Raw genomic sequence first — 72,089 nt, 5'->3', positions numbered from 1 at the left:
TATTTTGGGAATACATATTTGTTAGATATTACAGAGTAATCTCATTTGAAGGCCCCTGTTTGGTTGTATTTTATGGAGAGCATACTACCATATTAAAGTCCCTTGGTTTTAGTGCTTGGTGTCCCCTGGAATTGGATAAGTAAATTTTAACAGATGTTATTAGTCATGTCTTCAGAAGTCTTCTATTTGATTGTGTATTTTATGCAAGGTATTTTATAGAACCTGCCTTGTTAGAGTCCCTTGGTGCTTGCTTCCCCAAGGATTGAGTTTGTATGGATACACTGGTTTGATTTACTAAGTTATTTTGTCTGAGCTAGGCTTTTGGAAGAATCCCATGGTTGGGATGTTCAATGCTTGTGATTTATCAAAGACTGTTCTATGTGTATTATTATAAATTAATATTATCTAGAAATCTCTGAGAAGAAATTATTTATACCAAAGATCATCTTCAAGTCTGTAGGAATCCTCTTGCTAATCATGCTTTTTATCCTGTTGGCAATATGTACTTCATCTCTTGACATCAACTTTGTTCTCAACTGTTTTATAGATAGCAAAAATCAGGAGAGAGGAGAAAAATGCCCTGCAGGTCCTGACTAGACTTGTATGCATGTTTCCTTTTGTTTATTATATGGTGCTCATCTGCTGTTTTACAAGAGCTTGGTAGACCTGAGACATTTGTGGCTGTCCTCTGTGGTCAAAGTTGTTCTTTGCGGGTGTGATGATCTTCAGAAATAGAAATTGGTTAAAAGAACAATTTACTTTTGGGGGATATTGAGGGAGCCTTCGTCCTTGTATTTCGCAAAGCGATATGGGCACCACCTTTGTTACAAAATGAAAAATACACCATGCTTTGGAAGGACACGATGTAAGGAGCTTGTCGCATTAGATGAGATATAGATGCATAATTTCCTACAATGAACCCCTGAATAAGTGAGTGTAAGGTAAAGCAGATCGTCTGCTTCTCGGCTGGGCATGCGTCCGTCCAACTGCCCCGCTAAATGCACGACGTGGTCTGCCGTTGTTGCCTGGTACTGTGGGCAGGGCATCTAGCTGGCGGTTGGATCATTGGATGGACGCGTAGGATCTGGACTTTTTATGGGGCCACGTAAGCCCAATGGGGGTTTTACTTTTGAATTATTTTATCACTCAGTTGTGGGTCCCAGATAATATGTGGTTAAAAAGTGTCAGAGAGCATCGGAGTCCAAACTACCAAGGGTGCCCTACATGTGTTATTTTTATAAAACATGACGGCCAAAAGTAAATTACCCAATCTTAGGTCGTGTCTCCTATGGTACCCTTGTCAACAACCTAACAATGCTAAGCGGTGAAAAGATAGGACTGTCTTTTAGGTGTACCTCTATTTCATACCCCGTTGTTTCCACATAAATGGGTTTGAATTTGTGACTTTCTATGTTAAAGTTTTGCAATTTTTGCTTGGTTTGCTAAGGTCATATGGGCCTTGGGTTATTTATTTTTGGGCTTACTGTTGTAAAGGGCCAATTTTATAAGCCACGCTAAAGTCATATTCTTTTATTATTATTATTATTATTATTATTATTATTATTATTATTATTATTATTATTATTATGGTAAATATCACTTACCTCTTTTCTTAGCGACAAATAGCACTTACACCCCCTTTTAGTTGGATAATATCACTTACCTACCTCTTATCTAGCAAATATATTAAACATTTCCTCTCTGTTAACTTTCTCAATTAAATTTAATTTTTACCGTTAAATATTTTTCTAAGACGTCAAACTACCCTTGGCTAAAAATATTTTTTATTTTAAGCCCTAAATTACCGTAATCACCGTAGCAGCTAAAATACTAAATTACCCTCAATTAAATAATTGTTAAAAACAAAAATGTCATATTTAATCCCAAATTATTTTTAATTATTAAAAACCTAACATACCGTTTTTTCTAAAAGAATTATCAAACAATTAAAAAAACCCAAAATAGTAGTACGTGTTTAATTTTAATTGCTTTTTTAATTTTACTTGATAGTAGTACGTGTTTTTTTAATTGTTTGATAATTTTTCTAAAAGGGGTATGTTGGGCTTTTAATAATTAAAGATAAATTAGGTTTTAACTATGGTGTTTTGGTTTTTAATAATTATTTTACTTGAAAGTAATTTAATAATTTAATTGTTAGGTTGATTAGGGTTTAAAATTAAAAATAAAAAAATTTAGCCAAGGCTAGTTTGGGGTTTTAGAAAAATATTTGACGTTAAAAGTTAAATTTAACTGAGAAAGTTAATAGAGGGGAGGTGTTTGATTTATTTGCTAGGTAAGATGGGAGGTAAGTAATATTATCCAACTAAGAGCGGGTGTAAGTGCTATTTCTCCAGCTAAGAGGGGAGGTAAGTGATATTTACCCTTATTATTATCTGGTAAGACCAAGCAAAGTCATACACTCAGTGGGTTCGACCCTTGCAGACAGTGTAGTAGATATCCATACTTCTCAGTGGAGAGGTCGTGGGTTTGACCTTTGCAGACAACGTCTCCCCCCTGAAGATGCAATTAAGGTGCACGCAAGATGGCCTAGATGAACCTCAACTTCCAAAAAAAACAAAAAGAGAAAGTCATACACTCATATTAAATAGGAGTTTCATTTTCGACCAAAATTTCATAAGAGTTTCTCCTCGAGTTCCCATAGCTTCCTATTATGAGTTTTGGTGAAGAATAGGCGTTTAGGGAGTCATTCTACCCTATATAGAATCAAATGATGTTGCCCTAGATGAAAAGGTTCAACTAGGGCTAGTTTTCTAGGATTTCTAGTCAAAAAGGGTTTTGGGGTTTGGGGTAGTTGATTGAATAAAAATGAACATAGGTTACATGGTGGTTGGATAGCTTTGAAAATATTTAAAATAATTGGGTGTATAGATAGTTGGGGCAGGTTTTTGAGGTATGAGACGATTATTTGAACTGGGTGAAACTTGGAGTGAACTTAGGAAGTGATATTTAGGGATGATCACTAAAGTTTGGGTTTGTTCAATGATTAGATAGGTGTATACTTATGTCTGAAATTTGTGATTTGAAGAGTACAAAATTAAAAAGAATTTTTTACATGAGCCCTTCCATTTTCATGGAAAACAAACCGCACCCCCTCTAAAATCAAAACCTTGCAAATACCACCTCCACCGATAATCCCATTACTTAAGACTATTAAATAATTTAATATGACCATTACCCTTCAAATATGGTAACGTTTGAACTTCATTTTCAAGAGCTCTTTACATGAGCTACCTCCTTTTTCATGGGAAATAAGGCGCATCCCCTCTAAAATAAAAAACCTTGCAAATACTCTCTCCACCGTTAATCCCGTTACTTAGGACTGTTAAATAATTTTAATATGGTCATATTACCCTCAAATATGGTAACGTTTGAACTTCTTATTTTCAAAGCCATACCACCTCACTCCTCATAGTTACTCATGATGCCTCATAATCTGTCATCACTATTGCCAATCAACGCCCACGATTACCACCGGAGGAACATTTGAGGAGAAGCAGTGCGTAACTCATCTTGAGGAGAAGAAACGTTGTAGGAGAAGAAGAAAAAAATGCACGTAATAACGTACTGCTTCTCCTCAAATGTTCCTCCGATGGAAGGGATATTTGCAAGGTTTTATATTTTAGAGTGGGTGTGCCTTGTTTCCCTTGAAAATGGAGGGGGCTCATGTAAAAAACTATTGAAAATAAAAAGTTCAAACGTTACCATATTTGAAGGTAATATGGTCATATTAAAATTAGTTAACAGTCCTAAGTAACGAGTTAATGGTGAAGGGGGTATTTGCAAGGTTTTGATTTTAGAGGGGGTGCGGTTTGTTTCCCATGAAAATGTAAGGGACTCATGTAAAAACTCAATTAAAAAAGCAAAAGGAATTTGGCTTTGGAATTTTGAAGGTTAGAAGATTAGGAAAAAATATTCTAACTTATTTTTGTTGAAGATATTCTTGAGCATCAAGTTGAATGAGAAAAAAAAAAATTTCAGAGAACAAAAGAGGATTTGGAGAAAATCACATAAGAAGAGGGTAGATGGTTACAAAACCATGCTATGCCATTGTGCTAATCCATTGTACTTCATTATTAGCAATAAACGAAATCAAATTCTAAGTCATCAAGTCTTTTTTTTTTTTTTTTTTTTTTTTTTGGTTTTTTGGTAATCATTCAATTCATCAAGCTATGGCTCAAGTGAGTAATTATATCTATATTCATAGCCACGTCGGCTGACATAGTTTAAACTCAAACATGACTCAAATTAGAACAAACTCCAAAATAGACCTCCATACTAAAAAAGAAAGGCCTAGCCCAATAATTAACCAATTAGATTGCCTAAATTGACTAGAAAATTGATATCACAAGGGAATAAACTTAAAAGAAGACTCTTCTACCAAAACTTAAAAGAAGACTCCAACTAACCTAATAAAATGAATCCCGTTTTCTTATTCTCTACCCATAATTTTTGGACCACAAAATTGGCAAATTTCAAGGTAAACCCAAGGAATCAAAGCCCAAATGTATATATGACCTGATCTTAGACAATTCTAAAGAATAAAGTCCATTTTGGTAATGATTCTGCATCATTAAGTTTCAGACCAGCTATGCTTATGAAACTTTCGGATTGCTGGTCTGCAATCCTGATGGAATTTGATTGTTTTTGTGGTTGATATCGCTGGTTCATAAGCTGGTGATCAGTGCACACATTTTCTGTCGGAGTTATGTTATTACTTAAAGTTAATGATATTTTGTTTATTCTTTTTCCTCTTATGAATTTTGTCACGAGAACTTAATCCCATGTCGGATAGTGAGGGACTGATTATTTGATTTATATATAGAAAACACCTATTTTATTTACCTTTGGGATTAAAGGCCGCACTCACACAGTGCGATGTGAATTCAGCTTGAACCCTAGATTGACCAAACCATTAGATATGTAGTTAAACTTAGAGTCGTGGATCATGGGTCATGGGCCTTGATTCGAAAAGTATGGAGGTGCTGTTAAAGAGGTACCTTCTCATAGGGAGGCGACTTGAAGAGGTATCCTCACAACGGAGGGGACCTTACTTTTTTGCCCGTAGTTTTTGGGACTCTATAAAAACCCATAAATGAGCTCCTTTGTGGACAATGAATTTTCTTCTTCTCTCTCTTCTTGTTGTCTTTTTGTTTAGCAATGAATATAGACTAATTGCACTTGAAGTAACCATTTTGATGCGCAATCTTAATGGTTGGGGTTGACGGATTTTAGGGGTGAAAACGCACTTGGAATTCGTGTTGTGCAATTTAGGGAATTTAAATATCATACAAAGTACCAAGGGTACGTTTTAGCCAAGTTTGTGATTGTAACTATCACACCCACTTGACGATATTGAATCAGCCCGATAATCTGTGGGTGTGATTCACAACCATAAGATCAAATTACACTATTAGTAATAAATAAGACACACAATCTCATAATCAAGAGCAAGAAATAAATAATTCATCAATTAATAATAAATAAAAAAGGTTCCAAAAAAAAAACCCAAAATGAATACTAAGAGTACCTAAAATAAGAATATACAAGCAGAAGCAAAAATCAAAATGGTCTCATTATTATTTATAATTCTTCTATCTCAAACCATTCGAAAAGTCTAACGACCCACCTAAATTGGCAAACAAACATAAACGTAATCCCAACCAAGGCCACTATGCTTTTTGATGCGTCCAAAATCTGCTCAGGAACTCACTCGGTTGTTAAACCGATGCCTTGTAGAAGGAATCACTCGGGTTTATAACCATTGCCTTGTAGAAGGACCCACACGATTTTTAAACCGATGTCTTTACTTAAAGATTTCCGGAGAAATTCAATAAGTCTGAGAAGGAACTCACTCGGGTTTGAAACCGATGCCTTGTAGAAGGACCCACACGGTTTTTAACCGATGCCTTTACTTAAAGATTTCTGGAGAAATTCAATAAGTCTGAGAAGGAACTCACTCAGGTTTGAAACCGATGCCTTGTAGAAGGACCCACACGGTTTTTAAACCGATGCATTTACTTAAAGATTTCCGGAGAAATTCAATAAGTCTGAGAAGGAACTCACTTGGGTTTGAAACCGATGCCTTGTAGAAGGACCCACATGGTTTTTAAACCGATGTCTTTACTTAAAGATTTCCGGAGAAATTCAATAAGTCTGAGAAGGAACTCACTCGGGTTTGAAACCGATGCCTTGTAGAAGGAACTCACTCGGGTTTAAAACCAATGCCTTTACTTAGAGACATTCTGAAAAGATTCAATAAGTCTAATAAGGAACTTACTCGAGTGTTAAACCGATGCCTTGTGGAAGGAACTCACTTGGACTTTCATCCAATGCCTTGACTTAAGAAACTCTGAAAAAATACAATAAGTACGAGAAGGAACTCACTCGGATTTTTATCCGATGCCTTGTGGCTGGATCTGTTCTTGAGTGTGGTGTATGATGCCCCCCAATCAAAAGATAGTTGTTGAGAACCAATAATTGCATTGATTGAGTTGAAATTTGTTACATCATGAACGAAATTGATAATCTTCAAGGATAATATTTTTTCAGATGTCTGCCATTCCACGAACGATCCAACTCTTCTTGGGTTGTCATGTCTTCAGCTTGTAAGCTCCCGAACCGACTGGTTTTATAACCATATATGGTCCTTCCCAAGAAGGGTCCAATTTTCTTTGATGGCGTGGATCTGAAGCTAAGGTATTTCTCAATACCAAATCTCCTGCTAAGTACCGACGATTCTTCACTCGGGTATTATAATGCGACGCTATTCTTCGTTGATAATGTTGAGTTTGTGCTATTGCTTTTGCCCGAACTTCATCCAATAAATCAAGACTATCGAACAGTCCTTGCTCGTTCGCTTTTTCTTCAAACTCTCTGTCCCGCAATGTTCCCACCATTACTTCCACAGGTGCCAATGCTTCGGATCCATAAGCCAATTTGAAAGGAGTTTCTCCTATGGGTGTTCGAATCGTAGTTCGGTAGGCCCACAGTACATTATGTAGTTCTTCAACCCATAAGGCTTTATCGGCCTCAAGTCTTCTCTTTATTCCCTTAAGTAGCGTTCGGTTAGTAACCTCTACTTGTCCATTGCTTTGGGGGTATACCACTGATGACATACGATGCTCGATCATGTAAGTTCCACAAAACTGCTCGAATTGTGGATAGTCAAATTGGGTACCATGATCAGTAACGATTATCTTCGGCATCCCAAAGCTATATATGATTGACTCAAGCACAAACTTCTCCACCTTTCTTTCAGTGATTGTTGCCAGAGCGCTGGCCTCAACCCATTTAGTGAAGTAGTCAATTGCTACTATCAGATATTCTCTTCCGCCCGACGCCTTGGTGAATTTGCCCATGATATTGATTCCCCACATTGCAAAAGGGATGGGATCTAGAATTGACGTCATGGTTTCCGCTGGGCGTTTGGATACTATAGCATGAACTTGACAATTGCTACACTGGCGAACATATTCCATAGCAGCTTGTTGGATCTTAGGCCAATATAACCCAAGTCTCAGAATTTTGTGTGCCAGGGCTCGTCCACCCATGTGAGCGCCACAAATTCCTTTATGTACCTCGACCAAAGCCGACTCCGCTCCTTCGGGACCTAAACATCTCAGAAGGGGTCTGGAATAAGATCTTCTGTACAACCTTCCATTTTGCATAATGAACCTTGCTGATTGTACTCTGACTAATCTTGCCTCTTTTGGATCCTCCGGTAGTTTATCATCTCTCAGGTATTCAACTATTGGATCCATCCAGCAACGCTCTGCTTCAATGTAGGAAATTTCTTTCTCGTGATAACTTGGAAATGTTATCTCTTCAATGTAGACTGAAGGGTCTAAATTTTTCTCTTTGGCATTGGCTAATCGGGATAGCTCATCTGCCACTGTGTTTTCTGTCCTTGGAATCTGACATACCTTCAAATTCCTGAATTCTTTTTGCAATGCTTGCACAATCTCTCGATATTTCTGCAAGCGAGGTTCTTTAATACCATACTCACCCTGAACTTGATTGACAATAAGCTGAGAGTCACTATAAATAGTTACATCTGCTACTGCCAATGCTTTTGACAATCTGAGTCCAGCTATCAGGGCTTCATATTCTACTTCATTATTGCTAGCTTCGAATGCAAATCTCAATGCATATCGAATGATAAATCCTGCTGGACTCTTCAAAGAATTCCAGCCCCTGCTCCGTCTTTATTACTCGAACCATCCACATATACTTCCCAAATGGTTGGTATAGTGGGTTCTTCAACAATGTTCTACAAAATCGGCTAGTGCCTAGGCTTTGATTGCCGTTTTAGGCTTAAAGCTTACTTGAAACTCACTAAGTTCAACCGACCAGGCTACCATCCTTCCAGACAAATCAGGTTTACGAAGAACTTTACTAAAAGGGAAAGTTGAAAATACCTCTATTGAGTGAGCCTGAAAGTATGGCCGTAGCTTCCTAGCTGTTGTCATGAGAACTAGAGCTTGCTTCTTGATCTGAGAATACCGTGTCTCCGCGTCAAGTAACACATGGCTGACATAATAAATAGGCCATTGCCTCTTATCCTTTTCCCAAACGAGTACCGCACTGACTGCCGAAAGGGATGCTGCTAAATATAGTTGTAAGACTTCTCCCCTTTCGGGTCGAGATAAAAGCGGTGGTCTTCCTAGTGTTTCCTTTAATTCTTCGAAAGCTTTCTGGCACTCTTCAGTCCAATTCACTTCCTTGCTGCCCCTCAAATCTGTAAGTGCCTTGAAAAATGGTAGACACTTTTCTCCAGATTTTGAGATGAAACGATTTAGAGCGGCTATTCTCCCCGTCAAGCACTGCACATCCCGAACAGTTTTTGGGGTTTCCATATCAATTAAAGCTTGTATTTTGGCTGGATTAGCCTCAATACCTCTCTGTGATACCATGAAGCCCAAGAATTTTCCTGAAGATACTCCAAAGGCGCATTTCTCCGGATTCAGCTTCATTTGATATTTTCCAGACACCGAGAATACTTCTATTAAATCTGCGATATGCTTTGCCCTTGCAATGCTTTTTATCAGCATATCGTCAACATAAGCCTTGACATTTTTCCCGATTAGGTCTTTGAATATCTTGTTGACGGCCCTTTGATATGTAGCTCCTGCATTTTTCAGGCCAAACGGCATGACTTTATAATAAAAGCTTTCACGATCGGTCATGAAAGCCGTAAAATTTTCATCCTCCTTATTCATGAGGATCTGATTATACCCTGAGTAGGCATCCATGAAACTCAAAGTTTCATATCCTGCAGTTGCATCTATCAAGAGGTCAATCCTGGGCAACGGATAGCAATCTTTAGGACAAGCCTTGTTGAGGTCTCTGTGTAACTCCAGACACATCCTCCACTTCCCATTTGCCTTCTTGACCATTACCACGTTGGCTAACTAGGTTGGGCATTCAATCGGTTCAATGAAACCAGAACTCTTCAGTTTTTCAACTTCGCCCTGAACAGCTTCATATTTTTCTATGGAGAAATTTCTCCTTTTTTGGATAACTGGTTTCACCTTTGGATCTATCCAGAGTTTATGCTCTGCAACATTCCAATCGATTCCTGGTATGTCTTCGGCAGACCATGCGAATACGTCACTATTTTGTTGAAGAAAAGACTTCAACTCTCCTTTGAACTCTTCCACTGCTCAGATCCGATATAAGTAATCCTTTCTGTATTATCAGTAAGCAATTGGATTTGCTCCAGCCTTTCTACCGGCTCGAGCCTTTGCATTTCTGCTTCTTCCCGATCATCTCGTACTTTGATTGGTAGGGCAATCACCTTCCTTGGGCCCTCCTTGTCCTTCAAATAGGCAACATAGCATTGTCGAGAGATTCTCTAGTCAGATGAAACTTGACCAATTCCCATCTCTGTTGGGAAATTAATCTTCAGGTGCTTCATAGAAACAATAGCACCTAGCTTGGACAAAGATGGCCGCCCGAGGATAACGTTGTAGGCTGGAAGTTCCCGAACCACCAAAAAAATTTATTCGGACGGTAGCTTCCTTGGGAAAACTCCCAATCTATAAGTCCAACTGGACAGATCCCTCTGCTATTGCAGACGATCCTGCAAAGCCAAATAAATGTGTGGATGATGGCTCCATCAAGTCTTCATCCACCTTAAGCTTTTGATACACCTCATAAGATATTAGGTCCGCAGCAGACCCTGTATCAACTAAAACTCTATGTACTTCTCGGCGTGCGATCTCTACCTTGATGACTATGGCATCATCATGAGGTAAACAAACGCCTCTTTCATCTTCTTCACCAAAGGTGATAGAATCTTCACCATTTGGCCTCTTACGCTTCTGCGTTTCTCCGGTTCCAACAAATTTAGATTTTGTTTTCAACCTTCGAAGTGATTCGGGTTCGGGGCCTCCAAATATTGTAAGGATCGGTGATCGAGTAGCATCAATCACCTCCTTACCTTTTTTAGACCTCGGAGCCTCCTTCGGTTGTTCTGGACTAACCGAACGGTCCCTTTTGGGGCCAGCCTCACGTGGCTCCTCTCTTCTCTTATTAACAAAATTGGACAAATGTCCCTGAGATATTAATCTCTCAATATCTGCCTTCAAATGACGACAATCATTGGTATAATGACCGTAATCCTTGTGGAAACGACAATATCTTTCTCGATCCTGTTGCTCTCCAGGTTTTGAAGGAAGCTTTGGAGGCCACTTCAAGATATTTTGCTTTTTAATGATATTTAGAATATCAGCCCGAGGAGTATTTAATGGAGTATACTCACTTTTACTGGGAGATCTCTGCCGCCATGCCTGAGGCTTTCCAACTCGATCACGAACATTCTGCTTTGGCTTCTGTTTGTTCTCAGGAGCCTTTTGTTCTTTGGTGGAGGCTTTATTGTCCCCCTGGCGTGCATCTAAGATTTCCGTGACTTCCGCCTTCTTTTGGCATCTTTGTACCAACTCAGCATAAGTTGTAGGCATATCTTGAAGTAATAACTCCAAGAGTCTTCGGCTAGTGAGTCCAGTGAACAAAGCAGTTTTAGCTACTTGCTCATCTAGATTCTCTATCTCCATTGTAACTCTATTGAATCTTTTCAGATATTTTTGAATCGATTCGCTCTTCCCTTGTCTTATAGTAAACAAGGTTTCCTCGGTCTTTTTGATCTGGATTCCACTCTGGAATCGCCCTATGAATTTGCGTGCCAACTCATCAAAGTTTACAATCCTTCCCGATGGGAGATTTGAAAACCATTTATGTGCCGCTCCGGTTAAAGATGAACCAAAAACCCTGCAGAGAATTTCATCAGAATTACCTGCCACTGCCATAGTCTGCTGATAATAACCGATGTGGGCCGTAGGATCTCCAGAGCCGTCGAATGTGGAAAAAGTTGGCAAACGGAAATTGTGAGGAAACTGGTATCCCGCAATTGGCTTGGCAAATGGAGTCTTTCGAATAACTGAATAGATATCACCAGTTATCCTTCCTCTAGCCAATTGTCCCAGCTTCAGATTAGTATTGGCCAATTCCTGACCAATATGTGTTGAATGATCTTCTGCAATACGATCACGACCTCGAACAAAACGATCATCACACTACTCGATCATCACGAACAACCCGATCATCACGAACAGCTCGATCATCACGAACAGCTCGTCTAACAGTTGGCGAGTGAGTTCTCACTCCTATAACCAACCTCGAATTCGAATCGGTTGTACTTCCTTGCGGTCTGTCAAACCGATCGTCCCGCCTAGGTAGATTGTCGATTCTTCTAGGCACTCGGTCACCTTCACTAAAGTTCTGACCGATATTCTGATCTTCAATCAATCTCTGATCCCGTGGCAATACACGCCACCCTGCATCGCGATGATCAAGTTCTTGTGGTAATACCACTTGTCTAGTTAGCACACAGAGTGCTTGACTTACTTCCAAAAGTTGGACTTTCAATTGATCTAATTGATTTTGGAGTGTCTCTAGAGGATTGTGTCCCCCCTGACCGCCATCTACTTCGAGAGGTGGTAAACTTCCCTGAGGAATATCTGGATTGTTTACTCCAAGGATTTGGACACCAGTATCGCGTTGTGCAGCGGCTGCTGCTGCTGATCTAGTCACTATAGCTTTCTGAATTGATTTCCCACAGACGGCGCCAAATGATGCATTATAAGACCTAGTGCAACAATGACTCCAATGACTAGCAAAGTTCAAAGATGAAGTTCAATTCATTATTTTTTTAAACGACCAGAAGAGGCCAACCTTTACAACCAGCATATATATAAACAAGTGTTGGGGTACAATCTTCACTCGGTCAAATGAGAAAGACATCATCAAGAAGTTACAAGATTGAAAGAGCTTTGCCATAAGTAATACAGAGTCAGGAAGCAACACAAATTCAAGAAGAAGAAGAAGAACAGAGTCGGAAAAAAGCATGTTATCAAAAATCCTCTGCAATTCCATAGTCTTTATCCAGCTTGACCAGAAGAAGTCTGATCATTGATCAAACCTGCATTCAAGGCAAGCTCTTCATAACTGAATCCTTGGAGAGGAGCATAAGGAGGGGAATCATCGAGATAATGCATGATATCCAGATCTAGAGGTAGAGGGTCGTTCGTACCCTTGGACCAGTCAGGAAGAGGAAGACCCAGCTTTGCAAACACTTCAGGATGACAACTAGCGCTGTCACATCCTCCCAGCCGGTACCCTAACTGGCATACCCGAGAGTGTGATCCACAGCCCCGAAGATCAAGTATCGAGGAAATCATCCTCCCACATATACAATAACATAATCATAAATAGGAAATAATCAAGGTTCAAAACAAGTAATGAATAAATAATATAATTAGAGTGCGGAAAATGATACCAGATATCTATAGATATCAAAAGAAGTAAAGTGAGGCGGAAACTCACTCCACAAAATACAACGGAACACAGTATGTAAGTTTAAAAGAAATAACAACTAAATCAAAGGAACTAAGAAAGATAACTAAACATTAGAGTTTTCTATTCTATAGATGACGTCTTCAAAATACTGGACTTCGTCAATCCATTTGAGACGTTCCACATATACATTGTCTTTAATCGTAGTACGCAGCTTGATCAACTGAGGGATCATCAGAGTAATCTTGATTGTTGCCAACACCTTGCGTGAAGTATGCTTCATCGGCTTGCGCTTCATCGTACTGTTCGCCATAGTAATCAATACCTGTAGAATAGTCTAACAAAACAATGTACAAAAGGAATGAGTTTCGAAGAAACTCAGTAAGGTAGTTAATCCATAACAACATAAATAACATGAAAACAAACCATAACAAGATGCAATGCAATATGAAACAAGTAATGTATGTATGCATCTAAACTCTATGTATCCTGGTCTCTATGGCAGACATGTTTTAAGTCATAGCACCGTACTTCCTTGGGTAGGTCACTCATACTGTTGGCAGTGGGTCCGGCATCCCTCAGGACAAACCATGGCAGGGGGTTAAGTCAACACTCTCTCTCACAACCATTTGGCATAAGTACTGGCGCATGTCAGGGTAAAACCTAGCCCAATGCAAGTCATCTACTCACTTACATCAACTCAGGTCTAGATACTTCCATTCCTCGCCCCAGGCGATCCTTTCCGGTATCCTTTCCACTAGAGTCCTAATAGTCCCGGACTACGGACTCATCAACCCTATTGGTTATCCACATATGGTAAACGGGAAGCTTTCATGTCCTCTCACGGATATAACTGTGAAACCCAGCCTTGACCCTAATCCGGAAAATCTGTTTATTGTAGGTCCAGTGACCCGAAGTAAGGCAAGAAGTCATCTTTGGGCCATTTCTGTTGAAGACTTGATGGCTGGATTGGAATCCATGAGTGTTGATGCTAGTGTTCCAATGGTGGAAACTGCACCCAAATGAAGATTGGATTAGTTGATGGTCTTGGAGTGGTCTCTGTATTGATTCAAAGGCATTTCTAACTCCTAGGTATGTCACTCTAGAGGTGTGCAAAACCCCTTGATGTTTGGACTTGATCTGAGCCTTCAATTCCTTGTTTTGAAGTTGCTGTCTTGATTGGTCGACTCATTGGTCAATTGGATCAATCGACCAATCAATCGACCAATTGATTCTGTTTTTGAAATTTGAATCCTGTCACTTCTATTTAAGTCTAATCTCGGGAATACTCCGCCTCCTCTGCCTCCTAAGCCTCTGGAACGAGTTAGAACCCTAATCTAACCCATTCCCTTGCATTCTTTGGTGATCTCTTTCAAAGAATTGAAGAATTCTTCATCTTTCTACGGAAAATGTATGATCTCAACCACTCTCTCTTCTATCTCTGAATTTTCTTTCTTTTATTCTGTTTTCATTGAGATCAGAAAGGTGATGAAGCATTCTTGTAATCATCAATTCTCTCGATCTCACCATATTCTTTAAGACTCATGATCATCATCATGTTCTTAAACCCTACCTATTGAATTCTTGAAAACCCTAACCCTAATTCTTTGAAACCCTAATCTGTGTGATTGTCGGGAGAACTTTTGGTAACCTCCCTTGTGAAGGAAAATCTTCTTGAGTAATATTGTGTTAACCTGAACTTCATCATTGAATGACCCTTCTTGTTATTCTTGGCTAACAATTTATCTCCCTTCATCCAGATCTCACAATTATTTTCCGAGGGAACCAAAAAGGGTAAAACCCTAATTCTTGGGTAAGATCAAGAACCTCTAGTTTAATCATGGTAACCCAATTATTATGTTTCCTTTACTAGATCTGAATTCTTTCATATCCTAGTTCATTATCTTTAATCTTTCTATTTTTCCCCCCTCTTAACCTATGATAACCCTAATCAGGTTAACCTCATGATTTCTAGGTTGTAACTTGAGAACTGTTTTGAGTTATGATTTGATATCCTCTATACCCTAGAATACTACCATGATAATTCCCCTCTTAATTGTACCCTTTTGAACCATCGAATTCGGTTCTGGATTCTCAAAATTCGAATTCTTGCAGGCCACTCTCTGCATTGGTCGACTCATTGGTCGACTGGTCTAGCAGACCAATCAATCGACCAATGAGTACAGCAACCACAATCTTGGTCTGTTTCGATTGATTTATGATCTTTTCCTTTATGCATCTTTCCTAACATGTTGTGTGCACTTGTTTAGGACTGTCTTCTCAGGTTTAATCAAGATCATACTTGATTCTTTAAGATTCCATTCAAGTTAGAAGGTAAGGACAGTTAATTCCTTAACTACATAGATTGCTTGTTCTCTGGTTTCTACTTTATGAAACTATGAGATTACCTACTGTTATTGTATTTTAATTATGATCTCCTACTGTGGGAACAGTAGCACTTATTTACATCATCTTTTCATTGTTTATGTTATATGAATTACTTATTACTGCTTAATCTGATGTTGCTTTTACATTCTCTTTTATATGATGAACTACTGGTTGTGTATGTCATGATTGATCTGAGAATGTGTTTGCTTAAGTTTGGTTTGGGATTGGGAAGTGTCCTTTTGACACTTTTGTCCTTGGACATTATCGAAAATAGTATGGGATGTTTCCGGGGTTGCCCATCGACGCTTTCCCGAATCAATGGTTGTCATACCTAGGGATGTCTAGTAGCGTTCGGCTAGGATATACCCCTGTTATATCAGACCCGATTCGGAAGGGTATTGAGACCGAACGACGCGTGGTAGCAATGGGGATTCACGGGCACTCAAGATCAGTGAGTTATATCCGTGAGAGGACGGGAATCACATTGTGGGGGCCATTTATTGGAGGGTTGCGTATGGCTAGACTTGGGCTCATGGGCGCTCGAGACCGGTGAGTTATATCCGTGAGAGGACATGAGAGCTTCTGTGAAATCCAGCCCAAACCTAGCCAGGACACCCTATCTATTTTGGGTGAAGAAAGGTTAGTTTAATGGTACATCTTGAAGTTGGACTTTGATTTCAGTGTTCTATCTCCTTCTTCTCTCTTTTCTTCTTCTTACTGTTCTATCTTGATGTTTTGATTGTGGAGAAGGTGTTACACTACTATAATTACCTATTATCTAATCTCCTTATGTCTTAGAGTGAACCCCCAATCACTCTATGCATTCCTTGAAACCACATGGTGAATCTCCTCAATTCTTCACTGATTTTGATTGAATTTTGGACAGCATGATCATTCTACTATAGCTTCTTTTCTAATTAATGTTTAACATGTTTGGTCTTAGCCTTTACTATTGTTCCAATGTATTTCATCTCCTTGAATCAATTCCCCTTTCCTTCTAGCCATTTTAGCCTTCTATGTTGACCATTGATATAAGCATTCTAGTAAGTTTCTATTTTTGATTCCTCTCATTCTAGGATTAGTATTCTTTTGATTTTCTATTTAGTTATTCTTGCCTCTGATATGTTCTTGATATTTCATTAGAGAGAAGCCTTGTTCTCTCTAATTCTTCCCTTGAATCCATGGTGAGTTTGCTATGAGAACCATGTTGTTTCCAATTTAGAAACTCATGTTCCCAATTTATAAAGTACTGATTTTTGGACCATGGATGATGTCAAATTCATGCTAGATAGTCTTAGTATGTTTTTGTGAAGTTCCCTTTCAAATTTCGGATCAATCGGACTTCAAACGAAGAAGTTATGACCAAAACAAGGCAACTGTGCCTTCTTTGTCTCCATTGGTCGACCGATTGGTCGATCGGGCAGTAGACCAATCCAATCGACCAATGAGATCTGTTTTCCAGATTTAGGTCTTTCTTGCTCTATTTAAGTCCAATCTCGGGATTAGTTCGTTTCCTCTGCCTCCTAAGCCTCTGGAACGAGTTAGAACTCCATTCTAATCAATTTCCTTGCATCCTTGGTTGATTCCTCGCAAGAACTCAAGTAATCTTCTTCCTCTTGCATCAAAGGTATGTCTACACTCTCTTCTTCTTCTCCATCTCTGTTTTTCTTTCCTTTTTGGGCTGAGACAGTAGAGAAGATGCTGCATTCTCTGTTGCAAACATCTCTCTACTCATCCCTCATGATCTTCCTAAGGATTAATGGCTAATGCAATGATCTTAATCATGATCAATGCAAGCTTTTGAAGGAATCATGATCTAAATCATGATCTTGTCTTTGTTCATCTTTTTATTCAAATTCTGATCTTCTTAGATCTGTTTTATTGATCATATTAGTAGTCAATCGCTGTGTTTTCTTTACAAGAGTTGTAACCTATCAATCTCTAGTTCTTTCTTCTTGATCATACCATGCTTTCTCCACGAACCATGACTAATAAATTTATGGTAAGTTTTGTTTCCTTATTTAGATTCATGTTCTTCAGTCTTAGATTTTTTTTTTCTTGAAGATCTATGCATGTTTTTCATGATTTCTTTATCACAATCAATGATCCATCATCCTATCGTTCTTGTCCATGATTGTTACTATGAATTCTTCAAGAACCATGATTGATCTAATTATGGTAACTTTTGTTTCCTAATTTGTAACTTGAAGACTTGATTTGATTAGTGTTTTGAAGTCCTCTATATACTAGGATACTTTCATAGTAGTTTCCCCCTTGTTTGGTACCCTTTTGAACCACCAAATTCGGTTCTTTATTCTAAAAACTCTGATTTTGTAGGCCACTTGTCTCGTTGGTCGGTCGATTGGTCGATCGAGACATGAGACCAATCCAATCGACCAATGAGTACAGCAACTCCAGATTTGGTCTGTTTTGGATGTTTTGATATCTTTCCTTGTAGGTTTCTTTCCTAATATGATATATATACTTGTTTAGGACCTTCTTGCCAAGTTTGGGAAGATTCTCCTTGATCCTTGGAGATTCTCTTCAAGTTATATAAGGTAAGGATGGTTACTTCTATAATAGCATAGATTGTGTGATTTTAGTTTATATATTAGAATCTTACAGATTTGTTACCATAATTAGATTCTTTTATGAATATATTACTGCTGTATTTACTTCAAGTACAGTTGTATTATTTACTTGCTTTCTTTAGTTATGAATGTCTTTAATTGTTAACTGTATATGAGATGGATCTTATTATGGTATATTTTCTATATACTGTAAATGTACATGATATGATTGATTTGTGATTGTGATTGATTAAGTATGGTTCGGGAAGGAGAGGTGTCCTTTTGACACTTCTGTCCTTGGACTACTACGGGAATATTATGGGATGTTTCCGGAGATGCCCTCTGGACACCTTCCTAAACTGTTGGATGACATATTTAGGACTGTCTAGTAGTGTTTGGCTAGGATGTCCCGTTATGTCAGACCCTAATCGGAGGGGTATTGAGACCGAACGACCCGTGGTAGCAATGGGGATTCATGGGCGCTCAAGACCGGTAACCAACCCGTGAGAGGACAGGAATCACATTGTGGGGGCCATTTATTGGAGGGTTGCATATGGATAGACTTGGGCTCACGGGCGCTCAAGACCGGTAACCAACCCGTGAGGGGACGTGAGAGCTTCCCGTTTACCATATGTGGATAACCAATAGGGTTGATGAGTCCGTAGTCAGGGACTATGAGGACTCTAGTGTGAAGGATACCGGAAAGGATCGTCAGGGACGAGGAATGGACGTATCTAGATCTGACTTGATATAACTAAGTAGAAGACTTGCATTTGGCTAGGCTTTACCTTGACATGCGCCGGTACTTAGACCAATGGTGATGTGAGAGAGTGGTGACCTATACCCGCAGCCATGGAATGTCCCGAGGGATGCCGGACCCATTACCAACTGATGATGAGTGAATGAGACTTTCCTAAAGAAGTACGGTGCTATGACTTAAAGCATGTCTGCCAATATAGACCAGCATACATAGAGTTAGATTCATACATTCATTGTTTGTCTCATACCATATTGCATTTATGTTTGCTTTGTAATCCTGCCATTTATGTTATTATGGATTTAACTGCCTTACTGGATTTCTTTTGAAACTCACTCCTTTTGTACCATATCTGTTGTTAGACTTCTCTGCAGGTTTGGAATACGATGACGGTCCATATAAGGAAGAGCAAGGTGAAGAAGATGAAGACTAAAGATGAAGAAGAGCCGACTGAAGATGTGGATTAGATTTCTCTTGTTTCTTTTAGACTTATCTTTTACCTTACATGTATTAGCTTAGAGGTTTACTTAGATTTCGATCTACCTTCCGCATATGTCTGTGGAGTATATTTCCGCTATACTCTACAGTTGTCTTTTGATTTGGTATCTTGTTATTCCGCACTCTGATATTCTATAGTGATCCTTCTGAGATCCTTTCTTGACTTTTATTATAAATTACTTGAACATTATGATTTGTTCTTGCTTTTGATTATGTTATTGTGCGAAATGGATATGATCGTTCCTAAACTTGATCTTTAGGGCTGTGGATCACACTCTCGGGTATACCAGTTAGGGTACCGGCTGGGAGGATGTGACAACTTCCCGTTTACCATATGTGGATAACCAATAGGGTTGATGAGTCCGGTGAGTAATATCCGTGACTCTAGTGTGAAGGATACCGGAAAGGATCCCGAGAGGGGAGGAATGGAAGTATCTGGAACTGACTTGATGTAACTGAGTAGATGACTTGCATTGGGCTAGGCTTTTCCCTGACATGTGCCAGTACTTATGCCAAATGGTTGTGAGAGAGTTTGTTGACTTAACCCCCTACCATGGTTTGTCCGAGAGGGATGCCCGGACCCACTACCAACAGGAGCCGTATGCGTGACCTTCCCAAAGAAGTATGGTGCTATGACTTAAAGCATGTCTGCCATAGAGACCAGCATACATAGAGTTAGATGCATACATACATTACTTGTTTCATACTGCATTGCATCATGTTATGGTTTGCCACATGTTATCTATGATGTTATGGATTAACTACCTTACTGAGTTTCTTCGAAACTCATTCCTGTTGTATATTTCTTTTTGTTAGATTATCCTGCAGGTACAGAATACTATGACGAGCAATACAGCGAAGCACAAGCTGATGAAGCGTATTACACGCAAAGTGCTGGCAACGATCAAGATTACTTTGATGATCCCCCGGCGGATCAAGCTGCGTACTACTTTTGAGAACGACATAGAGTTAGAACGGATTCATTGGATTGATGAAGTCCATACTTATGAAGACGTTATCTATAAACTTGAAGACGTTTGATCTTAGTTTATTTATTAGTACATTTGTTTCAGTTGTAATCCCTTTTGATTTTTATACTACGTTCTGCTATTTTGGTAAAGTGATTTTCCGCCTCACTTCACCCCTTTTTGATATCATTGGATATCTGGTATCTTTCCGCACTCTGATTATTCTGATTGTTCATTTCTTGTTTTGAACCTTGTTTATAATATTAAACCTTGATTTATTGCTGTTCATGATTATGTTATTGCATATGTGGGAGGATGATTTCCTCGATACTTGATCTTCGGGGCTGTGGATCACACTCTCGGGTATGCCAGTTAGGGTACCGGTTGGGAGGATGTGACAGAATGGTATCAGAGCCCAAAGTTCAAGGAAATCCTAACCACAGAAAACAATAACAGAACATTCCTGAGTCATAGATCCAGAAGTGACTCATCTACTCTTAGAAGTGAATAATATAACACTTGGACTAGAAACTATTAATGAAGCATAACTGGATAATTCTGAATAATGCACAATAATTATACTTAAACAATTGTCACTTAATGCAATAAAAGAAAGGTGCATAATACACAATAATAAAGTGAAACAAGGAGAACTTCATTAACTTTAAGAAAAGTTTTACAACTGCTACATCTGAAAAGTATAAATGAAAATCCTAGTACAGTCTATCTAGGTGATCTCCACTGATCTCTGTAAGCTCGGAACTCCTCTGATAGCTGAGTCACCTGATACTCTATCATATCCTGTCATGACTCCATCCTCTCATATAGCTGCTCCTGTCTGACCTCCATCCTCTCTAGCATGGAAGTCATCGATCTCATCTGTGCACTGAGATCCGAAGTCTCTGGAACCGCATGAGAAGGACCACTGTCTCGAAGTGCGAGGAAGGGAAATCGTGATGCTCCTGCACTGTCTCGTGCATCTCAGTATCATCTCCGGCTTGATCATCATCACTGTCAGGACCGATATCCTCTCCACCATCCTCTGACTCCTGCTCATCCTCTGAACCAGGAGATCTCACTGTCTGTGTCAGTCCCATCTGACGTACCATCCTAGTCCCCATGACGTATCCTCGTGGACCAGTGTCCACTGGTGTATCCTCGAAACTGACCCCGAAATGCCTGAAGATCAAAGTCAGTAACCTCCCATAGGAAAGATTTTGCATGCTAGGCCGCAGAACCAGATCCAGCATGACCTGTTGTATGATGTAGGAAAGGTCGATCTCGAAACCCATGTAAATCCGATAGATGACTATGGCCTCCATCATTGTAATCCTATGGTGATGTCCAGCCTTCGGCATGATGTTTCGACCGACAATGCAACCGATAACTCGTGCAGAATTTGTCATCTGTCCGCTATTCCTCGGAGTGAAGCACCGACGGCTGTCCCACAGTGTAGAGCATATCTCGCGCAGCTCATATGGCATCAAGTAGCTATCTATAGCTGCTCCTGCAGGTATCCATACGCACTGATCTGGGTAGTGAGGGATTCGCAAGATCTCGGCTAACGATCTGGTGGAAAAGCGAATCTGAGTCTGAAGGACCCTGCTCCTAAGGACAAGTCTAAGTGGATGCCCTGGACCTCTAGCCTCCTCGGTGTAAGTAAGGTTGCTGAAGAACAACCTCACTAGCTCAGGATATACAAGCAGATCATCTGTGAAGAGATGAGTCCACTGCAAGGTGTCGAGCCTCTGCTGTATCCTAAAGACCCGGAGCTGGCGAAGGTGTAATAGACGTATTGGCTCGATCTGGCAGTAGCTGAAGTAGGCCTCATACAGGAACTCAGCTTGTGGAGTGTCGAAGCGATCTGGTCTCCAGACATACTGTCTAGGCTCTGAAGGAACCTGACCTCTACCTCTGAGTGCCCCTACTATGCGACCTCTACCTCGTCCGCGTACTCCTCTCGGCATAGTGATTATCTGTGGAAGAGACAAAGACATTGTTGGTTAAGTGCTATTTCAAGATTTAAGCCAAAAGGGTATTTTCGTAAATTTTTGGAAATTTTCAAATTTGGGGGAAATTTGATTTGAAGATACTAGCATGTGCATAACACTAGGAATTGCATGTCTATGAAATTCATTTGATAAAATTCGATCGAAAGCTTGACATAAAGCGAAAAATTTAGCAAGAAAGAATTTGGGGATTTTGCATTCTAGGTCAAAATTGATTTTTTGAAAAGTTGAAATTGGTTAAATCAAACTATATGGACATATCTACAGTATCATTTGGAGCATGTAGCAATTGATTTCATGCGAAAACTCCAAGCGGTTTGTGAGAAATCAAAATTTTTCTAAAGATAACGATCTCGGTACGAAAACTTTGCGAGAAGTGCAAAAAGGTGTTAGAACTTGTTGTCTATTCATGGCATTGTGTTTAAAACCTAGGGAATATGTTTCTAAGTATTCCTAAACATGATTTCTAACAATGGATACAAGTAAAACATGGATTTGATTGAAATGCAAGCATGAGAAGATGAAAGTAAAAGAGAAAATGATAGTCTTACCTTGTGTTTCATGAATGTGAGTTGTGGTGTTGTTGTTAAAACACTTGAATCACCCAAAGATGCTTGGAAGAACCTTAGAAGATTAGAAGATGTTTCCCTAGAGCTCACTCACTTGTGGAAGAAGTTAGAATGAAGTTTGAATGTGAAAATGAGGCTTATAATGCGAATTTTCGTATTCTGTGAGCATTGGTCGACTCATTGGTCGATTGGGTCAATCGACCAATCAACCGACCAATGGACCCAGTAGCTCCAATTTTGGTTGAAATGTTGGAAAATGTGATTTTTGTCCTATGAATTGTTGTTGGATGACTAAATGGATGTATTTAAGCATGATTTAAAATTTTCAAAATCATTTGGACATATTGATTTCATTGAAACTTCAAAATTTGGAATTTTGACGTTTCCGGTTCTTGCAGAATGGTTACTCTGAGAAGTGGGCATGGTGAATCCAGTGGTCATGGAAGTGGTCGTGGTGAAATACCTAAAGGCGGTCATGATCAGCAGACTGGTGACCAAGGTACCCAGGACATACCACGTGCCCCGAATTTCGGAAGCTTTCATGATATTGCCAACATCATGGGCAATATGATGCAACAGCAAGCAGCTCAGTTTAATCAGATGTTGACGGGTTTCATGACACTGCATAATGAGACTCATGCTGGTGTTAATGTGAATCCTCATGCCGCAATTCCAAATGCGGGTGGCCTTGCTGGAACTCCTCATACTCGCCTGATGGAGAGTTTTCTGAAGATGCAGGTGCCCAACTTTACTGGTGTTACCAAGGATCTCTTGTTCCCTAACAAGTGGATTCGTGAGTTGGAAAAGACTTTTCGTCATCTGAAATGCTCCGAAGCTCAAAAGATTTTGTTTGCTGAGCATAAGTTGCAGCATGAAGCCGATGCTTGGTGGACTTCCACTCGGCCTGTTTTGGAAGGTTTGCATGGAGGTGTTGTAACTTGGGATTTATTCAAAGAGGCTTTTTGCATGAATTATTTCCATGAGGCGGTAAAGGATGCGAAGGAAGCTGAGTTCATGGCTCTCGCACAAGGATCCTTGTCTGTGTTAGAGTACCAACAGAAGTTTGAGGAACTTCATTTTTTTGCTCCGGATTCCCTGAAGCCTGATATTGCTAAGGCGAAGAAGTTCTTTAAAGGATTGCGCCTTGCCATTAAAGGCTATCTCACTGTCCAGCCTATAGAGAGCTATGCCCAAGTGGTGCAGAACTCGAAGAAGTTGGAAGAAAATGAAAAGGAGAATGCTCGCGTGCAAAGGCCTTGGCAGTCTAGAAACCCTGGTTTGGTGGATCGTAATGATCGGCGCTTTGTGAGACCTACACCCTATCCCACTCCTGCTTTTCAGCCTAGGAGTATAGGTCAAAGCCCCGGTCTCCGACAAGCTCTGGTCGGTTTCAGTATGGCGGGAATCGACCACCAGTGAATGCGAATCCTAAGCCTTTTGTTCGGAAGCCTCCTGTTGCAGCTGTTCCGGTAGGACCGAGCAATCCTATTTGCTTCTACTGTAAGCAGTCCGGTCATTTTGCTCGCGATTGTCCGAAGAGGCCTGACCAGCAGCCTATTCCAGTGGTGAAGAGTGCTCCTGCTCCTCCCTCTGGTAGAGTGTTCAGTATCTCTAGCACTGAGCAAGATGGAAGCCATGATGTGATCACAGGTACATTGTCAGTTGCTTCTTTTCCTGCATTTGTTTTATTTGATATGGGTGCATCTCATTCATTCATATCATCTGCATTCATTAAGAAGACTGACCTAATCCCTGAGAAATTGTCTAGTTGTTTATTGATTAGTACACCTACTGGTCCTATTGTGAAACTAGATAAAGGATTAGTTAAATGTCCGGTGTTGGTTGGTAAGATAAACTTGGAAGCTAATTTGGTACTTCTTGATATGAAAGACTTTGATGTTATTTTGGGAATTGACTGGCTAACAGCCCACAAAGCTGTATTTCTTTGCTCCTTGAGAAAGATTCAATTCAATACTTGCGTAGGTCCAGTTTTTGAATTTCAAGGTGAGAAAAGACGGGTTGGTAAAAAGATATTGTCTGCACTGATGCAAATCTACACCATAGTAGATGATGCTTCTTCTGAAGGCAAGAGAAAAGTGGAGAAAAGAGTTGACGAAGTCAAAGTTGTCTGTGACTTTGTTGATGTCTTCCCTGATGATCTATCGGGAGTGCCTCCAGATAGGGATGTTGAGTTTTCTATTGATCTCGTCCCTGGTGCCGCTCCGATATCTAAGGCTCCGTATAGGATGGCTCCTACTGAGTTAAAAGAGTTGCAAAATCAGTTAAATGAGCTCATTGAAAGAGGTTTCATACAACCTAGTGTGTCACCTTGGGGAGCTCCAGTCTTGTTCTTCAAGAAGAAAGATGGTAGTATGCGTCTGTGCATTGACTACCGTGAGTTGAATAAGTTGACTATCAAGAATAGATATCAGCTGCCCCGGATTGACGATCTCTTTGATCAATTGAAGGGTGCAGTTGTGTTCTCAAAGATTGACTTAAGGTCTGGATATCACCAGTTGAAAGTGAAGTCAAGTGATGTCTTCAAGACAGCTTTCCGAACAAGGTACGGCCATTATGAGTTTAGAGTCATGCCTTTTGGTTTGACTAATGCTCCTGCTGTGTTCATGGACCTCATGAACCGAGTCTTCCATGATGTGCTTGATAAGTTTGTTATTGTCTTCATTGATGATATTCTGATCTATTCAAAAAGTGATGAAGAGCATGAAAGGCATCTAGATTTCACTTTGCAAAGATTGCGAGAAAAGAAACTTTATGCTAAGTTTAGCAAGTGGGATCTCTGGCTAAAGAGTGTAGTATTCCTCGGCCATGTGGTTTCTACTGAAGGTATTCGTGTTGATCCTGAGAAAGTTCAAGCGATTGCTGATTGGGAAAGACCGAAGACCCGTAACGGAAATAAGAAGTTTCCTTGGTCTGGCAGGTTACTACAGAAGGTTTATTGAGAACTTTTCTCGGTTAGCTGCCCCTATGACTAAGTTGACCCGAAAAGAAGAGAAGTTTGTTTGGTCTGATGCTTGTGAGAAGAATTTCCAAGAATTGAAGGATAGACTGACAAGTGCCCCGGTTTTGACTATACCTGATAGTTTTGGTGGTATGACAGTCTATATTGATGTGTCGAAGATTGGTTTGGGTTGTGTACTAATGCAGCACGGTAAGGTTGTAGCCTATGCCTCTCGACAATTGAAGGATTATGAGCGGAATTACCCCACTCATGATTTAGAGCTTGCCACTGTTGTTTTTGCTTTGAAGATTTGGAGACATTACCTCTATGGTGAGAAAATTGCCATATTCACGGACCATAAGAGTTTGAAATACTTCTTTACTTAGAAAGAGTTGAACATGAGGCAAAGAAGATGGTTGGAACTAGTCTCTGATTATGATTGTGATATTCAATATCACCCTGGTAAGGCAAACGTTGTTGCTGATGCTCTTAGTAGGAAGATTCAGAAGAAGGTTTTGGATTTGAATGCTTTGAGTCTACCCTTGTTGTCTTCTATTGAGAGTTTTGATTTGGAAGTTGTTCCTGAGAATTCTCTTGTTGTTCTTTTCGCTATGACGGCAAGGTCTGGTCTTAGAGATAAGATTGTTGCTTTGCGGAGTTCGATCCGGAACTTAAGGACAAAGTTGAGAAGATTTCTTCGAATCCTGAATCAGATCCCGACTTTGGTATATCTTTGGATGGTGCTTTATTGTTTAGAAGTAGATTGTGTGTGCCAGCAAATGAAGATCTTAAGAAGGAAATATTGAAGGAAGCACACCAATCAATCTTTACAGTACACCCTGGAAGCACCAAGATGTACAAGGACTTGAAGGAACATTTTTGGTGGATTGGGTTGAAGGCCGATGTTGACGACTTTGTTGCCAAGTGTGAGACTTGCCAGCGTGTGAAAGCCGTTCATCAACCTCCATCTGGATTGCTTCAGCCCCTTCCTGTTCCTAACTGGAAGTGGGAAGATATCTCCATGGATTTCGTGACTAGCTTGCCTAAGACAAGTAAAGGCAATGACACTGTGTGGGTGATTGTTGATAGGTTGACCAAATCAGCCCATTTTATTCCTATGAAGATCACTCATACTTTGGATAAGCTAGCTAGACTCTATGTGGATAATGTGGTTCGTCTACATGGTGTGCCGATGAGTATTGTGTCCGATCGTGATCCTCCTAGGTTCACCTCAAGGTTTTGGAACAGTCTACAGAAAGCCTTGGGAACCCAATTGAACTTGAGTATAGCTCATCATCCACAGTCAGATGGACAGTCTGAGCGGACAATTCAAACTTTGAAAGACATGCTCAGATCTTGCGTGGTGGATATGGGTGGAAATTGGGATGAACACTTAGCTTTGGTTGAGTTTGCCTATAATAACAGTTATCAAGCAACGATAGGCATGGCTCCGTTTAAGGCTTTGTATGGTTGCACTTGTAGAACACCATTGTATTGGACTGAGACGGGTGAAAGAAAAGTCTTAGGTCCTGATTTGATTGAAGCTACGAGCGCAATGGTGGATATGATAAGAGAAAGGATTAAGTCCGCCCAGTCAAGACAGAAATCCTATGCTAACAAGAGAAGGACTGATCTGGAGTTTCAAGTTGGAGAGAAAGTTTTCTTGAAGGTTTCACCAATGAAGGGCGTGATGAGATTTAATGTTAAAGGGAAGCTTAGCCCTCGTTTCATTGGACCTTTTGAAATTTTGGAAAAGGTTGGACCCGTTGCTTATCGATTGGCATTACCTCCGTCTATTGCTGCTGTGCATAATGTGTTCCACATTTCGATGCTCTGGAAATATGTTGAAAATCCGGAACATGTCTTACAGCAGGCACTGAAGGGCTGAGCGCTGATCTTACCTATGATGAAGAGCCAGCTGAAATTTTGGATAAGAAGGACAAACAATTGCGGAATCGCACCATCCCTTTGGTAAAGATTGGAAGGACCATACCCCTGAAGAAGCCTCTTGGGAGAAAAAGAAGATATGAAGGAGAAGTTTCCTCATCTCTTTGGAAGCACAGGTACGCTTTCAATTTCGGGGACGAAATTTTTTTTAAGGGGGGGAGAATGTGAAACCCAGCCCTGACCCTAATCCGGAAACTCTGTTTATTGTAGGTCCAAGTGACCGAAGTAAGGCAAGAAGTCATCTTTGGGCCATTTCTGTTGAAGACTTGATGGCTAGATTGGAATCCATGAGTGTTGATGCTAGTGTTCCAATGGTGGAAACTGCACCTGGATGAAGATTGGATTAGTTGATGGTCTTGGAGTGGTCTCTGTATTGATTCAAAGGCATTTCTAACTCCTATGTATGTCACTCTAGAGGTGTGCAAAACCCCTTGATGTTTGGACTTGATCTGAGCCTTCAATTCCCTATTTTGAAGTTGCTGTCTTGATTCGACTCATTGGTCGATTGGATCAATCGACCAATCAACCGACCAATTGATTCTGTTTTTGAAATTTGAATCCTGTCACTTCTATTTAAGTCTAATCTCAGAAATACTCTGCCTCCTCTGCCTCCTAAGCCTCTGGAACGAGTTAGAACCCTAATCTAACCCATTCCCTTGCATTCTTTGGTGATCTCTTTCAAAGAATTGAAGAATTCTTCATCTTTCTACGGAAAAGGTATGATCTCAACCACTCTCTCTTCTATCTCTGAATTTTCTTTCTTTTATTCTGTTTTCATTGAGATCAGAAAGGTGATGAAGCATTCTTGTAATCATCAATTCTCTGATATCACAATATTCTTTAAGACTCATGATCATCATCATGTTCTTAAACCCTACCTATTGAATTCTTGAAAACCCTAACCCTAATTCTTTGAAACCCTAATCTGTGTGATTGTCGGGAGAACTTTTGGTAACCTCCCTTGTGAAGGAAAATCTTCTTGAGTAATATTGTGTTAACCTAAACTTCATCATTAAATGACCCTTCTTGTTATTCTTGGCTAACAATTTATCTCCCTTCATCCAGATCTCACAATTATTTTCCGAGGGAACCAAAAAGGGTAAAACCCTAATTCTTGGGTAAGATCAAGAACCTCTAGTTTAATCATGGTAACCCAATTATTATGTTTCCTTTACTAGATTTGAATTCTTTCATATCCTAGTTCATTATCTTTAATCTTTCTATTTTTTTTCCCTCTTAACCTATGATAACCCTAATCAGGTTAACCTCATGATTTCTAGGTTGTAACTTGAGAACTGTTTTGAGTTATGATTTGATATCCTCTATACCCTAGAATACTACCATGATAATTCCTCTCTTAATTGTACCCTTTTGAACCATCGAATTCGGTTCTGGATTCTCAAAATTCGGATTCTTGCAGGCCACTCTCTGCATTGGTCGACTCATTGGTCGACTGGTCCAGCAGACCAATCAATCGACCAATGAGTACATCAACCACAATCTTGGTCTGTTTCGATTGATTTATGATCTTTTCCTTTATGCATCTTTCCTAACATGTTGTGTGCACTTGTTTAGGACTGTCTTCTCAGGTTTAATCAAGATCATACTTGATTCTTTAAGATTCCATTCAAGTTAGAAGGTAAGGACAGTTAATTCCTTAACTACATAGATTGCTTGTTCTCTGGTTTCTACTTTATGAAACTATGAGATTACCTACTGTTATTGTATTTTAATTATGATCTCCTACTGTGGGAACAGTAGCACTTATTTACATCATCTTTTCATTGTTTATGTTATATGAATTACTTATTACTGCTTAATCTGATGTTGCTTTTACATTCTCTTTTATATGATGAACTACTGGTTGTGTATGTCATGATTGATCTGAGAATGTGTTTGCTTAAGTTTGGTTTGGGATTGGGAAGTGTCCTTTTGACACTTCTGTCCTTGGACATTATCGGAAATAGTATGGGATGTTTCCGGGGTTGCCCATCGACGCTTTCCCGAATCAATGGTTGTCATACCTAGGGATGTCTAGTAGTGTTTGGCTAGGATATACCCCTGTTATATCAGACCCGATTCGGAAGGGTATTGAGATCGAACGACCCGTGGTAGCAATGGGGATTCACGGGCACTCAAGACCGGTGAGTTATATCCGTGAGAGGACGGGAATTACATTGTGGGGGCCATTTATTGGAGGGTTGCATATGGCTAGACTTGGGCTCATGGGCGCTCGAGACCGGTGAGTTATATCCGTGAGAGGACATGAGAGCTTCCCGTTTACCATATGTGGATAACCAATAGGGTTGATGAGTCCGGTGAGTAATATCCGTGACTCTAGTGTGAATGATACCGGAAAGGATCCCGAGAGGGGAGGAATGGAAGTATCTGGAACTGACTTGATGTAACTGAGTAGATGACTTGCATTGGGCTAGGCTTTTCCCTGACATGCGCCAGTACTTATGCCAAATGGTTGTGAGAGAGTGTGTTGACTTAACCCCCTACCATGGTTTGTCCGAGAGGGATGCCCGGACCCACTACCAACAGGAGCCGTATGCATGACCTTCCCAAAGAAGTATGGTGTTGTGACTTAAAGCATGTCTGCCATAGAGACCAGCATACATAGAGTTAGATGCATGCATACATTACTTGTTTCATACTGCATTGCATCATGTTATGTTTTGCCACATGTTATCTATGATGTTATGGATTAACTACCTTACTGAGTTTCTTCGAAACTCATTCCTGTTGTATATTTCTTTTTGTTAGATTATCCTGCAGGTACAGAATACTATGACGAGCAATACAAATGGCAGCAAGCCGATGAAGCGTATTACACGCAAAGTGCCGGCAACGATCAAGATTACTTTGATGATCCCCCGGCGGATCAAGCTGCGTACTACTTTTGAGAACGGCATAGAGTTAGAACGGATTCATTGGATTGATGAAGTCCATACTTATGAAGACGTTATCTATAAAATTGAAGATGCTTGATCTTAGTTTATTTATTAGTACATTTGTTTCAGTTGTAATCCCTTTTGATTTTTATACTACGTTCTGCTATTTTGGTAAAGTGAGTTTCTGCCTCACTTCACCCCTTTTTGATATCATTTGATATCTGGTATCTTTCCGCACTCTGATTATTCTGATTGTTCATTTCTTGTTTTGAACCTTGTTTATAATATTAAACCTTGATTTATTGTTGTTCATGATTATGTTATTGCATATGTGGGAGGATGATTTCCTCGATACTTGATCTTCGGGGCTGTGGATCACACTCTCGGGTATGCCAGTTAGGGTACTGGCTGGGAGGATGTGACAATAACTGACCGGTCTTAAGCGCCATGAGCCCAAGTCTAACCATATGCAACCCTCCAATACATGGCCCCCACAATGTGATTCCCGTCCTCTCACGGATATAACTCACCGGTTTTAAGCGCCTGAGAATCCCCATTGCTGCCATGGGTCATTCGGTCTCAATACACTTCCGAATCGGGTCTGATATAATAGGGGTACAACCTAACCAAACACTGCTAGACAGCCTTAGGTATGACAACCAATGATTCAGGAAAGTGTCGATGGGCAAACCCGAAAACATCCCATACTATTTCCCATAATGACCAAGGACAGAAGTGTCAAAAGGACACCTCCCAATCCCAAACCAAACTTAATCAAATACAGTCTCAGATCAGTCATGACATATACAATCAACAACTCATTATATAAAAGAGAATGTAAAGTCATGATCAAATCATTAAACAATATAGTAATAAGCAATCTCACATAAGTCTAAGTAATAAAAGAAACATGATAAAGAGCTACTGTTCTTACAGTAGTACATCAGAATATAAAGTGTTCAAACAGTAAACAACTCATAGTTTCGTAAAGTAGAAACCACAGAGTATGCAATCTATGTAGTTAAGGAGAGAACTGTCCTTACCTTCTAACTCGCAAAGGAACTTAGTGAATCAAGTAAGACCTTGATTAAACCTGAGAAAAGAGTCTTAAACAAGTGTATACTAAGAGTTAGGAAAGATACATAGAAGGAAAGATCACAATTCAATCAAAACAAACCAAGAATGGGGTTGTTGTATCCATTGGTCGACTGATTGGTCTACTCCCCCGGTCGACCAATGAGTCGACCAACAGAGATAGTAGCCTTCAAAAATTAGAATTTTTAGAATATGAATCCGAATTTGGTGGTTCAAAAGGGTACAAAATTGGGGGAAACTTTAATGGAAACATCTAAGTCTATAGAGGACAACAAACCATTAATCAAATCAAGTTTCGAGGTTACAACTCAGGAACTAGAAAGTTAACCTAATTAGGTTAAACATATATCATGAAGGGAAAAATATAGTATGATCAAGGGTAAGGAATTAAAGATTAATAGGTTACAATTCTAGTAAAGAAAATAAAGTGAGAGTCTTCTAACATGATCAAAATAGGGGTTCTTGATTTTACCCAAGAAATTAGGGTTTCACCCTTTTTGGCTCCCATGAAAAGGTTGAGAGTTCCGGATGAAGGGAGGTAAATTGTTAGTCAAAAATAACAAGAAGAATCATTCAATGATAAAGTTTAGGTTCACATAAATTTTACCCAAGAGGTTTCCCTCTCATGGGGGATTACCAAAGGTTCTCCAGATGACCACACAAGATTAGGGTTTCCAGGATTCAACTGGCAAGGGTTGAGATCATGATGATGATGATAGATCTCAGGGAACATGATGAGATCATGGAATAGATGGTTGCAAGAATGCAGCATCATCTTCCTGATCTCAATCAAGAACAGATCCAAGAAAAGAAAATCAGAGATAGAGAGGAAAGAGATCATACACATACCTTTGATGCAGGAGGATGAAGATTGCTTGAGTTCTTGCGAGATATCAACCAAGGATGCAAGGGAATCGATTAGAATAGGGTTCTAACTCGTTCCGGAGGCTTAGGAGGCAGATGAGGAGGAGTATTCCCGAGACTAGACTTAAATAGAGTAGCCACGATTTAAATTTCAAAAACAGAATCAATTGGTCGATTGATTGGTCGACTGGTCCAGTCGACCAATGAGTCGACCAATCACGATAGCAACTTCAAAACAGGGAATTGAAGGCTCAGATCAAATCCAAACATCAAAGGGTTTTGCACACACCTAAAGTGACATACCTAGTAGGTAGAAATGCCTTCGAACCAATACAGAGAGCACTCCAAGTCCATCAACTAATCCAATCTTCATCAGGGTGTAGTTTCCATAGAAGGGACACTGACATCCACACTCAAGGATTCCACTCCAGCCATCAAGTCTTCTACTGAAATGGCCCAAAGCCGACTTCTTGCCTTACTTCGGGTTACTGGACCTACAAACAACAGGGTTTCCGGGTCAGGGTTAGGGCTGGGTTTCACAAGCGCTGTAGGGAGTCGTGTTGAAATGAGGATCTTTCCTTAATATCGATTCTCATACTTCGTTTTAGCCATCCCGTTATGCCTGCAAGTTATAAGCATTCAGCATGTCAACAAAGGGCTTACTATGCAAATACTTGAAGATGCAAGCTCTGTGAATGTCAATTGGAAGGGATTCGGGCAAGGGAATGACAACTTGCCTTTGGGGTAATGCTTCAGATCCTTTCGCCCCTGATTTTCCTGCTTCTCGTTCCAGCCGCCGGATCTTCTCCCTGGCATCATCCAAATCTGAACGGAGATGCTCAATCACAGAATTCTTCTCTCTCGCAACCTCCCAAGCTAATTTCCTAAGGCGAGGAATTTCAGCATCCTTGGCTTTGGAGTCTTCCCGAAGCCTGGAAACTTCATTACTCAGTTTACTGAGTCTAGAGGCTGCTTCCACTTGGTTGTGGAAGTTGCCAGTGAGACTCCTGCAACAACTTCCGAGTTAGTCAGGAGCAAAAGAATAATCTTCAGAATCAAAAGGTAACGAAGAAAAACTTACATTACCAATGACTTCATAAAGTCATCATCTGGAAGTTTGGAAAGAACTCTGCTTTGGCTAGACATTTGAACAGCAGTGCACCACTCCAGCACCTTGTCAAACTCGTTTGACACTAATTCAGACTTCCTCAGTGAACGAGAAGGATGAGCTACATCAAGAGAAGGATGAGCTACATCATCTGCCAACCGTCAGCGCTTCCTGGTGGCAAAATCCTCCAGCTCCAAAGAAGGAGAGGAAGAGGATGCCAAACAAGCATTAGAGTTTGAAATAGAAGCAACACCTGCTGGGACTGCGCCTTCGTCAGATGCCAAAATAGTTGCCTCAGATGTCCGAAGGGTCTCCTTCTGAGAATCCCGAATGGTTTCTCCAGCAGGGGCATCAACAGTACAGGCAGAGACGAAGGGATCAAGATCTTCCTGGGAAGACCGAACGATCTCTTCAGGCAGAGGAGCGTAGGAGGAGCATCAGTAGAAACTAGGGGAATCCGATCTAAAGATTCACCAACAGCAGTCTCCTTATGTTTAGAAGATTCACCAGATGTAATCACCTCACTGGCAGCAACCTGCGTCGGTACTGGGACAATCTTCTTGCAGGACTTCGCCCTAATAAAGCTCAAATCGATTCTGGGAGGCACTACAAGTACAGAAAAGGCAAGATCAATACGAAAATCCAACAACATACAGAAAAAGGGAAAACCCTAGTTCTCAGACAAATATGAACTACTCAGAATACCCATTAAGTGAACCCCAAGTATTACTACTGTGAAGTTCACTCAGGGAGAAGGAGAGAAGATTCGTGACATAGGCAAAGCAAAAAGCTTACTTGTTCAGATGCTGATCAAAAATATTGTTGGAATATGAAAAGTACGAATGCAGCAAAGGAAGATGGAATGTCGTTTTGTTTTGCAAATCTAACTTGCAGATAGCAGGATAAATGAGGAGTACCCTTGAGGGACTTAAATAGCCGCATATAATGAGGAGATGGTTGAGAGCCAAAGGCAACCAAAGGACCGGATCGAAGAAACGCTTCGAATTCTTCAAAAAGCAAGATCAACGGTCAGAGGAAAGCCACGTGGAACTATGCACCTGATGCGAGAATACGTCCAACCGTCGTGCTACCACTTAAATAATATTTGTATTTCCAACTCGTTGGGAGAAGTGAGTGGTATACAAAGGCAGAGAGACGTTGGGACTTTGTAATAAATGAAAGAGCAGTTGGGAATAGATAGAAGCTGAAACATCTCTCCCGAACGCCTCTTCATGATATCCCAAAGGTCATCCCTCGTCAAGGTACAAGAAGTTAAGTGATAATTTATATCATTTATATTTTATTTCCAAGACAAGCTTTTGGGTATAGGATGAGGAAATATTAAGGCAATCATTGGAAAAGTTCTATTTTCATTGATTATGGAGGGTCAAGCTTTACAAAAAAAAAGGGATGACTCCCTAAGACTCTTCCTGATTATCGACTGAGGAGTCTTTCTTAGGATCGTCCTCCTCAGGGTCCTTTTCAGTGGCAGGCTGTGAAGTTTCTTCTTGAAGGGGCGTTGAATCAGCAAGATATTCCTCATAATTCGGGTCAGATGGAATAGGATCATCCTCTCTCAAAGCTCAGTCAGGGAAGGCCAACTTAAGCTTCCAAAGATCTCTTTGTGACACACCTCACGAAAAGGAGTTGTGTCGAAGGAAGGGTTAGATTCGAGGATCTTTTCCCAAACATCATTCTGCCCCACGCGATAAGCTTGAAGGTTGAAGGCGCCTAGCAGGTTAGAGAAAGGAACGTTGTTCAGGTATTTCCGAATGCAATCCCTTCGAAGCTCTGGTTTAATATGTTCGGGCTTGCTAGGAACTGCCATCTTCAGTATACGTTCATTCTCTATGGCTTTAAGCTCAAGACTCTCACCGAACAACGTAGCAGCTTTCTTCTGTTTCCTAGCCTCGCATTCGGCAGCAACAGCACGGGCAACTGAAGAGTCAAGATCCTTTTTCAAGGAATTCATATCCTCATCATGCTTCACCTTCAGCTCTACGGTTGCTGTCTTCAGCCAGTCTATTTCAGAATTGGCCTTTGCCAACTTCACAAGTCTGCAGCAAGGAGCCATTGCGACCAACTCGGCTCAATGCCTCCATGTGTTGATAAAAGCTCAACACAGCATTCCTGAGGACGAGGAGATTATCAGAAGAACTCATAAGAGATTATGAAAAGCAATTGATGAAAAATCAAGAAAGACGGTACCTGGTGGACTGACGAACGAGAGCATCATCTTCCAGGGCTTCAAAGGCTTGACGATCAACAGGTAAAAGACCAAGAGAACTCCATTCTGCAACCTTCTCAGGGTCTTGTGTTGCCCTATCAGGTCGTGTCAGTGTCCACTAAGGCATGAAGATCTCCTCGCAATCTTTATTCCTTTTGGATTTTTTCGGGGCGAAAGCATCAACTGAATCGTGCTTCCTTTTAGTTCGAGCGGCAGAGGGGATATCAGACTCTTCCACCATTGGTTTTTTCCCTCTTCCTGAAGCCTCAACCACTGGCTTCAAGTTCCTGATACCCTTGTAGGAAGGGTCGGGAAAGGGAACAGAGGCTACTTGTCCAGCAGTCAAGGCTCGAGGCGACCGTTGCTCAGCCGTCACCACGGCCCTAGCAACCTTTGCTCGAATATTTTCAGGGTTCATTCTTGGTGGCACTGCAAAGAAGGACAAAAATCAAGATTGCAAAAAGGCATATCATTCTTAGAAAATTGAAAGATGATGGTTAAGAAGCTCACGATGAGCCAGTCCCCAGTACCGGAGGATGGAGTTGTATTCCATCTCAATCCATGTATCTCTTGATACCATGGAATTGATTTGATCTTCCTAACGGCCGTCTTGTCTTCTTTGGATAAGGGAAGGACCCGGTTACCCTCAGAGTATGAAGTATACTGTTTCCAGACGGTCGGGAAGTTGAGATCTGATTGAGGCGCTCAACAGAAAAATATCGCTTAAGCCATCCTTTGTGATTGGACGGGCAAGTTCCTTTAGCAAGAATGCTGCCCCTCCAGTTAAGCTCAGTCTTATTGCTCTTGGAAAGCACAACCCAACCAGGAGGATGGGAGATAGAAAGAAGATGAAAATGCACAAAAAGAGCAAGAGAAGGCGTAATGCCAAGTTCAAAGCATAAACCCAAGAAGCCGACGATGAGACACCAGCTATTGGGAAGGAACATTCAAGGGCAAATGTCTCAGTGATTCAGAATGGTTGCAAACAGAGGATTGAAGAAAGGAAAGCGAACCCCGCTTTCCAGTGTATCTATATATAGGAAAAATTCGCCTAGAAGGGTCGAATCAACCCTCTCATCAAGGTTGGGAGCCCTAAGATGGTAAGAGGAAGGAAAATCAAAACCCTGGATGGCCAAAAGAAGAGTTTCCTCCTTATACGAAGAAGCAACAGAATCAGGTCCACCACTAGATTTGGAAGTTTGTTTTGACTGCCCAGAAGACTCTGCAGTCACCCTAGGAGTCATGGATGGTCCAGACTCAGGAAGGGCAGAAGAAGTTTCAGTTTTTCCTTCTAATCTCTTCTGGTTAACTTCTGCGAAGTCACGCCAGAGAGTAGTTAGGGTTTTATTATCACTATCCGACTGCTCAGAGGAAAGGGAAACAAAGGCCTCGTTACCATTATCACTCTTACTGGTGCTGGGCACAAGGAAGCTTCGGAAGAAACCCTACTGTCCTCCATTACTAAAGTCTCACTATGGTACAAAAAGAAAAGAAAAACCTGGAGACAGAAAGTTAACTTTGCAAAGGGATCAGTAAACTTACTGATTCAATGAGGCAAAAAGCTCGAGAATGAGAAGGCACAAAGGAGACGACGAGGTTTCAAAATTCCAGACAAGAAGAGTGAAACCTACGAAGACAACGAACCGCTTTTAAGCACCCGCATGAGTGTTCGAAGACGTGAACGATCGAGATTAATTCAGCATCGACAATCGAGATTTGAAGACGTTTTGAAAGTTTGAACTCATAAATCCAAAATAGCAGTTCAGAAACCGTCGCTTGGGTTACGTGAGCCACGATAGTTCGACTGCAAAATGACGCGTGACATTGCCCTCACAACGCTCGAGGAAAAAGTGACCACCGCATTAAATGTGACATGACATTTAGTGGGTTATGCAAAGACCATTGCTTGACGAAGAACCCAGTTAAAAACCAAGCCCTCGGGATCGACCGAACGCTTGGTCTGGGGGGCTCGTGATGTGGAGAAAATATGATCGAACCTGGTTCATGCTTGGTTTGACCTACGACTCCGGTCGGGACGAAAAGAATCGACTCGCTTCCGAGCGAGCCGGGTCCAGGAGATAGCTTGCTGAGGAAGAAAACTAAATCATCCACAAGCACGCCCTAATCCGACTTATGGATTAGGTTAATTACCCTAATGATGGCAGACACAACTTGGCGGCTGTCACTTATCACTATTGAAGGGATAACCATCAAATAACCGTGAGGTTATCTTAGGAGTCCTCTACTAGTTCAAACTAGTAGAAGTCTATCGCTCAACGGATCTAACTGTTAGGATCCAACGACTATCCTAAGAAGGCTCAAATACATCCAACGAAGAAGATTCGAAGGTACACTCTATATAAACATCACCTACCTACAAGGGAAGGAAGGGAGATCCATACACACACATTTGGACGTAAACACTCAGATGCTTATGATCTAAATCGTATTCCATTTATTCATTCCTTAGCTCTGTGCTTCTAGCAGAGCCGTTTATGATTAAGTTCATCGATTGACTTAGCCTTCGGAGGTGGACTCTCGACCCCAGCGGTCGGGCCACATCTGATGCTTTCATTTTGTAGGTCATTCTAAGGAGATCTAAGGGCTGAGCAAATTTTGGACGCATCACTTTCATATGTAACCTCTTGAGTCTCAAAAGGGCTGGACTCTATAGGGACAGTCCTAGCAGAAGTAGGAGTCTCCATGCACCTCGAAGAATTTCCTTGAGGGTTTATAGCTTGATCCATTGGCATCGAACTCTTTTAGAGAAAGGTTCCCTCATGACCTACAAAGTAATCTGAAGAAAACAAGAAATCCACAAGGAATGAGTTCTAAAGAAGTTATTAAGGAACAACCATATACATACCAAGATTGCATGATTATTAGAAAATGAATAAAAAAATGAAATGCCAAGTATGCATTTAATGAATCTAACAATACAAGTTTTATCTAGGTAGACATGCATTAAGATATAAATTAACCCTTTTCTAGGTAGGTCTCATTACTTTGATCCCTCATAAATTGACTACCTCTATTGGGATCCCAGGTAAGGGGTACGGTCCACATCATCCACAATGGCTAGGGCATAGGTCCACATTCTCTCACCACAACCATTGGTTTGAGTACTGATGCATATCGGAGAGTCTAAAACCTAATGCAAGTTCTTATAGTAACACACTACATGTGGTCCAAATACATTTTCTAGTGATCTATTGGTCCAATATCCTTCTACACCTGGAATGCAAATCCTCACGGATTGGTTATTTCTGTTGGACAAGAGTGCCTCTCATGTCTTTTTATGACATCCAAGCCGTCTTTTGGATGCCCATGAGCCAACCCCTCAACTAGGGGTGTCAACGGTTCGGGTTGGGCTAGTTTCGGGCTGAAAAACTCTTAGCCAAAACATGGCTCATTAAGAAAATAATGGTTTCAGGCCGGTGAGGTTTGGGTTTGGGCTGACTAACAGTTTGGGCTAATGGTTTGGGTTTAGGTTTACTAGTAGTATGTTTTGAGTACTTTGTTGATTTGTGGAATTTATCAAGATCATGTGAACACATATAAGCATTAACTCTCCAAGTCGATCTACTGAGTCACATCTACTTTAGGGTTAGATACGTCCATTCCTCGTATCCCGCGATCCTTTCTGGTACCTTTCCCCCTAGAGTCGTCGTCTCCTTCCTGGCTTCGTAGACTCTTAACCCTATTGGTCATCCACACATAGTAAATAGGAAGCTCTCGTGTCTTCTCATGCTTCTCGCAATCTAGAACGCCCACGAGCCCAAGTCTACTACATGCAACGAATGGCCCCCACAATGTAACCTTGAATGAGAAAAAACAAGGAAAAACTCTTAGTTGAATGCTTGGGGATATTCCTTGGCTTGAGGAGGAGGCTCTAGGGTTCTTCCACATTCTCCAGAGGCTTAGGAACATAATGGGTCTGATTACCACGAAATTCCAATAAAAAGAGCACCAAAAACCTAAAAATCCGGATTTGACACAAAAGCCCTTGCCTGTGGGTCAATTGGCTGGGCTGATTGGCCCAATCGACCCAGCCAGTTGACCCAAGCTGACAGCAAGCCTAGAGATAGGGATTTCAAGCTCTAAACCTCAAAATTTTTGATGGGGCTTCTCCCAACTCAACAAGCTATTTACCCAGCATTAAGGGACCTTCCAAAACATGTCCAACTAGGCCTCAAGTCCATCAACTAAACTCTTCAACACTAAGATGCAATTCAACTCCAAATCAGACAAGGTTCTAAATAGGGAACTCCATCATCAATCTCCATGGGTTTTGAGTCAAACACCATGTCTTCAACTGAGATGGCCCACAAAGTCTTCTTTCTTCACTTCGGGTCTTCGGATCTACGCTAAGGGAGAGGTTTGACCTGACTTCCTAGGACCTTTCAAGGATATCAACACTGCACTCAAGGTCCAACTTCAAGGTCAAACATCAATCAAGGTCTTCTTCATCCAAAACAAATAGGGTGTCCAGGTTAGGGTTTGGGCTGGATTTCACAGTAAGTATTGTGGTGACACCCAGCTGTCAAAGTGGGGCTTCTCGACTAAAGTAACGTTGAGAGGAGATCCAGCGTATCTCTGCCCAGAAGTCAATCACAATATTAATTTTAGCATTGAATGCCCTAAGAATCATTAAATGCTTATTGCTGCTAAGGAAACTTCTGATTCGCCCAAAACCATCCTCGAGTGCAACATCCTCACGTTTTGTCTCCCCTGTTAGGGATTGACATCGCATCAATGTCAAAAGATGCTAACCCTTTGATTAATCAATGAAATCTCAAGCAGTCTAGCAGATCAATTGGTTAGTTGGCTGATCAAGTTTCCATCAAGAGGTCATCTCCACCCTTCATTCAAATACAAGGAGATCGTAGGGCTATGGGGTGACTACTCTCTTCTGAGGTATGGACTAGCTACATATATCATCACTATGCATGAGTGAAGGGTAAGACTTCGGATCATAAGCCATTACTCTCCTGCAATTACTCCAAAAGACATTCTCCTCTTTGTCTTCTTGAGCATTTATTCCTTTGAAGGAGGACCTTGGATTCCTTGTTTCTTATTGACTTAATAATTGGACGTGGCTTCTCGTCCCCAGAGGCAGCCCACTCGCACTCTTGTTTTGCCTTCAATAACCAGGTCTGGACCAAGAACAAACCAGGGAGCTTTCAGTACTCATTTGAAACAACAAATGGTACACCAACAGAGGGAAATGAAATCGACGGATTTCCCTCGGTTTTTACCTCTCTCTCCTCCCTTGATTATAGCTTGAACAAATCGTTTTGACCAAAGTAGGTCCGTCCATTTTGTCAAGCAAACAAAGATTGGAGTTCGCCATTAATGAGTTCTCAAAGGATTTGATTTTCTTGGTGTTAGGTTTTTTATTAAAAATCTATATTAAGTTTCAAAATTAGTTTTTTTGCATTTCTTTTATTTAATTATTTTGTTAGTGTGTGGGAGGCACCATGAGTAAAGGAGGCCCTTCATGACTTTGGTTATGAGGCTCTTCATGATATTGGTCATGGGTCTTAATGGTCTTGATCATGGTGGTGTGGTGGGGTTACTTGAAGGGTGGAATTTACTTCAATTCTAACTCTTGACCATCATTTCTCATTTCAACTTCATGACCATTCATGGCCATTACCATGAGTGGGGTTGAGGTTATTGAATGGATTAAATCCAATTCATTGCCTTAAGAATTCTAAGGGGTGTAAGGTGAGTTTTGGGCCTATACAAACCCAACCTTTCCTTGCATGTGGTGTGCAATTGAGACATGACTCCTCACTCTCACATTATTTGTGTTACAAAGTTAATTTCTTTCTTTGAATTTGTCTAAGTGTTGTGCTCTACCTTTTGGCTCCTTGAAGGGACTAGAAGAACTACCTTATCTTCTAGTTGGAGATTGCTTCATCTTGGAGGTGGTGGTGCGAAGAACCCTTGGTAGTAGGGTGCATCAATTACCTTAAAGACAACATTGTGACTCAATCTCATTGATCGGTGGTTCGTTCGGTTGCAACTTCAAGCTCTCCAAATTGGCTAAGGATCTTCATCTTTCAATTGTGTTGCAATTTCATTTTTTCTATTTTGTAGAATTTGTAATACAATTACCCCAACACTTGGGTTAGTTGCTTAGAGCTCTGATGAAGTTAAGGCTGTCGAAGAGGCCGGAAGATAAATGATAATGCCATTAGCTACAGTCTCACGCTCGCTACTTGATCATCTAACTGGTAAGGTTGTCAATTGTCGGTGGGTGGTTTGCAGAATAGGCGGTGGTGGGTGATTTTTGGCAGAGTTAGAAAGGAGTAGGTTGAAGAGGAATCCATTCGTCCACTTACATGAAAGGGTATTTAGTCAAATAAGGGTATTTTGGTTATTCAATATTATTTTACCCCAAAAAAATGAAGTCTATTCAATATTATGAGTTAACTAAAAAGCTAAAGGGGGCGTTTGGTTCTGCAATTCACTGGGATCAGATTCCAGGGAATCATGACTCCAATTAAATTAATCGTTTGGTTACAAATTGAGTCGGATTTCAAGAATCACCTGGATTCTTCATTTTACGCCAAAAATTAGGATCACCTGGAAACCACCTCTTGAGGTGGTTTCCAAATAGACTCACCGTTACTGTAGCTAGGTATAAATATGGATAATTCTTACGGAGTCATCCAAATCGTGAAAAAATTTCTCCAGGGCTTTCTGCGATTCTTCCGTTTCGTCGTCTTCCTGAGTTATCGTCGTCGTCCAAGGTTCCTTGAGCTCTCGTCGTCGTCGTCTTCCTTGAGCATAATCAGTTGTTGTCTTCGTTGAGCTCCAGTAGTCGTCTTTGTTGAGCTCCAGCTTCTGCTACTCTTCCGTTCGTCATCGTCTGTCTTCGTTGAGCTCCAGCAGCTTCGATTTGGGCTTCCTATGGCTGCAGAGTGTTGTCGTCTTCTTCGTTGAGCTCCAGTAGCTTCGATTTTTTGCAGACCGTCATCTTCTTTCAGCCAGTAACTTCGATTTGGTGAAACTATTTTGCTGATCATCGTCGTCTGAGTTCTGGTGGTTCGTTGAGCTTCGATTTGGCTTCACACCCATTTCTGCAAAAAAAGGTAACCTCTGTATTCGATGCCTTCACTGCAATGGTATGAGACCTCTGGTTTTCTGAAGCATTTGCCTAGGTATGAGACCTCTGGTTTTCTGTTGCGGGGGTTTCGATTTGGCTTCACACCCATGAGTGATCTCTTTCAGGCAAACATACACATACAACGACATTGTGTTTTATGTGTCACTCCCCTCTCTGAATGCAACCAAATTTCAAATAAATTATTCTCCTCTCTTTTCTCATTCTTAGTTCCATTTTGGTGGATTTTCTTTCCATTGAACTATTGATTTGAAAGTTGCTCGTTATACAAGTTCAGATTCCCCTTTACCTGTATTCTGCATTTATTTCTTATATGTGCTATTAGAGCTCAGCTTTCGAAATGGATAGATTGATCTGAATCCTCCAATTTCATATCTTCATTTCCACCAAAATTGTGCGCGTGCCTTGCACATTGTAGTTGGTTAGCTTAAGTTGTTCAATTGTATGAACAGTTGGGTGGAAGTCTATATGTCCTTAAGGATCTGTCTGAGATAGAAAGGTTTTTTAGTCTATATAATAAATGTAAGGCTGCAGAGCTCGATATGATTGAATCAATTGAAGTTATTAGGTGCTCTTTAGCCTAAGAATCTGTCTGAGACAATGGAAGTGGGAAACCCTAAGCCTGAGATAGGTCTTCTTCTTTGTATGTTCTACTGCCAACAGCGATATCAAGTACTTATTGGCAAGATCTGGTACCTGATTTCAGCAACAAACATTGTCCTTTCATGACTCAAAAAATTCCTGATAATGGGTAATCAGAATTCTGAGTTTATACCTCCTGTGCATCCACTGTTTTGGTATAACCTTGGCATATAGCTGATCTTCGATTAAATGAAAAACCTATGGTAGTTCGCTATGAAACATTGGGAGCATAAGCCCAACCTAGGACCTCTGTTCAACCACAGTTTGGGGCTTTCTGGTTTCCAGTTTGTGAGTTACTCAAGATTCTCTCTTTTCTCAGTTTCCTCTATTACAGAATTTGGGTTTTCAGGATTACTTCCCGTCCAAAATTTGGTTTGTTTTTGGAACCCTAGTGCTGTAATATAAATCATTGACCTAGAGGTCTGTCCTAAATTCCAGACAAATTTATTGGGTGCATTTAATTTGAGCTTTACCGTTTCTTAGATCCACCCATGAGATCACTCTAACCCAATTTGATCCTTAACTGCTTTATCTGATCATTCCCATTTTTGCATGGGTTCATTAAAATTCTCCTAGTATTCATTGCTTAATATGTGCAAGTGTATGATTGCTATTTTTGTATGAGCTGTTAATTTGTATGATTTGTGTATCTGTAATGGCTGTTAAGTTATTTCTAAATCATACTTGCTGAAAGCTTTTATATTGCTTCTTTAATTAGAGAGTGTTTATGTGTTTGAGATCTCCACACAACCCCCCCCCTTGGATGCTACATTGTGATAAAAACTCCACATTTGAAATGTTGTTACTGATATAAAAACTCCACATTTGGAGGCAGGACTGAGAAACCCATGCTCAAGGCTGGAAATGCATACCACATATTCTTGTTTTTCATATATCCTTGCAACTACCTTCAGGATTTTTTTTCCTTTGAAGTTTTGTAGTAAGAGGATTCAGTTAGTTTTGATATTGCCTTGAGACCTCAAGTAATGTTAATGGTGCATCATCATTTGAGATTTATTCTAGTGTTATATACTGGTATTTTTTATAAACATTGTCCACTGAACGATTTTCCTTTTGAATTGCTCACTTTTTGATCATGCGTTGTTTTTGCAGTTTGCTGCTGGGATGTGGCTGATTGAAATGCTTTGATCTATCTTGTGGATGACAAGTAGTTGATCTAATCCACGTTGTCAAGTGGTGAGTTGGTTCCTCTTCAATATTCCATCAAAACTAAGTGGTATTTTTCTGCTACAGTGAATTTAAATGAAGGTCTACACGCATGTGGCAGCTTATGTATAGTTCATGGTTGAACTGAACATAGTGGATTTATGGGTTTTTTTTGGATAGTTCATTTCAAATCATTTCCATGGGATATTCTAAGTCTAATAATTTTTTGAAAGCCATTCCGAATTGTTTCCAGGCAGCTTTAGATCATGTCCTTTCACAAGTCCAACTCACAGAAATCTGATGCAATGCACAATAAATTAAGAGTTCTTCTCAAACCTTGTAATGGGACTTGGCTGATATGTGGAATTCCTGACTTATTGGAATCCTAAACAACAGTTTACCCAAATTATTGTTATTAGGCCTTTTAAGATGGATTTTTTGCTGCATTGGTTTATCAACTTAGCTACATTCAATGTATACTGTATAGTTCTGCCCATAGATGTTTATCATGGATGAAGAAAATGCAATCCAGATGTTGATCATGGATGACGAAAATGCAATCAGAAACGAGATGTTTATTGGTTTTCCCATTACAGGATCTCCATCACTTTTAGAAAGTAAGCTGCCATTCAAGTTCAATATTGGCAATAGATAATTTGACTCTTTTCAGATTACAGAGCTCATAGTTGGGTAGCCTAACAGTTGGCCTTGCTGGAGGGCCTCTTTCACTCAGATCTTGCAGCAGCCAGAGCCTCATTCATGGGGTGCTCTTCTTCTGTCATTTTTTTTTAATAAGATCATCTGATCAGAAATCCAACCATTGGTCTGTAGATGGATCAGAATTTGAGCTGTTGTAAAACATAGTGGTAGAGAAGGTCCAATTTTGACTCTATGGATATTTTTTGAATTCTAGCCATCCATTTGTTATCAATTTTGTACTTTCTGAATTTATCAAGTTAAGAGTTATGTTTAGCCAGTGTCCAGGTTCCATCTTAGTATTTTATCTTCTTCGTGCTCCTATGTGACTTGGGGCTGCCTCAAATTATGCATGCACGCTCTCCAGTGAATTTTGGTGCCCTTGAAGTTACCTTCTTCACTAATTCATTTAATCCCCAATACTCATTAAATGAAATTGAAAACCCAAATGGAAAAACGAAAATGAAATTCAAGGCAAAAATGGATCTATTGATATAGAGATTGACCTTGAAAACAGTTGAAGAGATGGGCATCTTGTACAATGGTTCAATCGTATACAGCTGCATTATGAAAGTTATAAGGTCATACATTTAAAGTTTTAAACATCATCATAAATTAAAGGGTTTTGCTTGATTGATGAAAAGGGTATTACGGTCATCTATAGGCCCTTAAATGGTAGCTATGGAATTAAAAGAAAAATAAAGGCATAATACAAAACTCACATGAGTTAAACACCAATAAATGATCAAGTGTTTGATTATTTTACCTAGACTTTGATTTCATTTAATTTCACTTCCTTCACTTCTCTGCACACTCGCTGCAATGCCAATAACAAAGCATGGACACTAGATTTATAGCCAATGGCAGGTTGCCTATAAATGGAAAGAGATCCAAAAGGTTGACATTAGTTAGGTGCATGAATGGGATCTTAATTAAACTGGGTGTCAGACCTCATATCTTCAATTATAGGACCATGCAACATTGGACCCAGTATGTCAAGTTGTTGTTGGTGGTGGCTTGTTTAATTTGGTACTCATCAAGTTTTGGTCTTGCCATGTTTTATATTATGTAGTTACACTAATATAAAATTATATATTACTCTTAACAGGGGAAAAAAATTAATCCAAATTAAAAGAAAAAATTGTCATCTCAGTAGCCCTCAACCCAGTAATAAATGGTTGTTCAAAGTGATTCTGGTTGAATCTACTCACAGAATTAGGGCAACTAAACAGTTTTTCAAACAGATTTACTTTCAGAATCAGGGTAACCAAATAATTTTTTAGACAGATTCACTTTCAGAATCAGGATAACCAAATGGTTTTTCAGACAAATTCACTTTCTAGAATCAGGGTAACCAAATAGTTTTTTTTTTATGAATATGATTCTACTGAACCTAATTCCACAGACTCATGATTCCCTCAGAAGCGGATTTCAGGGAATTGCGGAACCAAACGCCCCCTAAATCAATACTATGAGAAATGCTCAAACAAGAAAGGATAAAATTGATCTTTTGAATTTTTGTTTAGTAGTGACATTATCACCTAATTCCAATTCTAAATAGTAAAAGGGAATTTGTAATTCATTTTTTCCTCAGGGATAGTAGATGTAATTGATTGCAAATCTAAGGGATCTATGTGTAATTTGTGCAATAAGAAATTGAGGTAATACAAGATTGGCTCCCGTTTGAGATAAACCGGAGTGACATTTGATGTGGTATGGCCCATAAGGATTTGGATTTCTTCTACCCAATTTTATATATAATCCACATCTTACACAAACACCTCTGGCTTATCTATTATCAAGTGGGCTATGAGATAAAATTTTTGGTGTAGGGTGTACCTAGGTGGAGAGAATCTAGACTCGACCCACGGGTATTTGCTAGATAGGTTTTTATGACTGCAAACTCCCATAAAGAAAAGTTGATAAGATGAAGGGTAAGTTAAAAGAGACATTGTAAAGATGGGAATAGCCATGACCAACAAGCTAAATGGTAAAACAGATAGTCATTTCTACAAAGATTTAACTGAGTCGACTTGATCTACCTAACAATATTATATAAAGAGGTCTATGTAATGAGTTGCACTGAAACCAGCCTCATCCACAAAAAACGCAACGACTAAGGCCATAAGCAGACAGAAGAAGTTTTTGACTTGAGAGTAGAGCATAGATTGAGTCTCACAATCAAAATCATCTTGTCTAAAGGACTGACTTTTTCTCGTATCTGTACAATTTTTCAAGAATTGAAGTTGCCCTTCTAATCTAAAACCAACTTAAACTCTAACTCTCCTCCCGCTCTAGTTGTGGATGGGGAGACCTTGATCTTTAGAAATATTGAGAGGATTTTTTTAGCAGGTTGTTTTGTTTAGAATGCTCAATTTCACAAATATCCCTTTTAAAAGTGTTTCACTTACACTCAATTCATGCTCAATTTTTATTTCGAAAAACGGATGTAATAACAAATAGTCGTTGTGTTGAAAGTGTTACTTGAAACAAAAATTTTCATAAGTTTCAATTTATGTTACAAGAATCATGTGAAACAAAATGGTTTTCAGCTAATTTTTCTACTTCTTGAAGCAAGAATCACCAGAAAACTGTTTTTTTTTTTTTGGGGGGGGGGGGGGGGGGGGGGGGGTTATCAAATGGGTACCAGTTTTCGAAGAGGGCATAAGGTGGGAAAGTAAGATAAAGGGAACTTGCGAGTAAATTGGGGGGGATGGGATGGATCCTTTCTCGTTGGGACCATCTTATCATACTTTTCTTCTTCTAACAAAATGTATCTTACATGTATTGCAGAGTGCATTCTTCCATTTTTCGCAAATTTGTTCTTTAAAAACAAAAGAACAAACTATTCTAACAAACACTTAAGGGCGCGTCTGATAACACTCTGAAAGAACGTTTTTGACGTTCTTTTAGTCTTTAAGAATGGAAGAACGGGTTAAAAGTGTTTGATAAAATGGTTCGTTCTTCCATTCTTAAAGAAACAAACCGGCATAAAAATTATTTCTAAGAACGCTCTTTACAGAACATCTAAAACATGTTTCTTTAAGAGAACAAAAACAAAACTGATAAATCATTCCCGATAAAACCCCATTTGTGTTAACACAAATCCAATACAGCTTTTGTAGCTCGAAGAAGTTTGAAGGTCTACAAACCCCGCGTCGCCTCCACGGTAGGTTTCAACAGCGATGATTTTTCAGCCATTACGATGAAAATCTAGTTCTTCATCTCGCTTGCTATGGATTTGGTTTAGAGAATTTCGAAAACTTCCGATTGTTTGCTTCAGTGCTGATTTTAGGTCGTTTGAGACTTTGAGTTGTATTGGGTGTTTTGAATGATGATGTTTATTGCGTTATCTGCTGTGATGGTTTCAACACCTCCAGTGATTCGATGGAAACCCCTTGGTGGCATCTCGTTTTCGTTGATTTTTGGCAAATCGTATTCAACGTCATCAAGAGGCCCTGCTGGGTGTACTCTTATTTTTCCTGCTCACCGGTGTAGTTGCTTCCGATCTTTAAGAATTTTTGCAACTGTTTTGGAATCATATGATGACTTGCCAAATACAACTTACTATCCATTCTTTAAGCATAGAAACATGTAAAAATGGTTTTACATAAGAACTGGTCCCCCGGAACGAAAACGTACCAAACGCATACTTACTATCCATTCTTATATTCTTTGAGACAAGAAAACACAAGAATTATTCCTATGTACTATTACCAAACGCGTCTTTAATGACCATTTAGCGACCCCTCATTGAATGATGAAGTCGCCTCAAATGGTGCAAATCATGCACAGTACATAATGCCACACACCACGACTATAAGAAGCACAAGACCACGGAATCAAGGAGTCGAATCGAAGTTAGCTGATTTTGATGGTGCACCGAAAAGTAAAATTTTTCATTTTTTTTTCGAGAAAAAGTAAAAATTGTTGGCCATTTGGAAGAGTGGACTGCCATGATGCCATTCAATGAGTACGGTTGATCTTCTTACCAAGAAAAATAAATAAAAAAAAAAGGGAGGAGCATGAGCATGGTTGATTCGACTAAGAAAGGGAGTGGCAAATTATGTAAAATAAAGCAAATCATAGTCCATTTCCCCTTTATGTTCCATTACGTTGAAAAAGAAGAAAGTGAGACCTGCAACTATGTTAACAAACGCTATTTCCCTAAACCCAAGACCATATTCTCATTCCTTACATCGCTTTCTCTTCTTCTTCTTCGTCTTCTCTTCTTCTTCTTTTCTGTCTCTCTCTTTGTTACAGTAGAAGAATGAAGAGACAAGAAAATCCATTATCATCATCTCGCCGGGAGAACCCACCGGAAAATCGCCAAGCTAAAAGCATTGGTTGCATGTCAGGACTCTTTCACTTCGTCAGCAAGTACCAGAAACGCAGGAAACTCCTCATTTCTGGTAATTTATCGTCTCATTTTTCTCATATCTTACGTTACTTTCAATTCCTTTATTAAATTTTTTTCTTTCTTCCATGTTCTTCAGATCGAAAGCGGGACAGTGACTCACACTCTTCTCCTAAAACCCCAAAGCCTTCACTAGAAGAGTCAGTCGATCAGAAATCAATCAACGTCAAAGAAGAACAACCACTACCATATTTGTCGAAACGCTCTCCTCCGGAGTGTGACTTCCAGAGATTCTCTTGCGAGGCGCCAAGGAGTCAAGCATTGACAGTCGATGTAATACGTTCAAATTCCGTCAATTCACCGGAGAATTTCCGCCGCCCGCAAACACTGGTGGCGCGGCTGATGGGATTGGGTGAGATCCCAGTATCATCACCGATATCTGCCTATGAGAAACGGCAGATGCTTCTAGGAGCAGTAGAGAAATGTGACCAAGATCTCAAGGAGCTTAGAAAGATCATCGAATCTATACAGTTGTCGGAGAAGTTTCAGCTACCGTCACCGGCGGTCGACGGACTGACCAGACTAGGTGGGAGCAGAGACTCAACCAGCCCGAAAAGTGAGTTTAAAAGTCATGGACCGAAACCTCGGTCTTGGCTCCAATTGGACAGTACGGATTCGTTCATAACCCACCGAAATAGTTCTGATTATAACGGTGAGCGGCCTAGTCCCGTGTCGGTGCTCGATGAGATCTCTTCTCCACCTTTCCTCTCTAAAAGGAAGAAAAACGGTTAGTAAACTTTTCCTGCACACATTTATTTACTTATTTTTAATTCATTTGCAATAACTCATTGGATTTGCATCTTTTACTCGTGTTTTTCGTATGCCACATGTGGTGTGCCCCTTAGTGTGGTTGAACTTAAATAGGGATCTTCTATTATCTGAAGACAGACGAGATAGATTTTTCCTAACTATATAATGGTGAGTGGTTAGGGTATAGCCCCTTAGTGTGGTTGAACTTAAATACTTGTTCAACTTCCCCAGGGGGTAGGCTATAGCCTATTTAGAGTAGGGGCTATATACATTGACAAGGCAAAGCCTTCTATTGACCCCAAAAAAAAAAGAAAAAAAAGCAAGGCAAAGCCTTCTTGAATATATTATAAAAGAGCTCATAGGCTTATGGCCGCCTTCTTCCGTCACCCGGGATCCAAGTTAGTACCGACATTATCAGGTGGCACCCTCGCGGCCGGGCTGGCTTGGAGCAAGCCTTGCTATAGACTTCTCCGCTTAGCCCGCCGCCTATTGTATTGGCTTGGAAGCAAGCTATACACTAGAGGTGGAATAACGGATTCTCAATAATATACGGATCCAATGGTAAATGGACTATTAGATCAAGATATTGCTATGACGCCAAAGAGTCGGCCCATTGACACTGGCAAATGCCTCTTGATGAAAGATGCCAAGTTGTAGATTAATATAATGGCCCAATTCTTTAATATATAGAATCCTTAAAATACCATTAAAGAATTGCTCAATCTTAATAACACACCAATTAGATAAAAATATCATAGGTTCCACTTTTTGAAGTCAATGACTCACAAAATAAAAAAGCACAAACATCACAAGCACATGCATGGAAGAGTATAGAGGTGTTGATCTAGTAGTTTCAATCTCACTTTCAAGTGTTTTGATAGTTCTTATGTCTCGAATCCCCTTTACTATTTTGCTTCTCACATTAGACAGTTATGTGCTTTTTGACTTGGGCATGAGATTCCTACCAACTTCTGTGGATTATAGTAGGTCTCCTGTGAGGTTATGTTGATGGGTCAGTGTTTGTGCTGGTAGTTTAGAAGGCCAAAACTTGCATAGGTCAAACTCAAAGGTCTGGACATTACCGAGGCAGAGAGCACAAATGTACTACTACTGCATCCCCATCTTCACACACAAAAAAAGGAAGAAGCAGGAGCACATGGATGAACTTGGTTCATCCGTTCCCCATCGAAACATCTACAAAGACCTTTTAATAATTAGGGTTAGACAAAAGTTGCGAACGGCGAACTGTAAAGTCGTCACCGTCTCGTGGGTTGTCTGCAAAGGTAACTGAAAATTTGCAGGACGACGAAAATTTGTCCTCCAACGGTCTGTTTGGCAAACAACATGATGGTGTAACCAAATGACAAAGACATGTTAGAATAGTATCCAACCAATCTCGCTATGAACAGGATATTATCACCGTCCGATTGACTTTTGTATTGTCATTTGATTGGCATAAAAATCCAACGGTTTAGATTATTCGGTGAGTGAGATGAATTATAGTATACTCCAACCGATGGGTCCCACGCACACTGGAGTGCATGGTCAAACCTTCAAAGACAAGAGTCTAAAAAGAAGCCGTTACAGCTTTGGAAAAGTGAAGTCCGGTTCAGCAATGTGTGTAAAGGAAATATTACAGGTGGAAAGCATGATATTAGGTGGTCCCCACCACCGAGTGATAGACGAGTGCATCATAAGTGTGGGACCGAGTCTGACGAGTCATCCAACAATCATCTTACCGTGCATGGACCAGATGATTACACTACCCAATGTCACTCTCCAATGTTTGGGTAGGTTCAAAACCTGAAGTGAGAGTGTGAGACGGACCAATATGACACATGGGCCCATTTATTTTATGCATGGGCTGGGGCTGGCAGGCTTTGGATCGTTGGGACAGCAAAAAGAGTACCATAAGGTTGGAATTTTAGCTCTACCCAAAAAAAAAAAAAATTTGGAATTTTAGCTTGGTTGATTCTCCTACTGTGATGCATGGTATTTTTGAAGATTCAACGACTTTGATTATAAGAAAGGGAGATCAAATTGTAGAATCCTAAAAAATGCCACATATCATGATCTGAGACCTTTGCGGAATATACTTGTATAGCACCAAACAAGAATTCTTGGTTCGAGGTTATACAAGTATCGAGTTGGAGTTGGTAAGTATTTACCAAAGGTGATCCTAATACATTTCAATTGGTATTAGCCACCTGATTGACATTAGAGTAGGCAGTCATAAATATTTTTGTATTTGACAGAGTTCTTCGCTAACCCCCCCAAAAAAAATTCTTTTTAAAATTATATACTATACTCTCAGGCCATTTGTAATGAAAAAAAAAAAAACATTAAGCGTCAAGAGGTAAAAGTTAACAGCTCCAGGGAGTTTGTATGTAATATGTTCAATTGTCTTAAAATCCTTAAAAGTGATCTGATTTCTATCCTGACGTTGAAAAGCATGATGCAGGAGAACACAAAAAGTCACAAGAAAACAACATCGGCTTGACCTTTCAGAGGAGGATTATGGCCACAGAGAAGTCACTGCCAAGACCTTCTGGCCACAGAGAAGACTATGTTTGTGACTATTTTTGGTTGCCACCAAAGAAACTGGACTGCGTGTTAGGCTTATCATGCAGCAGAGCCATGATGGAAAGTGTTAATGAAGTCTGTGATGAAGTGTCTGGAGGGGAGAAAAGGGAGTTGGGGAGGATTGTTTTAGCCATACAGGATCACATATTTGCGGGATTACTTGAAGAGATTGTTGGAGAATTGAAATGTTGCTGTTTGTATCCTCCCCTCCCCTTTGAGGCATGTAGGAAAAGGTTGCGTTTCTAGGTTGGTTGGCTGCTTGTGGGTATGAAAACATTAGTGAGTAATATCTGGTTCATTCTTTCATAAGTTGTCTTTTGGTTTGATAATGGTTGGCATTGGGTTGGGTAGATTGCATTAAGCTCATCTCCAAGTGAGTATAATTCCATGGCTCCATCCGAGATGTTTGCAGCACAAACCAACCGTAGATATCATCTTCGGCACTCCTAAAGGATCCGGGTCCCATAGTGTAGAGGATTCCCACGAAGCATCCACATAAATTTGAAAGGCATTGATTGAAGTTTGTTGTTGTCCTATGGATTGTTGTTGCTCAACCGACTTTTGCTCTTGTCCCTGCCGGTCCTCTAGTGAGTGTAAAGCCTCTATCGAATGTGACATGAACTCCAAAATCACCTACATGGTTACTGAAAAGTGCAAAGACCTATGGAGGCAAGGACTCATTCCTGAACATAGATATTCATTCTGGTTTTCAAATGACCCAACACATAAACTCCACATTGTATGAACAAGACTAATGGTATTCAAGTGTTGATATCTAGATTCAATGATTTCCATCCAGTCCATAATTATAGAGCCCTTTTTTTGACATCTAAACATAATTGAGATGCCTTCAGCATAGTTGAGCATGACCACATTTAAACAAAAGATGCACTTCTGATTCATAAGTAGGCATGCATATAAGACAGATTGGGGTATTTAAACCTTTTCTTTCAAAGAGCGCCTTACTTGTGGAGACTGCGTCATGTCCAGCCTTCCAAATGAAACTTTGTTTTACCTTTGGTAGGGTGTGTATGTTCCAAAGTTTCTTCCAAAATGATTGCCCGGAGGATGAGGTTCCTTTTGGATTCACATCCTCTGTAATTCCTTTCCCTGCAATTCCCTGTAATTCCCTCTTAAGATTATGCCATGTGGCATTATGCAATCCAACGGTCCCCAATTTTAAACCCATCCTTATATTCATCTCTCCTCTCTCTTTCCCAAATTCAGAAAAACACGGAATTCTTGCGATTTTTCCGTTCCCCTCTCTCAGCGACTCAATGTCTCCTCCGTGCGAAACTCTGAAAAAGCCCCCTTTCATCTCTCACCATCAGCCGGCGATCTCTCCTCTTCTTCACGAAATTGAGAAAAGCCCCGAATTACAGCGATTTTCTCATCCACTGCCAGGCTCACGGCTCTCTCCACTCTCTGAATTTTGTGAAGATAGATCTCTAGAATTGCGAACTCAATAAGAAATACATTTCACATACATATCAACATTTTACCATGAAGAACAATGTATACAAAGGATGATATGAAAATGTGTGGATGCAGCTAGAATCTAACTAGGCAAGTCACTAATACGGTAGACATGCTTTAAGATATAACACCAGCCCTCTTTTGGGTAGGTCTAGTCACTCTGATCCCTTATGAACTGATTACCTCTGTTGGGATCCCGGGCAAAGGGGTTGAGTCCTCGTTAGTCAACCATGTTCTGGGGTTTAGGTCCACACTCTCTCACCACGACCATTGGCATGAGTACTGGCACATGTCGAGGTTTATAATCCAATGCAAGGCCATACAGTGACATACTACATGTAGTCAAGATACTTCCCCTATGGCACCAACCAACTCGGTTCAGGATAGAGAGAGCTTGTCTGTTATTTCTGCCATTAGACAAGACATCTCGCCCGTCTCTGCCCTTGTAAATCAAAATGTCAAGCTGCTATAGTTGTGAAGCCCTCCTACCGTTGAAGTGTATAGCATAGTTGGAAGCGAGATAGACCCGAATCAAGATGTCGTGACTTGTACGTTACTCTTAGCTTAAACTCATCCTGTTAATTTATCCTTGCCTGTGCATTGCATACATGCCATATGCATTGTTTTGATTTATTCTCTACCGTATGAGTTTGCCTATAGTTTTGTTTGAAAGAAATTACGGGACAGAAGTTTACCCCCGAAGGAAAATTTTGGGAGAAGGAAGTCAAGATGAAAGTAAAGTAACTCCATCTCTTTAGAAGCCAAGTACTCTCCTAATTTCGAGGACAAATTTTTTTTAAGGGGGGGAGAATGTGAAATCTAACCCTAAACCTAACCTGGACACCCTATTTGTTTTGGATGAAGAAGTGACTTGTTCGATGTTTGACCTTGAAGTGGGACCCAGAGTTTAGTGTGGATATCTTTGGAAGGTCCTAGGAAGTCAGGTCAGACCTTTTCCTGAGTTAGTTGAAGGCCTAAGTGTTGGTTTTGATCATGGAGATCCAAAATTCAGCAAGCTGAAAAAGGGGGACCCTTTGGTTGATGCTCCCTTGGTTGATACCATCGACCAAGCAGTATCGACCAAAGCAACTTCTAAAACACAATTTGTTATTTTTGGAAGTTTTGGATTTTGGATCCCCTATATATTGTAACATCGGTCTAAACCTAATTGTTTGGCCTCTTAACTGTTGGAGAATGTGAGAAGAACCTTAGAGCCTCCTCCTCAAGCCAAGGAAGATACCCAAGCATTCAACCAAGGATTTCTCTTTGATTTCTCTCATTCAAGGTTAGTGATCTATCTCCTATTGCTGTAATCTACTCTCTCTACTGTTGTTTCTTATTGTATTGATTGTGAGGAGGGTATTATACTACTGTAATGACCCAACTTCTGATTTCCTTTGTCTTAGAATGAATCCTCATTCACTCTATGCTTTCCTTGAAGCCATATGGGGATTCTCCTTGATTTTGATTTAGTTTTGATAGCATGATCTATTCTTACTATGGTTTTCCATTCTAATCTATGTTAGACTTGTTTCTTATTAGTTCTCCATGACTGATCTATTGTCTTCTACCTCTTTGAATGAATCCCCATTCATTCTAGCCTTTCCGTGTTGATCCGTGATTTAAGCCTATTATGTGTTTTATTAGAAATTTATCATTTTGACATTTTTAGATGATTAAACCTTCATAGATAGTCTTAGTATATTTTTGTGGAACTTCCCTTCGAATTTCGGAGTAATCAAACTTCAAACGAAGAAGTTATGACCAACTTAGTGTATTCTATACGTACTGTATCTGTTTGGTTGATCCTCTTTGGTCAATGCCATCAACCAAAGGAGTTGTTGACAACAACTTTTCCCTATTTTGTCTCCATTTCAACTCCAATCTTTTGGAATTACTTCTTATGGATACATGTTTTATCGAGCTTGTTTAGGTGATTTTGGTCTTGATCTCTGATCTCTCACTTGAATGATATAATTTCGGAATTCGAGGTGAGTATTCCACTCACAATTTGCATATTTACATACCTTGTTATGATATTATTCGAATGCAGAGTTAGCTATTGTTGTTTTACTTTCTTTATATTATGTTACTTCTATAACTACAGTAGCATGTTCATACTGAAATTAACATATTAGAATTGATTATTGAGTAATGTGAATGTGAATGTGAATGTGATATGTATGGAATCATGATATGATGTGAATGCCTAAGTTGTAGTTGTGGAATGGGGAATGGGGAATGGCCTTTTGGCGTTTCTGTCTTTGGACACTAGTGGAAGTGGTATGGGAGGCTTTCCTATGGAGCCCCTTGACTCTTTCCCTGACTACTGGTTGACATACCTAGGGCATGTCTAGAAGCGTTTGGTTAGGAAACCCTTGTCAATCTAATCCCATTGGAAGGGGAATTGAGACTGAGTGACCCATGGCAGCAATGGGGATTTGTGGGCTCCCAAGACCGGTAACCAACCCGTGAGAAGACATAAATCACATTGTGGGGGCCATTCATTGGTAGGGTTGCATGTGGTAGACTTGGGCTCGTGGGTGCTCGAGATTATGAGAAGCATGAGAGGATACGAGAGCTTCCTGTTTATTATGTGTGGATGACCAATAGGGTTAAGAGTCTACGTAGCTAGGAAGGAGACAGTGACTCTAGTGGGAAAGGTACTGGAAAGGATCGCGGGAAGCGAGGAATAGACGTATCTAACCCTAAGTAGATGTGACTCAGTAGATGACTTGCATTGGGCTAAGATTAACCTTGTACACGAGCCAATACTCCGACCAATGGTGATGTGAGAGAGTGGTGACCTAAACCCCATTCATGGAATGTCCAAGAATGATGCAGGACCCAATTACCAATGGAGAACACGAAAGACCAGAAAGGTTGAGGAAGAGTGATTTGAGACCTACTCAGAGGAGTATGGTGCTATGACTTAAAGCGTGTCTGCCAATAGAGACCAACATACATATATAGAGTTAGAAGCATACTTGCATTTATTATTTCATCTCATTGCATTATTATTGCTTTGGATTGTGTGTAAAGATGTTTATGTGATTGGACTACTTGCAAAGTTTTTAGATTGTATTGCAGGTACCAATGACTTTGAGAACCAAGACTATGAAGCCACGACGGGTGACCAGTTCAATGCGCAAGGTGCTAGCTGTTACGAAGATAGCAACGAAGGTTCCTTGTGTGATTATGTTGCGCACCAACATTAGCCCTATCTTGGAGTGGGAGCGACCGTGCTTGATTTCGAAAGTTTATGTTTATGAAGATACTCTTTACGAGTCGAGAAAGTAGTTGATAGAACCATCTTCTTTATTCTTCTAGACTTTTATTTTCAAATGTAATAGCTTAGGCTTTTCTTAGATTTTCGATCTACCTTCCACGTTTGTTTGTGGGGTATATTTCCGCTATACTCTACAATTATTTTTAGTTTGGTATCGCACTCTGATGTTCTTTTGTGATCCTTCTAAGATCATTTCTTGATTTTATTATTAAATTACTTGAATACAGTGATTTGTTCTTGCTTTGATTATGTTATTGTGCTAAGTTGATATGATCGTCCCTAAACTTGATCTTCGGGGCTATGGATCACACCCCTGAGTATTCTAAATAATGTACCGGCTGGAGGGATGTGACAAACACAGGGGGATTCGATGGATTAGGGTTTCCGCTTTTCAATTCCTGGATTCCCAGCATTCACATTTCTAGTAGTGTTATCAACATTGGCTTGGTCATTCACACAATTTCCTTCTTTATGTTGGCCATTGGTCACACTGCGATTTCTTAACTGAATCATTCTACTCCAAAATTGACAAACACTGAAATGTTAAGACCAAGAAACAATTCTTCATACTAAACACACTTCAATTTATTGCAAACATTAGTATATAGAGGTTGTATTTAGCATAAAACTCAAAATTCACCAAAACATGGCCAAAATCCACCAAACTAGGCAACAACATATGGACTGGTCACTTGGGGCGGTCGATTGGTCAATTGACCGGTACAAGTGACCGCCCAATGTGTCACAACTTTGGCCTTTCATTTTCATTCCACACTTCCAAAAACACTTAGAGCTCTAGGAGTTTTCATTTTTAGGCCAAAAGATCATTTTTGTGGACTTTGTTGACTACGAATCCACTCTCCACTCGTTACATTTGCACTGCACAGGTAATCTACCCATCAAAACCCTCTTTTTCATGGTTCGGATGAAAGATTCACAAGTGCATCACTTTTCTAGGTTTTCTTTGGTGCAAAATCAATTATTTTCTTTTATAAAAGGTGTCTAGGCATAGATCTACTATTCATTATGCATCTAGACACACGTGGGTATCTCGTAGACAATTTCTAACTTGCATTTTCTCTTTTTTCTCAAAATTTTCCAGATCTTCACATAGATGGCTGCCCATGGAGGTAGGAGGGTTCCTATTCGCGGTTGACGTCGTGGATGTGGTCGAGGTGATGCCCATGACCCTGTGCATCCGGATTATTTCATGTTAGAGGAGGCTCAGGAGCTATACTTTGGCCATTTTGGTCATCGAAGGGTCGAGTTGGGTCGTTTGTCCAGTAGTTACAGGGGAGTTAAAGAAGTTCAAAATCACGGAGAGGTTCATGACTGTAGGTTGGGGTAGCATGCTGAACTTGAATGACACAGCCTATCCCAAGCTTGTCAGGTTGTTCTACAGCAACTTGACCTTCCACGAGGAGCTTGTAGGAGAGGCAGACACCCAGCTTATTATCCAAAGTAGAGTGAAGTGCACTGACATCCATTTCTCCACTCGGACTCTTACCCACATTTTACATGTTCCCTACATCCACTCAATAAGGAGATGGTTCAAGCCAAGGGAAGAGTTAGGTGATGTTATCCGCTGAGAGGAGAGGGCTTTTGTCTTTTCCACTATATGTAGGAACATCTACAGCGGTGTCGAGTCAGTGACTAAGCTGCTACCATCTTGCAGGGTTATCTCTAGGATTATCTCTAGGAACCTATTGCCCAAGGCAGGTCATCAAAGTAAAATATCCCTCATGCAGGCTTTGATGACTTTTGCAGTATACACCCACTACAAGATCGACTTAGCAATTGTCATCCAGAATGCCATGATCTATAGGGTGACACATCCAGGGGTGCAAACCTTGCCTATGGAAGGTTTCGACTCGCATTTCCCCAGCACTTCGGGGTCAACTTCAAGGGGGAGGAGGCTTTACCTGTCGGCTTTGGTGGCACCATTGGTCACCGGTTGGTTTCTCAAATGCATTTATTGGGTGGACCTAACTCACCGGAGTTGCCAACCAATCTAGAGCAGGGTGTAGACCCATTTATCACCATTCATCTTACAAATAAATCAAAAGTTGGGAGAGAATACAATATTTCCAGGACTCGAGTGGAGTGGAACCTGGTGACACCATCCTCAATAGGATCAGTAAGTAGACTTTCAAAGTCTACACCTTCTTCTTCACTGCATTGGGAGGAGGGATGGGTGATCTTATTACACTTAGTACAAATCAATTTCAACTCATACAGCACCTTAAGAGGGACTGTTTCAGCATTAACATTCTTATAAGAAGCTTTGTACCCCACATTCCTATTAATGCCTAACATAATTTTCACCCTTGCTACATCATCAAGCAGCACAAGTTTATCAGGGTTAAGATGCATCTCCACAACTCTTCCCAAGTCACCAACAACCTTTCTTATATTATCAAGAGAGAAGTTGTCATAACACCTCTTAATTGGATCCACATAGAAATTGGGGGGGGGGGGGGGGGGGAGAATATGACCTTCCCAATATTCAGGCAAAGGGTTTATAGTTAGATGGAGAAGAAAGTTCCCCAACCACCAAGGGGAGAGGGAGAGGATCCCATTTCGGTGTTCTTTAGAGGCATAGACAACTCTAAAAAGATTGAGCCCCATCACAATACAAACTCAACACCAAGTGGAAGCCAAAAGTCTGTTAGTTTCTTGCAAGTTGTCACAATCGAATCCTTGGTGAAACCAATGAGATAGCTATAAAAGATTCGATCAAACTCATTAGCAAGTTTAGGCAAGCTACCTTTATAGCTTTTAAAACTACCATTTCCTTCAGGTTGTTTCTAGACAACATATCTGTAAACAGACTTCTCATTTTACCTTGAGAAGCCACGTCCTCCTCCATTGTTTGGAGCGAAAGGTGGTTTGTAGGATCTTGAATTTGGAAAGTGTTGAGCAACACGATCAGATTGCCTCCCCATCTACAAGCACCAGTGAAGAAGGAAAGAAAGTAGCTTTCTATCTGCATAGACTATCAAGAAAAGGTGAAGATCAACTTGAGTGCAGCAGCTTTAGCGAATGGGAAAGTGATGTGTTTGTCTACAGAAGGAAGCAAGGAGTTTAAGTGGTAAAGGAAGTTGGTGTGTGTATGTGTTGGCCTCGTACAACAACTATAAATGATATATGGGTGAGATTTGAGTCCAAGTTTGAAGTTCGCATTGCTTAGTTATGGTTGGATGGGTTTGAGGGGTTGATGTGGAAAGGAGTGAAGAGTGTTTTGGGTTCCTCAGATGTACTATGTGAAGTTGGTGTGGGAGGGGAAAGAAGTTAAAGGATTACGGTTGAAGAAGCATAAAGGCTATTGCACAAATTTAGGTTATCTCTGCATAAGACCAGCTACATTTCCTTGTACCTACATCTAATAGTTAATGCTTGTCTGAAGGCCCCTCAGGTAAGACTTAACTTAGCATGGTAAGCCCCTAGAGGGGTAGGAACAATTCATTATCATACTAAATTCAATCTAGTTCATGATTCAACAAACTCTAAATGACAGGTTAGCCTTAATGTTGTTGAGTTAATTCATACAAGTAACATAGACCATCAACAACATAAGGTTGTACTGGGATTTTTGGTTGTTAAAAAGCACAGATGTGAAAATAAAACTTCACTGGATTAGGTTGATAATCAAGGACAGTTGTGAAGACATACATTTTATGAGAAAAGATGTTATGCAATAAAGAGGAAGATCTCATTTCCCTGTTTGGAGATCTTCAAACTGGATCTAGCACTAATAGTTACAGATATCAACTGCAAACATTCAACCATCATAGCAAGGGGAGTTAAGAAGCAAGTAAAAATTAGATGCCTTCAAATTAAACTATATCTATGCAAAAACCTTAACCCATGGGGGGATCTAAAACTACCAGTCATAGGTCTTTGAAACAAGTAATAAACATCATAGACAAAAGAGTTAGGTTGTAAGTAGAGATTATGAGACACAATATTGAACTAAATTTATGCAAAGTCTTCCTTAACCCAGGCATTTTCACAAGGCAGAAGCCATAGTCGTAGAGCATTGAAGGGTGGTGTTGTTCCTCAATCAACACCAACCAACATAGTTTTTTGCTTGTCTCATAGGACAAAATGCAAACATCTCTGCTCCATTGGAGAGATGCTGCCATTGGCACGACACCCAACAGAGAAGGGGGAAGAGGAGAGCTCTGGATTTTTCACCATAATGTGTTGCTACCTCTATTTGATTTTCCATAGGCTTCTAATCTTATTGCCTTTTTTATCCTTTTGAAATTTTGTATTTTTGCTATCAGATCTCCAAATAGTTGTTTTTTTTTATGCATAATACGTCAGTCAACAACATATTAATGATGAATTAATTCTTTTTGTGTATTTTTTTTTTATTTTTTATGTTTTAGATATTACTTCTTTTTTATCTATTGTATTATATTTAAATTGTTGTTAGATTTGTTTTTCTTTTATTTGTTGTTCTTTTCTAGTTAATATCTTTGCTTATTTGTTGACATACAATATTTATTTATTGTTTGTTAATCGTTGTTTAAGTTTGGTATTGGTGTATAGTTTTTTCCTTTGGTATCTTTCATTGTAGTTATTAAGTTTTAAATGTTCCCCTTACATATTATAGTGTTTTGTTGGTAGTTTTTTTTGAGGGCCTTTATTTGTCCATTTTTGGTTCTTCAATTATTTTTTCGAGTTAGTGTTTTGAATCATTTTATTGTTTTCGAATAATCTTATATTATTCTTAGTCAAATTGATATCTAAGTATGTGTGTCTGGTTTATAGATTATCTATTAAATGGTTTTATCTTATCTCATAGTTCTTATTATATTCAATTTTGTATTAAGGTATATTGTTGTATATGAAACTATCTATTATTAAACATGCAATCTGGTTGTTTTCAACTTCAATATGAATCAAGAATCGATTATCAAGATGTGGATCTAGTTGCTTATCAAATGGACGCCCAACAAAATAAATAATCCTAACTCTAAACATAGTTGCATAAACACGAATATAAATATTATATTTCATTTTTTATTTTTCATTTTCAACTCTTATTATGATAGGAATAAAATAATACATAAAAAATATCCAAAAAAGAATATTATAAGATTTTTAAAATCAAATTTCATAAGTTATTGAATTACAAATGCAAGAACAGTATTTTCAATAGACCATCGTATTTGTCATGTATTTTCAATTTTAATCTTCTTCTTCTTCTATAAGTTATTGGGGTTTTGTTCGATCCATCTATGATTTTTTTGTCGTCCAAATGGTTCTCTTCCTTGACTATTTCCTCTACAATACTTCTTCTTGATTTGCTTTGTTGATTTGAATTGTCTATTTTAAAGTAGAAGCAACATATTTTCGAGATGTACCTACAAAGGGTTTCTTAGTTCTGCAAAAAGTTATTGATATGTAAGTTTATTAGAAGAATTGAATACAATAATAAAATCTTTAGTTGTTGTATTAATCATTTTTGTTTTGTTACCTCTTTTAATTTGTCATTGTATTCACTAGTTAACTCCGCCAGTGTTTTGCTGCCAGTCCCAAGCCCGGGCAAAGGAGAGTTGGTGCGTCAGGTTGGTTGCTGGCACTAGAAAAAAATCTAGCCAAATCTTTTTTCATGGATTCGACCTATATGATAAAAGCTATGCTAGAGCGTTCCCCGATAAAAGAAGCGACGTACTACACTATGGCCCGGGTGTAGTGATAAGTGGGCAAGGGTTAGCTAGGGTGTCCCCTGTAAGCGACGTCTCGCATCGGCGCCCGGATGCGGTGATAAGTAGGCAAGGGTTCTCGCGCTGTGGATGAGTGCAGGTAAAGAAGCTATTCTATAAATGTAGGATTATATTGGCATCTTGGAACATAGGATTTTTAACTGGTAAGAGCTTAGAATTGATACATGTTATGAGGAGAAGAAGGATTAATGTAGCTTGCATTCAAAAGACTAGATGGAAGGGTAAAAAAGCCAAAGAGTTGGATGACTTTAAACTTTGGTATATTGGGGATAAAACAAATAAAAATGGAGTGGGTATAATAGTGGATAAAGTTTAAAAAATGATGTGGTGGATGTTAAAAGAGTGGGTGATAGGATTATTGCTATCAAGCTTGTAATGGAGAAAGAGTTCGTAAATATAATTTTTGCATATGCACCTCAAGTAGGATTAGATGAAAGTTTAAAACAAGAACTTTGGGAAAACATGGATGGATTAATGCAAGGAATTCGTCAAGATTATCATAGGAGGTGATTTAAATGGACATATTGGAAAAGATCAAAGAGGATATGAGAGTGTATATGGAGGATATAGTTTTGGAGAAAGGAATGAATAGGGGATTTCAATTTTAGATTTTGCTACTGCTTTTGATCTATCTATTATAAATACTTACTTCTAAAAGAGAGATGAGCATTTAATTACCTTCAAAACTGGACATCATAGAAGCCAAATAGATTTCTTCCTAACTAGAAGGATTGATAAATTGTTGTGCAAGGATTGCAAGGTGCTACCGGGGGAAAGTTTAACTGCACAACATAGACTTGTAGTCTTGGATATGTGCTTAGTCCCAAGAACACATAAAAGGTCCAAGGTAAACTATCCTAGAATAAGATGGTGGAATTTGAAAGGAGAGTGTTTGTTAATAAAGTAGTCAAATAAGGAAAATGAAATTTTAAAGGGGATACCAATGCAACGTGGAATGAGATGGCTATGTGTATTAAGAAGGTGGCTAAAGATGTCTTAGGTGAATCAAAAGGAAAGCTCCATTCTTATAGAGAGACGTGGCGGGGGGATAGTGAGGTTCAAGCTGCCATTAGGAATAAAAAAGCTAGTTTTAAGACATGGCAAAGAACTAAGGATGTTGAGGATCTTCAAAGGTATAGGTTGGATAGAAATGAAGCTAAGAAAATTGCAGGAAAAGCAAGGGAAAAGAGTATGATGAGTTATACAATAAGTTGGGCACGAAGGAAGGGGGGAAATCTATTTATAAGATGGCTAAGATGAGGGATAGGAAGAGTAGAGATCTTGACCATGTTAGATGTATTAAAAATGGAGACGGTAAAGTATTAGTTTGTGAGGAGGACATTAAGAAAAGATGAGAAACCTATTTCTCTAGTTTACTAAATGAACATTTTCAAGCACTTATGTTTCAGACAATTACACCTTTCACCAAGGCACCGATGTCCGAACTTATATACGTAGAATTTCAATGTTCGAAGTAAAAGAAGCTTTAAGGAGGATGAAACTCGGCAAGACACAAGGTCCTGATGAAATCCCAATTGATGTTTGGAAGAGCTTAGGAACCCATTGACTAGTTTGGTTGACTAAGTTGTTTAATAAGATTATGAGCACAGGAAAATGCTAGATGAATGGAGGAGAGACGTTGTGGTTCCAATTTACAAAAATAAAGGAGATATTTAAAGTTGTAATAACTATAGGGGCATTAAATTGATGAGCCATACGATGAAATTATGGGAGAGAATAATTGAAATCCGTTTGAGACACTTGACTATAGCTACGGAGAACCAATTTGGGTTTATGCCAGGAAGATCTACAACATAGGCTATTTACCTAATAAGGAGACTTATGGAAAGGTATAGAGAATGTAGGAAAGACCTTCATATGGTATTTATTGACCTAGAAAAAGCTTATGATAGAGTCCATAGAGCGTTAATTTGGCAAGTACTAGAGAAAAGAAGTGTTGTAAGTAAATATAAATATTTGGACCTCTAGAAGGCAAGTGATGTCTGGAGATGTCCGGAATGAAGGTAAGACCTCCCCCATGTATTCATTAGGGTTAGGTTGTACTTGGACTTCAACCCCCTGAGCAAAGCACCCTTGTATAGCAATATCCTAGGGGGTGGTTGCTAGTGGCGGTTGATTAGACCAAGCAATTGCTTGGTCCTAGTTGCGGGGTTTTGCCCTATTTTCCCCCAGACTTCTATAAATAGCAACCCTTGTCTATTTTATGAATATTTTATTCGGGATTGCTGTTTTTGGTGGTTAAAAGGCAGTGGAGACGTGCTGGAAGGTGATTTGAAGTGTTGTTAGTGTCCTAGAAGTTTTCTTGTCTTTTCTAGCTGATCTGGTTGAGGTGAGTGATTCCCTGTTCACTCATACTCCACCTTTGGCTATGATTAAAGTAGAATTGTTTTCCTCTTTGGTTGTTCATGATCCTCTCATTACAGTACCTAGGAGGATTCTGGGTAACCAATTTGGTGTCAATTGTTAGGTTTCGTATTACCCTTGGTTGTGGGAGTGTTAGATTTGAAATTCGGACTATGATCATCCAAAAATTGGATTGAAAACGGTTGATCAGAAGCCTGACTTTCGGATTGAAACTCACCTTTTTGGGGCGGTCACTAATGGCGGTCGCTCAACCTAAGCGACCGGCTGGTTTCCAGTGAGCAAATAACTTTTGGATTTTGTCTGATTTGATTCATTCGACTTACATATTATTGTAACCCTGTTTATAGGTGTCCTCTGTTTCCAATAAAAATCTTATAATTGTTTTTGGTTTGCAATCTAGAGGAATTCTACTTATTTACAGGTAAGGACATACAACCTCATCTTTATAAAATGACTTAAACATCCTAGTCCAGTGTCTTTCAATACTGTTCTTTCACTTTATGTACTATTGTAACCATGAATAGCTTGTTGACCTTATTGTATTCTTGTTGTTTGTATTGTATTTGCATATACTTTACCAATTATGAAGGTGGTATGATGATGATTGATGTATTGTGGTTCTGATGGAAAGGGTATTCCATTGGGATATCTTAGCTTGAGATATCAGAGGGCTGTGGTATGGGACACATGCTTGTTGATGTCTCCAGCACTGTCATAACTATTGGATGACATACCTAGGTAAAGTCTAGAGTTGCATGGCTAGGTACCCCACATACTACTACCCTTTTGGTAGGGGAATTGAAGCCGGATGACCCATGACGACGGTGATGTGACTCTGTTTCATCCTATAGTGGTAACCAGTCCGTGCGGAGACTCAGCGGTCCACTGTTGGTCATACAATGGTAGGGTTGCATATGTTAGGGTTGGGCTTATGGATGTCCAAGGAACGGATTGGGTGTCGTGAGGAGTCATGAGAGCATTCCGCCCCAACAATATGTGGATGACCATAGGATTATGGAATGGAGTCCAATAGCTGTAGCCAGTCCGTGAGGATTCTCATTCCTAGGTTGTGAAGGATACTGAACCGAGTTGGTTGGTGCCATAAGGGATGTATCTGGACTTCATGTAGTATGTTACCATTATGACTTGCATTGGATTAGAAACCCTGACATGTGCCAATACTCATGCCAATGGTCGTGGTGAGAGAGTGTTGACTTAACCCCAGCCATGGTTTGAGAGCCAGGTGTGGACTTACCATTTTACCCAGGATCCCTACAGAGGTAGCCAATCCTTGAGTGACTAGACCTACCCAGAGGAGGGCTGGTGTATATCTTAAAGCATGTCAACTATTAGAGACTTGCACAATTAGATCTAGTAGCATTTATACTTTGCACTTCATGCATATCATATATTCATTTTTGTTGATGTTTGACATATGGATGAGAATTATTGTTGTTCTTACTGAGTTCACCATAACTCATTCCTTTACTTGTCTATGTTATATTAGCCTGTACAGATGGAGGATATACGCCAGAAGATGGATTGGTTTCCCATGAAGGAGCCTTCTCGTATGAAGAAGATGTGGCACCGGCAATGGGAAATGGAGATAGCCTGTGCGGGAGCTTCTGCGAGTGCATGGAATGCGCTTATAGCACCCATTGATGGGCGGAGCAGACAGGTTGTCAGGCAGTTTGCCCATCGTAAGGAGAAGAACTAGAGAACCCCTTTTCTTGAAATACATGAGAAACATTACCTAGCTTTAGAGAAAGAAACTGGAAAGAAAATCATTTAATTCTTTTAGATTGCTTCCGCTGAACTCATATTCTTTTTTATTATTTATTCTTTCCTTGATTATTTTATTGGAGTATTTGGACTCCTGTAATCCTTTTATTTAATTATTAAACTTATTCTTGCTCACGATTATCTTTACTTGCATTTATTATTATTGATGGACAAAAACCGTGGATCCTGTGACGGATCACTCCCACGGGTTGTCGGGTGGGTAACCGAGACCGGCGGGTGAGGTGTGATAGATCATTCCTCTCGTAACTTCTTGGATGAGCACTGACAGATTTGTCAATTGTGTGACATTGAAGGTCATAAGTCGATGAACTGCCTGCAGAGGTTTATCATGCGTTTGTTGGTATCCTCTTGGCCTCTTCTGCTCTAATTTCTCCTCAGTTACTTTTTGATAAGCATGTCTGGGTTTTAGACAATGGCTCTATTTGTCATCTATTTACAGATATATCCAATCTTGCTCTTTGTGAGCCCTATAGTGGTTCTAATTCCATCACTGTAGGTAATGGTCAACACATTGCTATCTCACACATTGGGTCTACTGATGTTTTTACTTCTGGTCATACTTTCCTGCTCCGTGATGTTTTGTTTTCTCCTAATGCTCATTGTAATCTACTTTCCATATCAAAATTCTCAGCTAATAACAATGTCTATTTTATTTTTCATGCTTCCTATTTTGAAATTAAGGCCACTATGGACCATCAGACAATTGTTCAAGGCCAGAGTAATTGTGGTATCTCCTTGCTTTGTTCGGATCCTTCTTCTACTCCTGTTGTTGCTTTCACTTCTCTTCGAGAATAACATTGCAGGTTAGGACACCTTGTTGTCAAGAAAACTATTTATGTTTTGAAATCTTCTAGCATTCCTTTTACTGGACCTTCTACCTTAAGTACTTGTGTCTCTTGTAATTGTTCAAAAAGTCATCAGTTGTATTTTCCTAGATCTCTTTCATTTAGCAGAGGTCCATTAGACTTGATCCACAGTGATCTTTGGGGTGTAGCACTATGTACTTCTTTTGATGGATTCACATATTATGTAGCCTTTATTGATGCTCATACTCGGTATAGTTGGCTCTTTCCATTAAAAAGAAAAACTGAATTGTTGTCAGTGTTTGAAGGTTTTAAGAATCAAGTTGAAAATTATTTTGGGACATCCATTAGGCAGTTTCAATTTGATCGAGGCACTAAATTTAAAAATTTGATTCCACTTTTTCGCTCTTCTGGTATTTCACATTGTATATCATATGCTCATACTCCTACTCAAAATGGAGTAGTTGAGCGTAAGCATCGTCATATTATGAAATCTAGGCTTTCTCTGTTGTTTACTGCTAGCATGTCTTCCTCATTTAGGTATGTTGCCTTTTCTACTACTGTTTATCATCTCAATAGGCTTCCGATTGCTGCTCTTGGTGATATCTCACCTCTTGAGGCTCTGTTTCATAACAAACCTGATTATAAGCATTTGAAGATTTTTGGCTGTTTGTGTTTTCCATGGCTATGACCTTATGCTAAGTCTAAACTTGAGCCGCGATTAGTTCCTTGTGTGTTCTTGGGATATTGTTTATAACACAAGGGTTACAAGTGTTGGGATTCTTCAGCTAGACGGTTGTTTGTTTCCCGCCATGTTTGTTTTGCATAATCAATTTTTCCTTTGAAGACAACAACTATTTTTTATGTTTCTGTTGATCAGTGGCATGGTCCATAAATTTCTGATGGAAATTGATGATTCATCATTATGTTGTACTTCCCCAGCCCCCTCATCTTCAATTTGTAATAGTGCTACAAATAGTGCAATACAACCCCACCCCCAACGAGATTCCTTGGGTTTGACTTTTGAGACATCTTTAGAACCGTTCTGGTCCATTGGGCCTATGGTGGACCCTCCTTCTAGGATTGTTTTCCCCCATGGGCCTGATGTTTCGCCAAATGGCCCCTTGGCATCTACTTCAGTTGAGCTTTGTCAGCCTCAAATATCTTCGGTGCCTTTAGCACCAGCCTCACCAACTTTTGCTTTACCCACGCCCTCTGTGTTTGACAATCTAGCACAAGCCTTGTCTGGACCACGCTTGACCACTGTGTCATTACCATCTTTGGGTTCTTCTAGTCCGAGTAAGCCTGCTGACTCCAATCATCCTATGCAAACACGTTCCAAAACTGGTGTTACTTGTCCATGGACACTCTTAAACCTTGTGGATGCTAGCATTGATTCGGCGGTGCCCACATGTTCTACCAAATCTCTTCAATCTCCTCAATGGAGGGCAGCCATGTTAGATGAATTTAATGCTCTTCTTTGTAATGGAACATGGGATCTTGTTCTTCATCCTTGTCTCAAAATGTTGTGGGCTGCAAATGGGTTTTCCGTGTTAGCAACGGTCCGATGGCACAATTGAGCACTATAAAGCTTGCTTAGTGTTACTTGTGTACCAAGATGTTACGCAAGTGCACGTGTCGCAATCAAATAATAAATGATAAGTAGAGTATCGATCCCACGGAGAATTCTATCCTTAACTTTCAATGTAAAAGTAAAATTGATTTAAACGAGATTAACAAGGTTGATTTGTGATTAACTAACTAAATAACTAAATGACAGGTAATAAAACTAAGGGACTAAAATGGAGATTAAGCAATAAAAGGAACTTAGTGAGTGAAAAGTGTGTTAGGAATCAAGTTTCCCTTCCCCTGAATTTTATAATGCAAATACTAAAGTAGTACTACAACCCCAAGATATATCAAGAACTTGGAATGAATGGCACTATGGTATTTTTCCAATATACATAAGCTAGCATCTTAAATCAACATTTGCATATTCCTATGAAGAATTGAAATATGAATGAAATTTAAACCCAATCCAATCAATGGTAATGTGAGGTAATTGGGTATTCTTACCCAACCTACTAATTAACACAACTAATTAAAGGTTATGCTAACTCACACAATTCAACAAAATCTAGATTGCATTAACTTTCCAGCTAACTCAATCATAACAATCGTTCATGAAAGATTCATCAAGAATAGAAATTAACCAATATATATCATGCTGAATTCATTGATAACAAGTTGTATTGTAGTAAAACTAAAGCATACATGATAAGTACATCTCAAAATTGAGGTTAGGTACTACTATCATCCCAACACAACACAATTTTAGCCCATAACAAACATTAAAAACACAGCAGTAGTTATAGTTAATATAAAGCTAGAAGATGAGAAGATAAGTTTATAAGAATGAAAAGAAACCAAAGCTTCAATGCTTCCACACGAGCTCCAGCCTTCTTCTCTAGCAAATCAACTTCTCCAGCAACCTTCAATGCTTCCGCATGAGTCCAGCTCTGGTTCTTCTTCTCCTTGCTTCAGCCGAGTCTCTCTTTCCTCCTCAGCTGTGTGTGTTGCTATATTCCTTTTTTTTTTGCCTCCTTATCTTTCTTCCATAAATGCTTTCAATCATTAAGTTAGATTCTGGCCATAGGATTAGAACATTCCTCCTGAGATCAAGGGCTGAGAACAATCATATATTTACAAGAATCATGTCCTCTTAAGTTAGCCCCTTCTAGTCATTTCCACCTGTATTGGATCTAAGAATATTCTGCTCCGTTTTGCTACAGCAACTTCACAGCAAAGTTAGAGAAAAACTTCTTCTCCTATTATGGCTCTTTACCTACATTTTTCAAGAGAAAGAGAAATAGTCAAATTCATCCACAAATCTGAAGAGAAATTCATGTAAGGGTGACAATAACGAACTAAACAAGATTCAACATGCTAAGACTAAATAATACAACATCTAATGAATACTATCACTTAAACAAAGACAAAATACTCTTAAATCAAGCCATCTCAAGTATAAAGTTACCAATCTTAACTCTATTTCATAGAGTTATCACACCCCCAAACTTAAGACATTGCTTGACCTCGAGCAATAAAGACAAGTGAAAATACCAACTAACTACTAATGAAAGCATTAAAAGATCAAAAGAAAAGAAAAGCGAATAACCTAGCTCAATCATGCAATAGGATGGGTGTTAAAAGAAGTTGCCTCTCAATCTTTTTTCTTCTTTTTATTTATTTTTATTTATTTTTATTTTTTATTATTATTTTAGATCCAACACCTCTGGCCAATAATACTTAGATGTCATACTTTACTCATCAGGATGCTCTCAAGTGTGTGTGTGTGAAAGTTAAGAATCTTACCCCAGATCACCCTAGTCCAGGTGAATCATGGTCATCAAGTTTAGTTCATTGATCTAATATGTTGACCAAATGATTACCTCTCCACTAATTAGGGATCCATA

General features: G+C 39.7%; 1 protein-coding gene across 1 annotated transcript; it reads left to right on the top strand.

The window, feature by feature from the left end:
* Positions 1–49,516: 49,516 nt before the first annotated feature.
* On the top strand, positions 49,517–53,844 carry LOC149002399 (uncharacterized). The gene is made up of 3 exons (XM_089139000.1): positions 49,517–49,781; positions 49,866–50,513; positions 52,998–53,844. Exons 1-3 carry the CDS (start codon positions 49,640–49,642, stop codon positions 53,363–53,365), a joined length of 1,158 nt encoding a protein of 385 aa, XP_088995126.1. The 5' UTR covers positions 49,517–49,639; the 3' UTR covers positions 53,366–53,844.
* The last annotated feature ends 18,245 nt before the right edge of the window (positions 53,845–72,089 follow it).

The sequence above is a fragment of the Hakea prostrata genome, chromosome 10, assembly GCF_041222555.1.
Source record: "Hakea prostrata isolate BN-2017 chromosome 10, UWA_Hpros_2, whole genome shotgun sequence".
Classification (NCBI taxonomy): Eukaryota; Viridiplantae; Streptophyta; class Magnoliopsida; order Proteales; family Proteaceae; genus Hakea; species Hakea prostrata.
Note: the sequence above shows the minus strand (reverse complement) of the source record. Positions and strands in the feature narration are given on the sequence as shown.

Coding starts and splice junctions, on each gene's coding strand:
- LOC149002399 (XM_089139000.1), top strand. CDS start 49,640: ATGAAGAGACAAGAAAATCCATTATCATCATCTCGCCGGGAGAACCCA. Junction 49,782..49,865: donor CAGGAAACTCCTCATTTCTG/GTAATTTATCGT, acceptor CATGTTCTTCAG/ATCGAAAGCGGGACAGTGAC. Junction 50,514..52,997: donor CTCTAAAAGGAAGAAAAACG/GTTAGTAAACTT, acceptor AGCATGATGCAG/GAGAACACAAAAAGTCACAA.